Raw genomic sequence first — 60,948 nt, 5'->3', positions numbered from 1 at the left:
CAGGGGTTATAAGTGCGTGCCAAGGGACCGGCCTCAGCTTGGCGAAGGGGTCTGAGCTAAGGGGTGTCCGGGAGCAACGAAAACAACACTAAGTCCAATCGAGGGTCTGAGCTTTCCAGCTTTTTCCTCTCTCTCCTCTACATCTTCCTCTCAGATCTGCTTTCCTGGGAGATCTGCAGTTCTGCTTGAGAAAGTTCTCCAAGCAGTTAGTTCCCTCTTGCTATTCTAAATTCCCTGGACAGCTCTTCTCCTGCAGATCATAAGCCCAGTCTTTTATTTTACATATTAATCCAGTCATTTACATCAGGTTTCCTTTTGATTATCCTATGAGTCAGCATCCTGTGACCACAGCCCCTTAGTTCTTAAAAAACAGCAAGCACACATTTTCTAAAATGTTAACATTGCAAAAGAATTTAGAGATCTGCCTGCGTCTGTTAAGTAGACACTAAGCTAGCTGGTTGAGATTACCATTTCTAGCACACCTGGGCTTTGACTTGCTGCGTCCTAGGCTGACCTTGAACTCAGGAATCTGCCTGCCTTTGTATCTGACAAGCTGGCTCATAGTGTAGCTAGCTACCTCTGTTCCTTGAGATTTGTGAAGCCTCTCATATAATTCATATTGCATCCTTATTTTTTGCATCACTGAGAAATTATATATTTTCAATCTCATGTTTTTAGAGTCCTTTTCCACAGCATTAAAGGCTGTCCTGAAGGTCCCAGCATTTAGTTTTGCTGAGACATTAGCCACAACTTCGTCTCCTGGACTCATGCTATCTCTGATTATCATGGGGTCATTAATGCTAATAGGAAGGACATTCCTTAAAGGAAGAATGTAAAAAATGTACATTATTATGCAAACAAGCCTTATGCCTATGGCAGCCATCCAAACTCTTGGAGGCTTTGTGCTGGCCCTGTCCCAGGGGCAGGAACCGTGTCATTCTGTCCCCACCAAGGTCTCGTCAGACTCGACATGTATGTGTATTCGATATAGGGGAATGGTGTGAGATATTGGCACATGCAACTGTGGAGTAGCCCAGAGACAGAGACCATCTCCACTCACTGCATTTTCCCTTGCGCCAAAGACCTTTCGGCTGAGGGGTGAGTCCTGCCCATACTCCATTAACTAGACATTTCAGCTCGTTCTCTAGTTTCTTCCGTTCAGGTAGCGAAGTGAAGTCAAGCCTAGCAGTACAAGCAAGGTTTTGAGTAAATCACTAATATATCAATCTCTAGTAACCAGCCAGTCTTCTTAACTTTATTCTACTTCAAAAGCAATAAAAATGTTATAAAAGTTGGACATGTACCACAAAAACATGCACTTTTCATTTAATGAACAGAACCAAAGGATACAGATAAACTCCTTTTGCAGAAGGTAGGAGACTGTTTAGTGGGAGAGAAAGATTATTGTTTCTAAGAACATAAAAGCCATACGTTTTAGGAGGAGCCACGCATTACTCCTTATTTTGCAAACTTAACACAATTCATTTTATCATGACGTTGCTTTATTCCATAAAATACAAACAGAACAAGTAAATCCCCTTAGCCCCCAGGCCAGATGTTTTACCACGGACCCACACCTTAGCTCCCAAAACTCTGAAGCAAATAAAAGTTTAATTTCTGAGTCTTAGGTGTTTAAACAACAGGGAAAGATATTAAACCAAGGTTCTATGAATTAATTTTGACACCATCTTGAGAAATACCAAGAGGAGTAAAGTACCCTCCACGTGTGTCCCTGAAGGCGGTTCAGAGATCCAGAGATGCAGAGATGCTCGAGCTGACATAATGGATGGGTTAATCCATTCCTGGATCAGAATCTGAGCAGACTCTTGGGAGGTGGCAGAATGTGGAAACATGCCACGTAAGATATATTCCTGGGGACTCTGTCTTGTCCTCTCCCTTTCCTGTCACTGCCTTGCTCTGCTTTCCTTTCTGAGGCTCTGATGTGAGCAGCTGTACCACACCCTATCCAGCGCGATGGGCAGAAATGTCTTAGAACCACAGAGTAAAGTGAATCGTTCTGTACACTGTTGGCTCAAGCATCTTGGTCACACTGACAAAAGTGAAAACCATTGCCCCTTTTTCCTGCAAAAACAGAGTTCCTTCAGCTCTGCACCACTTGCTGGCTCGGCACTCATTGGTGTCCCTTCTCTAAAAAAGCTAGATCAATAATGATTGGAAGTTAAAAGTCTGTTCATGACCTCTGAACCCCAGTATGTCATTGCACCTCAGTCCTGGTCTTCTGGTTTGCAACAGCTGTGTATCATGGATTTCACGAAGATTTGATCTACTCCCTTCCTTGGAAACAGAAGTTGCCCTTTAATGATGTTTGGGTACCTCATAGGGCCAGTCTCATACGGCTGATCCTTGGAAAAGAGCCAGAGAACATCCTTTGTGGAGAAGTCCAAATGAATTTGAAGAAATGACAGTTAAAGAGTTTTAATTAGTGCTTATAAGTATATTTGTAATGATAAGCATTAAACTAAAAGTCATTCACTACCGCCCTTCTCAATGTACATTTTCTTACTATTTAAGATATTCCTACCCTTTATCACACATCATATACTTTTCCCTACCTAGTCACCCACAAGGCATTAGTTCTCAGTTTATCATTAGACGTGAAGGATCCACTGGATTTGTATTATTATTTGTGTGTATGTGATGTGGGACCATACGTGCTGGGACATACGTGTCAGAGAACAACTTTGTGGAGTTGCTTCTCTCCTTCTACCTTTGTGTGAGTTATGGGAACCATACTCAGGCTGTCAAGCTTGACATGGAAAATGCTAAGATGACTTACCAAGCCTTTTAAAAGGTAGGTGTGTGTGTGTATGTGCGCACCTGGAGTTATAGGCAGGCATTAATGAGTCCCACGATCTGGGTCCTGGAAACTGAATCCAGGTTCTCTGTGAGAGCAGATGCACTTTTAATGGCTGAGCCACCTCTTCAGCCCTATTTGAGGTTCTCATTTATAAACAAAACAAAAGCAACCCATCCTTTGAATGTCCTTGGTGTTTATTATCTTAATCTGCTTCCTAAAGCCCAGCCGGAGCTCCCTGATGCACTGCTGTTTCCTTGTGCTTGTAGCAAGTCCTGAAGTTTAGTTGTGCTGACCATGACTTGGGGCTGGACTCCAGGAAACTAAAGTCAATGAGCCTGAGCCACTGGGACAGCCAGCGACCTCTTGTCTGGCGCTGTGTCTGAGAGTGGCTCCACCTGGAAGCTAGGCAGTCGCCATCAGCAGGATGCTGCTTCTGTTCTCGAGCAGATGGCCAGGTCCTGCCAGCTGTTTTCCATGGATCAGCAAACAGCATACAGCTCCCAACCACGATCTACTTTTGATTTGTTTTTAGAGGAAATACTTCAATGAGCTTTCCTCTGAAGTCTGCCACAGATCAGACACCTGGAACAGTCAACCGTGCCCCTGAGCACGAAAGTCTATTTGAAGATAAATGACCGAGACCGGACGGTATCTTCTCCTTGATCCAGCTGTTTTCTTATTTTTGACTGTAATAAAAAATAGTTATGTCTATTATTGAATCATTTTATGATATTGACTCGGAAATGGTAAGGAAAGACATACTGAGCAGTAAAAGACATTTATGCAGTTTTACATTGCCACAGCTCTACCAAGTTTTATTGTTTGTTTTTTAATTTTCCTTCAAGACATTGTATAGTGCCTATTACAACAGGTACAACTTGGGGATCTATCCAATACTTCTGAGAAAGCATGACACACTACCACCCAGTCAAAAGGAGGACCCTGGCTTCAGCTGGGGACTTAGAAAGATGTTGATAATATACTGCTAGGTTGAAGGGGCAGGTGAAAACCACCAGAGAAGAGCTGTATTTTGTTCTTAAAGATCCATTTGCCCAGGGAGAAGTCTGAAAGTATACATTGAACTGCTTTTCATTTAAATTTTGCATAATAATCACGTGTCATTTGGATAATGACAAAATGTATGGAATTAGAAATGGAGCCTGTTGCGGGATATCTGATCACACTGTGAACCCTGAGATTGTGTTATTTAGTGGTATCTAATTGAGTGGCAGACAAAGTAGTGAATCAGAGAAAGATTTGATAGAATAGAATCTGCCCAACTCTCATGAGAGAGGAAAGGGAAGCTACTTAAGAGAGCAGTACAGAGAGAGGGAAGAAGAGGGGAGGGGAGGGAGAGACGGTGGAGAGAGAGGGGAGAGGGAGAAGAAGAGAAAGGAGGTAGCTTTACTAGGAGAGTTTTACAGAGACAGGCTGTAGAGGAAGAACAAGATAGACACAGGTGAAGACGGAACAGGAAAAGAAGAGGTTCCTACCTCTGAGCGTCTTTTTTTTTCCAGAGAGAAATCTTCTAATCTTCTTCACAGGTGAAGAAGATTAGAACAGATTGCTAGAGTTCCTTTGAGCCCAAGCAAGAAAATTCAGAAGAAGCTGAGAGAAGCCAGATTGAGTCAGTCATCGTGGAAAGAAGTTTGAGTCAGAACAGCTGAGTTGAATCAGCCAGCCAGAGATCAGAAAGAACTAGGAAGGGATGAGTTTATTCAGCAGTGTCAGAGGGCTGGAAACATTTTAGACCCAGATAAGACTCCCAGAAGTCTAGGTTAGCAAGACAGAAGCAGTAAGCCTGCAAGATGACAATTACATTAGATGAATAAAAGTTACTTTTATAGGAGTCATTTCAGCCCAGACATTTTGCCATGACAAGGCATTTCCCCACTGATATTCAGCATGAGAGCAGTCTCAAAATGATCATTGTATTAACTTGGATTTCAAACAAAAAAGACAAAACAAAACAAACAAAAGAACCAGCCTCTTTTTTTTTTTTTTTTTTTTTTTTTCCAGAGAGAAGTGTTCCTACCTCTGAGCTACAAGCTTGGTCTTAAGGATATCCATTCTCAGACATGCCTATAGATTCTATGAACATACACACACACAACCACACACAGACATTAGGAAAAAGATGTCTTGCCTTGAACACACCACGGGTTTCAAGACAGTATGTTTTGGTGACCTACGGATAAAGGCTTGGTCCCTAGGGTGGTGGCATTGATGAGACTTACTTGGAAGTCCTGAGGTCACTGTGCACTGCCCTTGGCAGTGAGAACTGTTCTGAAGAGAGTTCTAGATGTTTGAACTTGACCGCACCCCCAGTATATCTCTGGCTTCCTGTTTGGAAGTGTGATGGTTTCCATCCTCCACAAGTCCCTGTCTTTATGTCCCACCAAAAGGTCTACTTCAGAGGCTCATGGGAGTGCGATGCCCTTGGATCTCAAGAACTGGGAGCGTCCTTTACTTCATAAGCAGCTGCCTCATTACTTCATGAGAGGAACAACCACCAGACTAATATAGAAAGCTTACAGGAAACACTAGAATGCTTTCACTCAGCTATCCACTCTCTATAATGTGCCCGGGGAAAAAGTAAGAGCAGAAAGAAAATACACCTTTGGTAATTTGGAAATTTAGTAATATCCATACAAAGTGTTTACACCAGAAACCGAATTACTCCCTAGTCTCCCTCCGAGACAATTTAAAAGGCTCTCCAAGTTAAAGCATACATATGTCATCGTCCCTCTCTGAGACCTTCCAATCCAAATATTCTCTTCCAAAGGAAATGATAATAACCAGTACACCTTACCAGAAGACTGACTGTGGCTGAGGATAGGCTGAGAATAAATCTTACAACCCCCTCCCTCCCTTTGATATCCATTAAGAACGTAGATTACTCCACAAAACGGCCAAGAGCCTTCCCTTTGGTTCTCAAGCCCGCTCTGACAACTGGTGTGTGCTTGGAGTCCACATGTTAGTTACCAAGAAGACTGGACATCTGGGGACTTTTATAACTCACCAACTTCCATCTCAGTATTTTGATCCATTCATCGGCTTCAACTCCCGTCTTTGCACAGAGATAAAATGTCCTGAATGGAAACACTAGGCTGATGAAACAAAAGAAACAATGTGAGGTGGTTGGTATAACTCGCTGTATATACCCTGACTGCACAGTATGAGTGCCTCCCAGGGAGAAGGCCTGCTGAGGACTCCCCTAATTAGCATGGTAGCGTTGAAGAATTGGTGTGTGCAGAGCCATTCTGTCAGCAACTGCAGAAGTGCCTAGGAGGTTTTAAGTTTGTGTCGTTGTAGATGAGATTTATATTCTCCCAGGAGACTTCAAAGAAGAAGTGTATGTCCCGGTCACACCCACAGTCTTTTGTGGCGCTTGTCTTCTGTGGAACTTAAGTTTACTCAGCTGAGCTCCGCAATGGGTCCAGAGCCTCTGTGTGTGTCAAACGACAAGCCAGGCAGAGAAGAGGGCATGCTGACGAGCTCATTTTTTCTGGCTGGTTTAAGGAGGGTACCACTTCCTCCTGAAGATGTAGTCAGTTTAAAAACAGAATAGAAAAAGGGGTTAGACCCATTCCTTACCACGGGTTAGTCTCTGCCATTAAAAAAGATTTTTTTTTCATCACAAAAGCTTGGGAAGGTAGATGATAATTTTTCATTTTGCTGCCTGTGACTAGTCAAAATCATTTGAGTTATAAGGTTAGCCTGGTCATTCTTTCTATCCTTACAATCAAAACACAAACACTATTTTTTTTTCTCCTGTCTGTCTCCCCCTCAACGCCCATGTATCCTAGGCTGGCTTTGAACTTGCTACATAGCAGAGGGTGACCTCGAACTCTGATCCTCCTTCCTGGAGCTGAAATTCAGAAGTGTTTCTATCACCTTAATGCCAGAGCAGCACATCTTGTAGCTCTCTTGCCTATGGGTGGGTGGGTGGCTGAGGAGATGGGGGTGGGGAGAGAGGATCTTGATATCCTACACGCTGTGCAGGGTGCCGAGTGTAAACTGGTTCCTGGATGTCACTGATACCCCCAGCTTGCAGGCGTGAGTTGCTCTATAAATTTATACAAATCTTCCTTTTCCTCTTGCAAACAGAAGCCCTGACACTAAATGTAATTAGTTTAAGCCAGTTATGATTAGGGATGGCTGTTTACGTGGCGGCTAGTGGGTCCAGCAGAAGCCTCACAGGGCAACGTTTCCAGGGCAACACTGACTTTCCTGGTACAAAGGATGGGGCAGAGCTGATACATCTTTCTTCCTGTCTGTGAAAACACTCGGGGCGAAAGTAGCCACTTGGATCTGAAGGAGCCAGCTGGGAAGAGTCAAGAGAAGGGTAGAGACCACGCCCTCCCTGGGACCTTGTCACAGTCCACCCGCTTCTCAAGTTGTTACTTAAAGAAAATCAAACCTGGGTTAGATCATAGACAGGCATTAACAAGCTGTCTGTTGTTCGTTGCTGCAGAAAGTTGCTCACTTTCTCTGTGTAACAATGAAACTACAGTTCTATAGCTAATATCTTTTTTTTTTTTTTTGGTTTTTCGAGACAGGGTTTCTCTGTGTAGCCCTGGCTGTCCTGGCACTCACTTTGTAGACCAGGCTGGCCTCGAACTCAGAAATCCGCCTGCCTCTGCCTCCCGAGTGCTGGGATTAAAGGCGTGCGCCACCACGCCCGGCTTATAGCTAATATCTTTATTCCCAGAACCTCCACAATCAAGATACTGTATCCTTGCAGCTTTCTTCTAGCCGGCTTAGGGGCTTAGGAAAAGAAGTGATGGCTGAAAGCAGTCGTAAAATCTGGCAAGGGCTGAGTGAGCTGACGTAGAGGGAGAATAGCTTACATCTTTCAGCCTGCATACGGTTGACAAACTTTCAAACAAAAGGTGGTGGAAAAGAAGACACACCTGTTTTTGTCAGGACACCATCCCAGAAATACCTATACTGATATCCCGATATACTGATCATAGCACAGCAAAACATTTCCTCTGCTGCTAGGGTCACATGGGGCCCAAACAAGACAGACCCATCTATCACCAGAGTCAGTGAAATGATAGTTAAAATTGAGAGGAAAATCTCAAAGCAGTAAAGTTGCTTATGATGTGAATGAATGGACGAATGAATGAGTGTGTCCTTGTTGCGCGGTGCACAGCCTGAACCTAGATAGCCTGCCTCTTGGTTGAAGCCACATTAGAGGAGGTATTGTGGCCTGTGTTGCTGGAGGCACTCCTAGCATGCCACACTGTCGTGTGAGGTTAGGTCCCTGTCCCTCCATCCAGATGTGTACACGTGAAGATAGATAGCTTTTTAGTCCTTGGCTTAAAAGACTTTTAGAAACATTTCCTTTATGAATCTATCTTACCAGAAACAGTTTACTCGTTCCTGTGAGTAATCAAATTGAACAGCTGAGCACTCTGTTAGGTCTAGGATCCGAATTGGTTCTGGTGACTGAAAAACAAAACAAAATGTCACATAAATAAACACATGCGCGTGTCCATCCCTTAACAAAGCCTGACACAGGGGAGACACATGCTGGGGTTTGGGATCTAGCTTTTCATAGATTAAGCACTGGGAAGACATTGCGGGGTCATACAGATGGCTCAGTGGTTAAGGGGGTGATCTGCTCTCCCAGAGGATCAGTGTTCGATTCCCAGCACCCATACCAGGCAATTTAAAACTGCCTGTAACTTTAGCACCAACAGGTTCAATGCCTCTGGCCTGGTACCAATACTCATGGGTACATACTACCACACAGGCACATGTTCATGCAGGTTATTTAAAAATAAAATAATTTTATTTTTTGTAAAAAAAAAAAAAAGATGCCCCTTTTGTCAATTTACATCAGATCGATGTAGATTTTTAAGGAAGGAGTCATATTTTCTCCCATCTTTTAGAAACTTCTACTATTGCTGAACTCTTGTATAAAGAAAATAAATCATTTTAAGTTGGCATGATAAAATGAACCTGGGCACTAGACATACTTTTATTTATTTATTTTAACGAGAACGGCGATTTTTTTAAAAGATGTTTTTAATTTATTTTTATATGAGTATACTGTAGCTGTCTTCAGACACACCAGAAGAGGGCATGAGATCCCATTATGGATGGTTGGGAGCCACCATGTGGTTTCTGGGAATTGAACTCAGAACCTCTGGAAGAGCAGTCAGTGCTCTTAACCACTGAGCCATCTCTCCAGCCCTGGATATGCATTTAAGGCAAGGGGAAATTGCCTCCTAGGCAAGAATGGCAAGGGAAGAATCCTTTGTCCCAAGCAGAGGGAGCTAAATACTGCGGAGAGCGACAGCTGCACTGACCAATTAGCAGCCTCTGGAGAGAGCCCTCATTTTAGCAGAGTCAGAATAGATCAGGATCAAGAGCCCCGATTCTGGGCTGGCAACATGGCTCAGTAGGTAAAGACGTTTGTGGTCAAATCAAGCTTGATAATCCGAGTTTGATTCCCATGAACTGCTTATTGAAAGGAGAGATGCAACTCCATAGGTTGTCTCTGATCTCCGAACAAACTCTGTGGCCAGTGTGCCCCGCCCCCTCATAATTAAATACACATTGAAAAGATCTTGGGTCTCTAGACTCTTGTTTCAGAGGATGTCTAGAACCAACACCTAAGGAGCGGCGTGGGGGTGGGGTAAGGGTGAGAGAAGAGGGAAGAGTGGAGGCGGGGGAGGGGAGGGTACGCATGTCTTTCTCACCATCTGGTCTTTGAAATATTTCAGTTCGTTCCTTTGCAAAGTGAACCATCTTGTTTTCCAGGTCTGAGGGGAGAAAATTTAAGTTTGAATACAAGAATGTAATATCTAAACTTGATAGTTTATTTTCATTTTAAAAATATATAAAGATCCTTTCCCAATCTGTTGGTGGTCTTTTTGTCTTATTGACGGTGTCTTTTGCCTTGCAGAAGCTTTGCAACTTTATGAGGGAGTGGGGGGGGGAGTGTATTGGGGACTTTTTGGATAGCATTGGAAATGTAAATGAGGAAAATACCTAATAATAAAAAAAAAGTATATAAAGGATTAGATGAAATAAGCCTAAAATATTTTGGGGTATTTTTTTTGAGGAAAGTTTCAAAATACTTATAAAAAAATAAGATGACTCTATGTTCCAAGATCACAACAGAAATACCACTAGTTTATTTAAATGAATAGAACCAGGTGTTTTAAATATTCAAGGTGATTTATAACAAGCCACTTACGTTTCTGTTTTATTAATGCTATAATAAAAATTGGTATCAACTTTGAGACCCTTCTGTGAGCTATGTCACCACCCCAGAAATTTATGTATATTTTGTGTATACTCTTGAAACTTCATTTATATATAATGCATATTTACCCATTGCATATAAAGTAATGTCATCTATTATTATTTATTATTATTACTTTAAAGCTGATACAGTTGAAGTTTAGGATCCTTTAATCACGTGACACTCTGAATCTTCTCTGGACTCAACAGCAGAAACTGTTGCTGCTATTTCCTTCCTATGTCTGAATAATGCCCTGATCTGTCTCAGCTGGCAGTGCATCCAGTTAAAAGAGACAATAGAAGATTGCAGAATAAACATTCAACGGGCATAGTTGTTCATGCCTTTAATCCTCACACTGCGGTTGCTGAGAAGTAAGACTGTATCCTTGAGGTCAGCCTGGGCTGTGAAGGAGACCCTCTCTGGATATGAAACAAATGAATCAATAAGCAGGCTACAAAAAATGAATGTCTCCCATCTTCAGTGAGCATCCAGTCTAGTAAGGACACGGATAACTGCACGAATAGATTAGACTCAAGCAGCCTGGTTTACAGGAGAGAGGGCAGGACTCTGACTCTCAAATAGACAGGAGCTAACACATTGCATGACCATGGCTATGACATGTGAAAATTAAAGAGAGCTTTAAAGGTACAATTGCCAGCAGGGAGCAGGCAGGGGCCCTGGATTTGTAGACTGTGTTTACTTTGGTATTTTATAATGTAATTTTTCTTAAGCACCAGCGATGTGTTTGGCCTACCTTTCAGTAAACAGAGGGCTGGAGAGGTGGCTCAGTGGTTAAGAGCCCTGGCTGCTCTTCCAGTAGGTCCTGAGTTCAAGTCCCAGCAACCACGTGGTGGCTCACAACCATCTGTAATGGGGTCCGATGCCCTCTTCTGGTGTGTCTAAAGATAGCTACAGTGTACTCATATACATAAGATGAGTAAATAAATCTTTAAAGAAGAAAGAAATGTTTCTGAGCAAATTGGCCCCTTTGTTCTTGACCCTTCCACGGAACACGCTGCACACTGCTTCCTTTTTAGTATGAACTGCAGGTCACTCACACAGGGCTTCGTCAGAGAACAGCCAAGTCATTCCTCAGGTAATAGAAGTGGCTCAAGATAAGTTCATAATTTTCCTTTAAAAAAAACAATCTGACAAGATTACAAACCCCACTCCCTTACCTTCACCAGGCCTCCCTGCTTGGTGAGATAGCCTTCTTTGGTGCCCAGCTGCAAAAGAAAAGGCCTGGAATGAAGCCCAGAATTGTCACATGTTTGGCCTTGTGCTTCTATCCCTTCTTATCTTGCAGTGCTGGGGTGTGGGGGGACCTCACTCCAGGCAAGCACTTTACATTAAGCTGCAGGCTTGCCCTGTCCTGTTCTATGAAGAACATGTCTGCCACTGATCTTTAACAGACCCTCTCCAGGTCTTGCAACTCTCCCCGGTGCCACAGGAGACACTTTGCAGACCGGATCATCCGACATATTTCATATCCGCAGGCACTGATGGAAAGGCTCTTGATTACCTCAAGCTGGCAACTTGAAAACAATTAACAACAGGTGATGTTTGTTAGTGTGCAATGAAAGCCAGTAGCTCGGACTGTTGTCGGAATCCTAGAGTAGAAGCAAGCACTCATATGGAACGGGCCGTTGACACTCGGAAGTTGGCCTTCAGCCTCCATACCCTTGTGCTCACTAGACATGAACTTAGATATTGGATAAAAACATTGAGTCTGGGACTGGAGAGATGGCTCAGTGGTTAAAGAGCGCTGACTGCTCTTCCAGAGGTCCTGAGTTCAATTTCCCACCAACCACATGGTGGCTCACAACCATCTGTAGTGTGATTGGATGCCTTCTTCTGGTGTGTCTAAAGACAGCAACTATATAGTCACATACATTAAATAAATAACATTTTTTTTAAAGAAAAAAAACCAGAGTCTGTAATGAATATGTATAGATTCTTATTCTTACCATCCCATAAACAAAACATCCTACTGGTCATTTCCGGGCATTTGTATTGCCTTGGGTGTGATACGTAATCTAATGTAAGTGCATGGGGGGGGGTGTGGATAGTTTATGTGCACACTGCAGCATTTTAGATAAGGGTCTTGGACATCTAAGGTCATTGGTATCCATGCAGGGTCTTGGAAATACTGACTGATACTGAGGGATTGCTACATTTGGGACAGTCTATTCAGAAAAGTAAAAGGATTTCTTTATTTTAGGGCTCTGGCTTTTAAAGTTTAAAAAGGGAACTAAGAGGCAGAAATGGCCATATTTGTTTTATTCCATAGTTTTCCTTCTACAGGGTCCTCTCCACTGCAAACTCGACTCGTGTCCCATAGGAAAGAGACTCAGAAGTGCAAATGCTTCATCTACTCAAAATGGGATCTGAAATACAGATGAACCATTGTTTTTAATTGGATTCATTGCTTTGATTGTTTCATTAGTTCAGAGGTAGCAGCAAGGAATTGTGGGAATGGCTCGGACTCTACGTAGGCCAGGGGCCCTAAGATAAAAAATTTCATAATCCCATAATCAGCACAAACTGAACTCCTGGGACATTATGTTATTCTACTGTGACCTCCTGATATACCTTTCCTTAAAGAGAAGAAAACAAGTAAGACCTGGGAGATGACCACGTTGACGTCAGGGCTCTTTTTAACAGTTTCTCGACTGTTCTCTCTTGAGGTGAATTCTTCCGACCAAATAGAAAGAGGAGCCACGGGAATTCCAAGAATAGAGATGAGAAATAGCTCAGAACCCTTTGTGGAATTCGGATGTCAGAACAGTGAAGGTGAACTTCCTGCGTGTGCATTTCAACAATGCTCAGCAACACTGCTGAGTCTGACGTCACATAACCACTGTGATGTTTTGGGTTTTTTTTTTGGTTTTTTTTTTTGGTTTTTGAGACAGGGTTTCTCTGTGTAGCCCTGGCTGTCCTGGAACTCACTCTGTAGACCAGGCTGGCCTTGAACTCAGAAATCCACCTGCCTCTGCCTCCCGAGTGCTGGGATTAAAGGAGTGCAAAGAAGTTAAATTGAGGGGCCAGAGACATGGCTCCGTGGTTAAAAGCACTTGTTGCTCCTCCAGATAACCTGGGTTCGATTCCCAGCGCTTAGATGGTAATTCACAACCCCTCCAACTCCAGTTCCAGAGAATCAATGTCCTCTTTGGCTTCTCAGGGCACTGGGCATGAATATGGTACGTAGGCATACGTTAAGACAAAACACACACAACATATATTTAAAATTGGGGAAAAAAGTAAAATGAGAAATTAAATTGAGTTAAGTATTAAGAAACTTTTTAAAATTAATTTGGGGCTGGAGAGATGGCTCAGTGGTTAAGAGCACTGACTGCTCTTCCAGAGGTCCTGAGTTCAATTCCCAGCAACCACATGGTGGCTCTCAACCATCTGTAATGGGATCCAATACCCTCTTCTTGTGTGTCTGAAGACAGTGACCGTGTACTCACATACATAAAATAAGTAAATAAATCTTAAAAAAAAAAAAAAAAAAAAAAAAAGCCGGGCGTGGTGGCGCACGCCTTTAATCCCAGCACTCGGGAGGCAGAGGCAGGCGGATTTCTGAGTTCGAGGCCAGCCTGGTCTACAAAGTGAGTGCCAGGACAGCCAGGGCTACACAGAGAAACCCTGTCTCGAAAAACCAAAAAAAAAAAAAAAAAAGCCAGCTAGGCAGTGGTGGTGCACGCCTTTAATCTCAGCACTCGGGAGGCAGAGGCAGGCAGATTTCTGAGTTTGAGGCCAGCCTGGTCTACAGAGTGAGTTCCAGGACAGCCAGGGCTACACAGAAACCCTATCTTGAAAAAAAATATATCATTTTAGTTTGTTACAGGTGAGTGTCTATAGAGATAAATTAATTAAGGTTAAGTGTTTTTGTAAAGGGGCCATTAAACTCAAGCTAAGAGATAATGCTACGGACTATTCCCTTTAACTAATATACTAAAAGTCTAGTATTTTCTGTGGTTTGATAAGTGAAATCCTAAAGATGTATGATCTGAAAATATACAGAGTCTCTGGATATAAGCACTGAAATAATTGTGCAGCAGGTTTGTCCTTAAACACGCGATTGTAGCAGGAATGATGTTTGGAAGAGCTTTAGGTTAGGAACAACCTAAATGTTTAACAATAAAGGACTAGTCATGCCACCTCCCTCACCATTTTCTGTAAACATCCAAAGTTCTCAGGTGAAATGAGCGTTCGGACATTCGTGCACCTTGGTGCAGAGTGGTGGAGCCCAGAGAACAAGGAGAATCTATGTGGCTGGTGCCATTAGCTGTAGGAGCAGCAGCTTGGTGTGGGTGGTAAAGCCAGGGGTGGGGTGGGGTGGGATGAGGTGGGGCGAGGGCTTCTTCCCATATAGGTGGGAGTGGCAACTAGTGTAAAGTAGTTATCTGCTGAGAGTGGGGCGGCAGTGGCCTGGAACTGATTATTGAATGAGCAGGAAGTCCTGTAGGGGGATGGGCAACTGAGCAGCAGATGGACATTGCTTACAGTCCATTGATCACCACATTCCAGATAAAGGGACCCATATTCCTCCCTGTGGGAGAAGGTGTCGCAACCATGAAAACCTGAAATGAGCCTTATGGTACTGATAAGGATTTCAGTGGTTGCTGTGTAACTATGGAGGGAAGAATCGACAGATGAGCAGATGGACTGATAGACGCAGATATAAATTCATAGGTACACATGCGGACACGTGTGTCTTTTCCTTATCCCCGAGGATGTAGGAGAGTGACATTTCAATCAAAACAGGTATCTATGTGGTTCACGTATCAAGTTGTGAAGTGCCACTTTATAGACAAAGAAGAGGTTTCTTCTGAAAAATAGTTGACTTTAGATATGACACAAGGAAAACATGAGCCAAGTCTGGGACACCTTGCTATGTCAGAAAGTCAAGTTATCAAAGCATCAGGAGGCCATAGACACAGACAGAGACACAGAGACACCCTGAAAGGCCTCTTACTCACCAAATCACAGACAATTTTGAAAGATCAAAATAAATTGTGATAGGATCTTAATCTATCAACACAAAACACTGGATAACATGGGAAATCAAAAGCTCTCCCTAAAATCAGCCCAGCAAGAAAGTCCGACGCTCACCACTCACAATAACTGGAACAATGGTTAAGACAGCCAATTAACGCCAACTGATGGGCAAAGTTTTAGTAAGGAGCAGAATGCATATTCATTAGGAAGGGATGCATATTTGAAATTCTCTGGTAGATTAATAAAGATTCCTGAAATCTTTATTATTAACAACAACAACAACAACAAAAAGAATAAAATGATTCTAAAGGGAAGAAAGCTGACGAAGCCTCTCAGTTGCTCAAACCTTCCTTAGTGGGAAACTGCAAACCTGGAGTGTCTGAGGAGGCAGTGAGGGCCATGAGAGCCCCTGTGGTGTTCCTACCAAACCACACACTCCAACCTAATCACAACTCCGTGAGAGACAAGCCAGCATGGGGAAGACTTTATGAATGGACTGAGTTTTAATTTTCAAAAAATGAAAGAGGAGGGAACTCAAGGCAAAACAGGAGTTGGGACAGGCAGGACAATCAAGAGACGGGACACGTAAGACCAAGGACAGGATCTTTGTATGGATGAAGCAAAGCTCACCAAGCTCTGTGGTTACAATGGTGGCATAGCAACTTCCTAATTTGGGTTGTGGTGTGTGGTCATGGAAGCAAATGTCTCTGTCCGTAGGAATACACACTGCTGTGTTTAAAACGACCAGGCATCCAATAAGCAGTTAACTCATAAATGGCTATTGGAAAACAAAGCTTTTTAGATTATTCTTGCAATTATTCTGTCAATTCAAAATTATTTCAAAATCTTAAAATGTGATTAAAAAAAAAACACAGCCAACCAGAATGACTGCTTTAAGTAAACCAATATACTCAGTAGTAGAATATTAAGGAATTTACTTAATTGTGTTTTAGGAAACCATGCAAGCTACCAAAGATGTTCACAGGGTATAGTTAAATATAGATAACTCTGTAATAAAGAGCCTAAACACACACACACACACACACACACACACAGAGAGAGAGAGAGAGAGAGAGAGAGAGAGAGAGAGAGACAGAGACAGAGACAGAGACAGAGAGAGACAGAGACAGGAAGATAGAGAGAGACAGAGAGACAGAGGCAGAGAGAGAGAGAGAGAGAGAGACAGAGGCGGGGGGGGGGGGCAATACACATGGACACATAGATAAACATGCTGGAAATGTATAAGGGAGGCACCCAAGAAGAACCACCACACATCGTAGATCATATAACAGAGAAAGATGTCACAGAGCAAAGGAAACATCCTCTTTGGAAGGAAAGGGTTGTTAAAAGGAAGCTGAGGAAGCATATATTCTCACTAAGCCAGGCTGGCCCAGGAACTTGGAATACATTGTCTCCAGGAGTTTAACTGCACCGTCTATTATCATGTTGTCTGTATCTTCGTAGCATCTTGATGGTGACCAGCTTATGTCCTAAGAGATCGCCTGGCCTCTAACTTAGCCGCAAGTCCACTGAACACTTAGTAATCAGGGGGCCTCTTTCAAACTGTGAAGACTTAACTTAAGTAACTAAAACTCTCAGACTTTTTCAGCATCCAGAACAAAGACTCAGTCTGTGCAGCGAGGGAAGGAGAGCTGGCATGGGAGCCATGCTCCCTGCAGGACACTTAGCTCATCTCAGCCATCCCTCTGCTGGGAAGCAGCACAGGCTAGCCCTCTTGTGCTCTAGAGCCTCACCTTCCCTCTGGCCCACTCCTAGCGATGCTGACCTTGTTGGTCCTTGAAGCCCTTCTGTGGAATGTCTGCCTCAGGGATCTTGTGTGTTATTTTCTCACTCTACTCTGCCTTCTTACTCCTTCATGTGAACTGTTCTTTTCTTTAGGAAAAAAAATTGTTGACAATTTCATATATGCACATAACCCATTTTCTCCTTCCTCTAAATGACATTTCTGCTCCACTGTTTCTTACCCAGGGAAGTTGCCCTGTCCCTCCGTGTCCCTCCGTGTAACCTGTTTGCTGTTATAGTATGCTGACTGTATCTGTGACCTCCTCTATAATAGAAGCTCATAGGTCTTTGCCTAGTTTACTGCAACACTTAAAGCTGGTGGTCACTTTAAATGTTCATTTAACAAAATGAATTAATTAAATTTAATCTTACCTCAGGAGCCTAATGCTTTCACATTTACAATATATGAACAATAATTTCCTTAAAGTTGACAAAGGATGTGAAGTAACTTTATATAAGCACCTGCATTTGGGGGAAATAGACTACTTTCAGTTTTTTACTTCAAGCAAGTTCTTCTTCTAGAAGTATGACGTAATGTTCTTCCTCCACAGACTGGAACTCATTTCTCAAAAGAGAAAACAGAAATGTGGATACCTCAGAGCTCAAAGCTGGGAGAGAGAGGTGCCCGCATTGGGTGAGCGGGGACAAGAATGACAATCTGATGAGGGCTCTGTTCTCTCAACTAGGTCAGTTCAGGATTCCGTGAGCAAAGTATACTGAGATACAATCCTGGATCTATTAAAAAGCCTCTACTGTTTTGATTGGTATCATTACACAATAAAGTTCTTAGGCTTCTTCTTGTTATATTATGTGCTTTCCCTGTTGACCAAGCCCTAACCACTGTTTTTAAGTTCTCTCCTGGGTTACAGTGTCCACATACTTAGTCGGTTGAACTTTGTGACACACGGAGAAGCAAACAAAAAGTAGTTATGACTTCCATACTTTTGTCTAAAGAGTCTTAGTCCAGGCTGAGACCAAAGCTACAGATCAAGTATTGGCTGACTCCTCCTACTGACCAAAGATAAACACAGGCAAAAGATAGCAGATCGTAGGCTCACTGATGGCTAGTCTCTAGGAGTCTAACAGAGGCTGGGGGGAAGGTAGGCATGGCTCCCACCAACCACTAACCAAGAAGCTGCCTGCCACCGATACCTGCTGGCAAAAGAAAAATTAATTCTCTTTAACGGAGTCATACTGGGTATATCGGCCACAGTTCAGGGTAGACCTTAGACCCAGAAGCAGTTGTCCGACACAAATCAAACTCACTGGTGTTTGGTAGACTTTTTGTCTTTTAGGAGGCATTTCTTTTTTGTCTTATTGGTCTTTTGATTATGTATTTTGCTTTTGATTTTTTGTGTTTTATGGTACATTTCTTGGTTTTTGTTTTTTAAGAAAGAAGGGGCATGAATTGGATGGGTAGGAAGATGGGGAAGGTCTGGGAGATGCTGGGGAGGGAAAAGTATGACCAGAATATATTGTATCTTTTTTTTTATCTTAAAAAACAGAAGAGAAGGAGACTGTGAAGATAAACAGTTGATACACGAGGTGGTTTTGTGACAGCTAAGAACAGGGAAAGAGGAAGCTATGAAAGGAACTGACGGGCAAGAAAAGAAGAACCGAGCAGAGGTAGGTCTTGATCTGATCTCGGGGTCTCATCTGTCTCCGGAAATGTATCAATCAGTTTACTTTCCTAGATTTCTCTAGTTCTAAAATCCAATGCTTCCTTTTGTTAACTCTTTAACTAGCCCTCCAACCTCCAAGTCTTTTAAAACCAATTTTCAGGATTTTTATTTCTGATGAGTTGTAGTAAAATGGTAAACTATTCAAGCTACAAAGCCACAAGAACTTACAAGCAATGATCCCTGTGTATATGTCCTATGTGTGTGCCCACATGTGTGCACGTACATGGTACAGTATGTCTATGGAATATACATATATACAACATAAACTTGAGTTTCTTTACCTTCCACCTTGTTTAAAACACACACCAGGTTGAGCTGGACTTAAAGCTTTTGGAGACTCTCCTGTCTGTCTGTCATCTTCTCGCAGGGAATAAACACATGTATGCCACTGAGTGCCGGCTTTTAAGTAGGTTATAGGATCTCAACTCTGGTCTTCAGATTGCATGGGTAGTGCTTTAACCACTGAGTCCTAACCCCACGCACTTCCCCTTTTATTGGCACAGCATCTTGCTACATAGTCCTGGTTAGCCTCAACTTTAGCCTCCCAGGTGTTGGAATTTCCAGACTGCACCATCACACCCAGCATGGCACATTTAAGAAAGTCTTCTTTTGGCATCAGAATAGAAAAAAAATCACTTTGGGGATAGGAAGGTCCCATCTGTTTTAATATGCTTGGTAGTTAATAACTGTAAGTGGCTGTTTTTTAAGTGTAAATGGCTTCTTGGTGTTCTATTTGGATGTTGCTCTTTTTATCATCTGCCCAAACTAAGATTTCCCCTACTAGAACTATTCAGCATGCCAGGAGGAGAGAGCAAGTGGAGGAACCCTGAGGATGGGAAAAGGAGGGGATGTCAGAGGAACCTGCAGACTGTGGCTCACAGAATACATAGGGATGACCTCTGAGATGAACGATGACTCATCCCTGCATCCCATAATGCTCAGACTAAAAGGGAGTGGGGTCACATTGGCAAGAAGTAAGAATACTTTCTCCCCGTGGGTGCCATTCACTGGAGAACGAAAGATAGAAAACGGTACCCCGAGTTTTCCGGGGGGAGCTGGAGAGGCTTTTCTTTCGTGGGTAGTTGAAATGCAAAGGAAATTGTTTCTCTACGTTTTAAGCAGCTTGTCAAGGAATGACTGCTTAGGCAGCTAGGAAACCTCATCTCTCACCTACTCTACTGTGAACCTGTTTGGCTGTTTAAATAGAGAAATATCAGTGACATTTTCTAAGTTTTTGAAATCCTATCACTAAGGTCTCTCTCTCTCTCTCTCTCTCTCTCTCTCTCTCTCTTTGCTAGTCTCTCTGTCTGTCTCTGTCTCTGTCTCTGTCTCTGTCTCTTGTTCTACTGGTGATAAGACATGATCTCACAATACCAGGCAAGCACTGTAATTCTGACCTACACTCATCCAAAGCGTTTGTGGGTTTTTGTTTGTTTGTTTGTTTGTTTGTTTGTTTTTAATTTTCCTTGGACCAGCTGAATTTAATTATAGCCTCCCAATATTAAACCAAATTCCAAGTTTTGTATCCCCTTGAGAATGTACTGCTTTGTTGTTTGTTAGTTTGCTTGCTTGCTTTTCAAGATAGGATGCTACAAGACAGCTCCGGCTGACACAGAACTCTCTTTTTAGCCCAAGGTTGAGCTCATAGTGACTCTCAAGTCTCAGACTTCCAAGTGCTGGGATTATGAGTGTGTGACACTAAGTTGGCTCCAGACTAGAACTTTTGTGTGAGCCAATGGACTTTAGTTCTTGCTGCATTCAATGGCAATCAGTGAAGAGCACGGTGGGCACTTACAGAAGGCGCAGTGGGCACGAGGTCGTTCTCTGTCCTTCCTGTCTGCATCGCTGTGTGAACCCGGACTGATTCGTAAATGCAAGGTTCTTCCACTTCCCTCGGATAGGGATGCTTCAAAACCATCAGAGTCCCTGCATGAAAACAGAAATATACATACAAACGTACATATATAGTCCAATATGATGCTTGAGGGAAGATACAAATGTTAGCCAAGGTGACTAGCGGGCTTATAAAGTCTATTTATTAAGTGTGTGTGTGTGTGTGTGTGTGTGTGTGTATGTATGTGAGATATGTAGAGTTCAGAGGACAACTTTTGTGGTCAGTTCTTTCTACGGTGAGACTCCAGGGATCAAACCCTGGCTTGTGAAGCAAGCACTCTTCCTGTTTGAGCCTTCTTATCACCACCTCCATTATTAGTTATACTTGTGCTTACTCATCTCCACAGCATTCCGAGAAGACCAACTTTATACAAGCCATAGGACTTGGATGCAGAGATGTACAGCATGAGTTAGCTGAGAGATCAATATAGTCGCTTAAATGAGCAAGGTGATGAGACCCAGAGAATAATGTGGACAACGCGGGATGCTCAGAACAGCTCACACAAGAAGCTTGACAGTTGAGCTGGACCTTAGGCCATAACTAGAAACTTTGCAAGCAGACTCTCATAAAGCTGTGAGAACAAAGCTGAGAACACGGGCACAGGGAGGGTCTCTGCTGACGTCCTTACTGCTTAGCAGTTTTGGAACAAACATAACAGATCAGTGGACTCAAAACCACGGCCTCCCAGCCCTCTCCCCACACTCTCCTCACACCTCAATGAAGCCTCCAACTGACTTGGGTGATCAGGGCAGGAGCAGATGGGAGCTCATTTGCAATTGCTTCCATGTCCATACAGAAGAGGGAGCCAAGCAGAAAGGGGGTTCAGCCCAGGCAAGTAGGCCCTGGGAACATCATTCAGAGGCTCAGAGAACCTCTGACTCTGCATTCTGACATTTCCCATTCTGTGAACTTCCCCCAACCAATCAGTCAACCAGAAACTAGAAACTTTGACTAGAAGAAAGCTGAGGTCTTTGTTTTTCCTCTACTGCAATGGCTTCTTGCTAGTTTTCTTGGGGGAAGGGGGAACTGCTAAAGACCATTCAGGGTCTTGGATGTGTGAGTCGAAAGCTCTACCACTAAGCTCCACCTCCAGCCTGCTTCCTGCTTTTTATCTTAAGAGGCCTTTTCTACAGCAGCTCTATTCAGGACTTTACTAGACATGAAGAAAATAATTCATCAAGTAACTTAACTAGTATTCATTCAGTTCTGTGTCAGGCACTGTTGCTGGCCATGGGGCTGCCACAGCAGACACACGTTCATGCTCTGATTAGGCAAATACTCAAGATTCAGGGGTCAGAAGTACTAGGCCAACACATTGCATGTGTAAGATGTGTTGGGGCTGGTGGGATGGCTCAGTGGATGTTAATGATAACTACCCTCCAAGACATTACACAGTGTTTCTATACACATGAATGACTGTCAAATCAGATACCATGGACCAGATAACAGGCTGGCTGTAAGGATGAGAGTTTGTTTAGAAAAGATGAAAGAGGGCTGGCTCACATGAAGAGATGGCTCAGAGGATAAGAGCACTGACTGATCTTCCAAAGGTCCTGAGTCCAAATCCCAGCAACCACATAGTGGCTCACAACCACCCATAATGAAATCTGATGCCCTCTTCTGGTGCATTGAATTGGAAGTCAGCTACAGTGTACTTATATATAATAATCCATCTTTGGGCCAACAACATGAAGGCTCACAACCATCTGTACAGCTACAGCGTACTAACATACATAAAATAAATCTTTAAAAAACGATGAAAGAAGGTGTCTCTGATTTTGCCTCAGAGGAGGATCCAGGCCCTCTCTGTATCCCTCCCATTCACGTCGGTGGCACCGGGCTCCCAGTGACAAATGGCTTGACAGTTATCAGAGGTCACAGTCTGCTCTTGCACGTTGCATGTGCTCTCTTTTATCACCCTGACCCTTCCTGAGAATTCATCAGTCCCGTGTGGAGCAGGAGTCAGAATAAAAGCAGAGGCATCAAAATCAAAAGCAGCCATGGAGCAGGCTCAGGGGCCACATGCAGAGCAGGCTCGAGGGCCACGTGCAGACTGCTTTCCTCTGCAGAGGCTGGGTGAGCTCAGGGCTGGTGTCTTCTCTACATTTGCCCTACCCCCAAGAAATATCCCACTGATATGCCAGGCAGTTGCTCTGGCATTGTGGAAAGACATCTGGACCCACCAGCTAAGACCAGCCTGGATCGCCTCTCTCCCGCCCCTCTGCTCAAGCTGACCTAGACTAGCCCTTCTGCCTGTTTGTTCTTCCCCTAACTAGTGCAAACAGCTAAACTTCCTCCACAAGGCTGAGCTGTGCACCAGACAGAGGGTGTTTGCAGAAAGATTGCAAAACAGTAGATAGTATTCTTCGATAAAGAACACATTGCAAAGTCCTTACATGAAAATCCAATGACTGAATTTTGGGGAACTTGATTTTTTTTTAAAAAAGACTTCATTTGTGTGCATGCTGCTGTGCACATGTGCACACTGAGGTCTGCTGAGGCCAGAGAGTATGTCAGATTCCCTGGAGTGGGAGGTGCAGGTAGCACAGCTGTTTGGAGGAGGTGCTTAGAAGGAAACTCTGGCCTGCTGCAAGGAGAGCATGCATTTCTAACTGCTGGGTCATCTCTCCAGCCTCAAGCCCCACACTTTAAACCTTTACATTACATATTCTCTCTCTCTCTCTCTGTCTTCTTCCCTCCTCCTCCTCTTCCTCCTCCCTCCCCCTGCCCCGTGTGTGTGAGTGTGTGTGTGTGTGTGTGTGTGTGTGTCCGTCCTCATCCATCAATTGGATTCACCTCACTTATTTCCTCCTCTGGAAAGCAATGCTATTTTCTGGCTTCACAAGCATTGCTGTAGGTCCACGTTTGAGAGGCGTAGAGACAGGCTCTTGCAGATGACATGTCCATCATCGACACCCTCCCTGTTGCCATGACTACTGGGCTGCTTCCCTTCGTTCTCTAGTTCAGCTTGCCGCACATCCTGAATGAACATACTAAAGCGCCCCCTTCTCCACGCACTCCAATGTTTTCACATTTAGCCAGCTAGAGAAGCAATGGCTTATCACTTCCACCCAAAGCCCAAGACTATGCCTTCCCTTTACAGGAAAGGAAATCTGGGTTGGTGAATTTAGATTATAAAAAAACCACAGGACTTAGTTGGAAGAGTCCGATAAAAGGCAATGGGGACATGGGGGTGGGGATGGGGGGTGGAGAAGTTGGGGGTGGGGGTGGCAGGAGACAGAGAGGGAAGAAGATGAGAAACTTTGCCCTGGCTGCTTGGTTCCAAGTTTCACTTCAGTTTCTGAGCTTCGTGAAGGCTGCTTCCTGCCGCTGACATGAGCCTGGCTTCATACACGTTCAGCGTGTTGACGAACTGATTGATAAACGTAGAGTTTACGTGACAGATAACATCTATAACTCCATCCACAATACCAGTAGTGTGTTACGATGGAACTTAGACAAAAGGCAGGAATGGCTTCAGGCCTCAGGTGTATTGGTTGTTTTCATCTTTATCTTATGCACTAAAGTTAGCTTGTGGGCTCTCCCTGAGGGACAGACCATAAGGTGTTCCCGATCAAGAATGGTTTTTGAGGGGCCTGGGCCAATGACTCAGCAGTTATGAGCATTTGAGCTGAGTTTCCAGCACCTTCATGGTGGCTCATAACCATCTGTGACTCCAGTTATAGGGGATCTGGTTCCCTCTCCTGATGTCTGTAGGCACCAGATATACATAGGGTATAGGCATGCCTACAGGCAAAACACTCATTTACATAAAAATAAATACATCTATTTTTAAAAAGAATGGCATTTAATTCACTTCTCTATTTTGTCTATTTTAGCAGGGTGACAGTATCCATCCGGTGGTTTGTTCTCAATACTTATTTGTTAAGTAAGTGTGAAAATATTCATCTATGTTTTATTTATACTGCCCTGGGGTTCAGAACACGGGTTTTCAATTGTCACTGTGTGATCTTCTGGCCCCTGTCATTGAGAGGTGGCTTTCTAGGGGTTGGGGTCCTGTACCAATAGTCCAGTTCTTTTTCTTGTCTACTGTGGTGCTTGCCTGGCACACTTTAACCAACATGTACACGTATCCCAAGTCTAGCCTCCCAGAGGCAAACACACTGAGAAAGGAGAAGTAGACCAATTCGTCAGGGCAGAAGATTTCGTTCAAACGTCAAGCCACTTATTTTGGAGTGATCCCCTGACTCCACCACACATATGAGTACAATAGGGCCTCATGAACAGCCGATGAACACATCTGTCATTAAATGTTTCATGCTATACCAAAGATCTTACAGCTCCCGCCTTGAATCTGATAGAATCAATTACCACCACGGGGTTTAGTGAATGAGTCATACTGCAGAACGTCTCTGCTGAGAATCATTCTAAGTGTCTTTCATATCTGAAGTCGTTCTCCCTTCACAAGGAGGCACGAAAGTGTGAACCGTTACCGCAAGCTCGATTTTAGACGACGGTGAAAGCAAAGCTCAAAGAGGTTAAACAGTGGGCCTGAGAACACAGGGTTGGCAAACAGCAGACTCCAGAGTGGAATGGGGACCTTGTGGGTCTGCTCATCACAACGCAGTTATTCTCAGCCTCAGGTGTCTGGCACCATGGAAACCTGTGCTGGATGCAAACTGCTCTCCAGGTGGGGAGGAGGTTCGCGCATGGGTAAATCAAGGTTTGATGAAAAGGAGTCACAGGGAATCAGCCTCAGGAATGGGGATGTGCAAATTGGCTTCTTTTCTCATCAGACCTGTTTTCTCGTTTGTAAAGGGGAAATTAAATGGTCCCAAGATACCTTCCGTTTCCACCTGCCTAGAAAGCAACTCAAACACACAGGCCCCAAAGCGGGGAGAGGATGGAAAAGACGCTTCATAACCAAAGCTGGTCCTGCTTCCCGTAACTATGCCGCTCCTCTGAAGGACTTAGTTCCCAACTCCCTTTCATGGTAGCTTCCCATTCTCCATCCTCAGGTAATTTTTCTTTACCTTATTTATTTATTTACACAAGCAACTTGATGTTCTTTCTCGGGAGCTATGTAGTCAGGCCTACTATTTTAGGATGCTTTCTGGATAGTTGTTTTTTGTTTTTGTTTTTTTTTTTTTTTAAATGTTTTAAGATCTTTTTTCTAGTATAAGGCTTTGAATGGGGTCAGCGAGGTGGCATAGATGCGGGCATAGGAGCTTGCTGCCAAGCCCGATGACCCGAGTTTCAAACCTGGGCCCCACGTGGTGGAGAGGAAGAATTGACTCCAGAAAGTTCTCCCCTGACTTTCCGATGGGCATTGAGGCACACATTAATACACAAAGAAAATAAACAAGTGAAATAAAAAATATTTAAACGACCCTCAAATGCCATTTTACCTAAATACCATGAGAATACCCGTAGTCCAATGGCGGAAGTTGAAGCGGATCCATTTTCTTTCATTTTCTTTATAACGACAGGTCTACCTTACATTACCTTACATTGCGAGCATTGACAGTACCTGTTCCTTCCAAAGCTTAGCTTGGATGCATTCCAGCCTTAGCACTGAGGCTTACTAGGCGCACAGCCTCAGGGAAAGTATAAAGCCTCATTTGTTATTTCCTCATCTGAAAATGAGGTCACTGCTTGTATTCTTGTGGGCAACGGGGAAGATTAAATAATTCGTGTGAAAACCTCTGAGCGAATGCCTGGAACCTGCTTAACATTCCTCACTGTGGCTCCATCCCCCACCCCCACCCCACCCCACCCCACCCCCCACCCCTGTACCGTTTTTTTTTCATTTGCAAACACGCCTCCCCTACCAACTGAAACACATTGGGGCTGACCAGCGGGAATGGAAGAAGCTTGATTTGGCAAAATTCCAAGTTGTCCATTAAGTTACCTCCAAAAACACCCCAGGCAGTTCTTAAACTCTTAATGTCATTAGCTTAAAGCGCGACCCCCAGGAAACTAGCTGGTGCCACAAAGTGACTAATATGAGCTCTAACTTTTACCCAAGGCCCAGGCATCCCACATCAAAGCAAAAAAAAAAAAAAAACAGAAGTGGAAATTTGGCTTTTGTGAAAGAACCACATAGGGTCTCCAACACTGCACCAATTATTCTAAAGGAAAGCTGCAAACAGAGGACCTGACTTGAAGCACGATGCATGTTCTCATATGTGGATTAGGTGACTAAAGTTACCTTCAACTACTAAAACAAGCAAGCAAGCACCCCCCAAAACTACACGGCAGTTTTCACTGGAAGCTATATCAATGTGAGCGAAGGGTGCTTTGTCTTAACAACGCTGGGATGCCTACCTATAGATATCAGTGCGGTCTGTGTTTTCATGACCATGCGAGGGACACTTTGCTAATTAGAGGAAGAGTCAGTAAAAAATTAACTATACTAAAAACTAACTATATATATAAATATATATTCTCAAATATCCAGGTCTCTGGAGTGCTGTGTATAAGGAATGAACTCTTTAGATACTATCATGGCAAATGGAATGAGGATTCTGGATTTAATCATCACCAGGTAGACACAGAACACAGAAGCATAAGTCTGCATCATGCTTTGTATCAATTTTGCTGGTTAGAATTGCCAGAAGTGTTGGAGTATTGTGCAGACTACTCTAGGCTACCCCTCCCCACCCCACCCCCTGGCATGTTAAGGAATCGATTAGCATTATTCTTTCAAGTTCTGGGATCTATCAGGACACAAAACTCACAGGAATCCTCTCCTCATGGGGTTTATGGTAATATGCACAATAAGATAATGTGAAGATGCGTTCATTAAAAATTATACGACTATCAAATGTGCTGGAGAAAAAGTCAGTAGGTCCACTGCGTCGCTCTGCTGTGGGCTTAGGAAATGATACAGTTTTGAGGATTAGGGACATCTCCAGAGTGTCTCTGGATGGTTAGACAAAGAACTTAGAATGAAGATGAACTGTAATGGAGACCAGAGGAAGAGACCATTCTAGGGGCAACACCGTTGGCAGGAGCTTAGGTGCGATCTAGGAAACCTGTGTTCTTCAGACTAAAAATCACAAACTGGGCATTTAAGGAACAGAGAATAAGAATATAGGAGAAAAAAAATGACACTTAAATGCATCCCTTTAGATCAACCCTGCCAATTGTCTTTAAGACAAACGTTTTCCTGCGACCTGCAGTCAAGAATTCTGGGTGCCATGCTTCTGACACTGTTATGCATCATTGTAGAGCACAAACGTGCAGGTTGTGTCACTTTATGAATATCACCCTGTTGCTCTCAGAGGTCGTAGCATTCCCATCAGTGGATAAATCAATATATCTCCTGCTCTAGGGCACTGTACGTATTAGGCAAGCCCTATCTCTGAACTACATACCCAGCCCAGTTTTTAACATTAGGGTTTTTTTTTTGTTTTGTTTTGTTTTTGTTGTTGTTGTTTTTTTTTTTTTTTTTTTTTTTTTTTTTTTTTTTTTTTTTTTTTAATTTGAGACAGTACCTTGCTAAGTTTCCAAGTCTGATCTTGAATTTCTGATCCTCCTTTTCAGTCTCTTGACTGTGGTGGTCTGTGCCACCAAGCTGAGCAGACCATCTCTATAAATGCACACTCTTAGGCACTGCAGGCCAAAGCTGAGCCTGGGACTAAATCACAGGCACAATCTCAGTTATTGGATTTTATTTCTGATTTTGGAAGACCTAGAGAAAAATGCTCTAGCAGAGCCTTGCTCAATGTGTGAACAAGTAGTTTTCCTGTACTCTTCTTTAAACCACAAGAAATTTGGCTAGGAGGTCTCCGGATCTGTCAGAGCTAACATTAGGTACTAACACTTGTTTTGGTTTTGAGAGTGGGCCTTGCTATGTAGCCCAGGTGACTTTGAACTTAGGATTATAGGCATGTACCACCCACCATTTGTGCCCACCAGAAGCCAATGTATAAGGGAGCAAGAAGTGGGCTATTTTTAGAAGGTGGCATCTTGCTTTCCATTCGCCATTCCTCGTGGCCACAGTGGTGACTCTGTGACTATTGCAGCCCTGCTCGGCTTAACAGACATTGTGACTTCAGCACACTATCTTGTGTTCCGGAAGCCTGTTACTCCCACGGTGGGCAGACTGGAACACTCAAGTGTCATGAGTCCTGTCCTTTGAATAAGCTTGGATGGCTTTGGCTTCATCTGGTGGGAACAGATAAGCAAGTAGAATAAATGCATTCTAACTCGATGGCTTGAAGTCAGCAAGTCATGTGCACACTCATCAGCTGAATCAGGGCTCCGGAAGCAGCAAATTGTTTATCAGATGATGGATAGCGCAGAGGACAACCAGTGGGCAAGATGACGAATTTAGTTTTCTAGAATAGATGAAGTGGGAGCCTTGGTGATAGCACACAGAACATTTTAACTTTGGGGGAAACTACTCTATAAGCTCCAATACTAATGCATTACGCATAAGCCTCTTTTTTTTTGGCCAGGGTCTTGTTATGTAGGCCAGGTTATCCTCTACCTCGGATGTGTAGTCTAGGCTCACCTTGAACATGGGATCTTTTTGCCTATGTGCTAGAATTACAACTACCACTACACTTGGCTGTGAGATTTCTTTAGTCAGGATAATGTATTTACAAAGAGGCTGTACATTGCTCTAAATGCAATGTGACATTGACCCTACTGTGTGCAGGGGACCCTACTGCGGTGCAATTTCAGGTGAGCCTCTTGTCTGGTGACTGTGTGGGAAAGTCTCAATCAAAATATATCGCATTCACTTTGGTCCCAGCCTTGAAATCTGCCAGAAGGCAGGATGTGTATGCACATCCATTCGCCATCCCCTCATTTTGAGAAGGTCCAGGAATGAGTACAGAGAAGCATAAAAAAGATTTAAATAGTGTCTAGGAAAGAAGTTTAAATGAAAGAATTAACTTTACTTAAAGAGGTGGCAAACAGATAACAATAGTGGTTTTGATGGCTGCAGGATTCCTAAAAGATACTCATCCCTTCATTTATTTCATTTATTTCTTCACTGATAGCAAACATGGGAGGAACAAAAGGAGAGGCATTCAAAAAAAGAATGGGGGGCTGGAGAGATGGCTAGGTGGTTAGGAGCATTGACTGCTCTTCCAGAGGTCCTGAGTTCAATTCCCAGCAACCACATGATGGCTCACAACCATCTGTAATGGGATCCGATGCCCTCTTCTGGTGTGTCTGAAGACAGCTACAGTGTACTCATATAAATAAAATAAATAAATAGTTTTAATTGAAGAGGAGGATGAGGAGGAGGAGGAGAAGAAGAAGAAGAAGAAGAAGAAGAAGAAGAAGAAGAAGAAGAAGAAGAAGAAGAAGAAGAAGAAGAAGAAGAAGAAGAACCCTTAAGACACTCCTCTCCATTTCCAGAGATTAAGAATTGAATAAAACCAAGTGTAGGGTGGAGCACACACAGGGAGGAAAGCTGCAGAGATTAGAGAAGTCGATGTGCTCTCTCAGGTCAAGGTAGCAGTGGAAACTAATATTCCCATGTGTATTAGTTTGTGAGAACGAGTTAAACACTGAGGAAGCTCTCAGGCTTGATTGTGAGGATTTCCATCCCGGGAAATGACAGATTGGCAGCTTTAGGCTCACACTCAGCACATTCTCCCTCAAACCTCGTCTTTTCGTGAGCAGCCAGCGTGTGGTTCCTGTGAGTTGTTCATCTGTGTCAGTCACTGACTCATACTGGGGTCCGTCCCAGTGACATAAGTGGCAACAGCAGTGATCAGTGATGCCAGCTCACCCCGCCACACTGATGAGCAGAAAGATCACTCCAGAGATTACAAGAAAATGTACAGATTCACGGCAATTAGCTGTGGCACCATCTCTCGGGCTATAGATTCTTGCAGTTTTCCCATTGTTGATAAACTGAGATTTTTTTTTTTTATCATTTAAAGCAAATAAGGCTAGAATTCTAAACCATAAATTCAGAGGTGACCCTTTACTTTATAGATTATAGACAAACAAGTTAGAAAACTCAAGGGCCAGCATAGTGTGTGCTTCAGTGTGTATAGAGAATGTCCATCAAAGGTCCATGTGCTAGAGGGATGTGACCGCCTGCTTCGTCTTATGAGGAGGTAGGAACAGTGTGAAAAAGTTAGGTCATTGGTGGTGTGACATTGAAGGGGATAGTAAAACAGGGCTAAGCCCCAGCCCAACGCCATCTTCTTTGCTTCCTGTTCATCAGCTGAGTGGTTCTCACTGCTGTGTACTCTCATCATGGTGACAAGGGGGTAAGGGGTCATGGCCTAAAACCGCAGATGCCATCAGACAAAATAAACTTCCCTACCTGTATTCTCACTTAGCTCAAGTATCCATAGTGGTTATATCAGTGGGATGCGGGCTGACAAAATGTGGGGTTTGATATATCTCTCTCTGTCTCTGTCTCTGTCTCTCTCTTCCACTTTGACTTACTACTGAAATGAGAAATTTCAAGTCCATACCAAGCTATAGGCCTAAAACTTTGGGTTTTTGTTTTGTTTTGTTTGTTTGTTTGTTTTGTTTGGGGTTTTTGTTTTTGTTTTTGTTTTTGTTTTCTGAGACAGGGTTTCTCTGTGTAGCCCTGGCTGTCCTGGAACTCACTTTGTAGACCAGGCTGGCCTCGAACTCAGAAATCCACCTGCCTCTGCCTCCCAAGTGCTGGGATTAAAGGTGTGTGCCACCACTGCCTGGGTGAAGCTTTATAATAAACTAAGGGGACTATTATTATTATTATTATTATTGGCTATTATTGCTCATAAAAATGTCTCCTAGCCAACATTTTCAATATTGAGCGCTTGGTTGCTGTGGGCATTTCATGTGAAGTTTATCTTTGAAAATGTTCCTGATTAAGTTCTCTGGGTCTCTCTCTCTCTCTCTCTCTCTCTCTCTCTCTCACACACACACACACACACACACACACACACACACACAGAGAGAGAGAGAGAGAGAGAGAGAGAGAGAGAGAGAGAGAGAGGGAGAGAGAGAGAGGTTTCTAAATCTATCAGTTTTGTGTCACAAGCAGAGTTTCCTGTCAGTGTCCATGCCTGAAATGACTGTGAATTGACTTGTGGTTTCTTTTCTTTATGTATTATAAAAGAGAACATTCTAAAGAAATTCTCTCTTTCCCTCTCTCCCTCCCTCTCTTATTTATTTATTTATTTATTTATTTATTTATTTATTTATTTATTTAAGGTCTCACTGAATAGACCTGACTAGCTATGGAACTAACTATATGGATCAGACTGTAGCCTCAAACTCAAAAAGCTCTGTCTGCCTGTGTGAGCTTTTCATGTCCCATATCCCATAATTCAGAGCTTTTAAGGCTGAGACAAGAAGGTCACAAGTTCCAGGTGAGCTTGTGGCTGTGGCCAGGGCTCCATGTTTGATGTATTCCTTCCCTGTCTCTCACCATGCAATGTTCTCAGCCCCAGCAGAAGTCACCAGAGTCCAAGCAGATCCTCATGCAGAAATATGTATTAATAACCATATTAATAAGCCAGGTATTTAGACAGCTTACCTGTCTCGCTTCCAATCAAAGGCTGATTTGCAAAATGCTTGACAAAATCCTTTAGAGATGAATACTCATTAAAGCCGAATTTAAACGAGTATCCAGTATATTCAACGTGAAAGTGTTTGACAGAGTCTTTGGCTCTGAAAGAAAAGAAGAAGTGTTTAATATTATTTAACAAATGACAATTCTTTTTGAAGGTAAATATAACAATGTGTTAGCATCACCATAAATAAGCCTTTGACGATGCAGAACACACAGCCATCAAAATCACCAAGCACTTTAGAGGCTGTCACGTGTGTCTTCTGGCAGGGAATACTCTCAGGTTTTCACTCTACTTGAAGACAAGAGACAGTTCCCCTGCCTTCTCTTCCACTGATGGCAAAGGTTCTTGAATATTAACCTCCATAAAGGTCATGAATTCAGAGACAGAGGTGACAGGCAGGACGTGTGTGTCCTTGGCCTTCCTCCCTAGTCTGGTAGTCAGTCAGAAGCCTGCTTCTGTCAGTGAGTCACATGACCCCAGTCTTCTCCCTCACTTGCCTGCATGATTATCTACGGAATAGAGTGTCACATTTCCAAGGCTGTCACTTTCCACTTCATCTTCAAGATGAAAAGCATTGTATAAAATCTCTCCTGCTCACTTCATTTGTTCATTTCTCTTCTCCTTAGTCTCACCTCCCACTATGTGGCCAATACCCCAACTTCAGAATGTATCAGAGTCAACAGTAAGGTCTGAAGAGCCAGGTTGCTGAGTTTCATGCCCAGATGATGATTCAGCAGGTGGAAGGTTTGAACAGACTCTCACCTCAGTGGATGTTGCTGAGCTGGGGCGCCAGCTTCAGGTCCCTTGTCCATCTGGACCTGCTGTTGTCCTAGGAAGAGTTTTTTCCACCCTTGCTCCTTACCTCCAATTGGCCCTTCCCATTGGTAAACAACCTTGAGTCTTCCTGAAACTTCTACCTCATGTTAATTCTGCCTTATGTTGAGTGCCTTTTAATTTCTTGCTCAAAAATTTGCCTTCTTTTATGTGATTGCTACACTTTGCTTTGTAGCAAGATTTGAGTTTTAGTGGCCCTATGAGACTATACTTCTTCCCAACAAGGTCATCGAATTATGATGGCTGGTCCAAAATGCACGCTTTCAAAGGTCTATTATTAAGGGAATGGACAAATAAATGAATAAAAAAATCATAACTCTAAACAACTGGCCTATGGATCCTGTCACCTTTGATGGTAGCTTCCCCCTGCCCCAAATGTTACCAAGTATTTGTAATGAAAACCAGTGATTTATATCTTAGTTTTCCATGAAGTTGAAATACATGCAATCTATTCATAAATAGCTTATGATCAGATGAGTCACATGTAGATAAAACTTTAGAAGCAGGGCGTGGTGGTGCACGCCTTTAATCCCAGCACTGGGGAGGCAGAGGCAGGCGGATTTCTTCCGAGTTCGAAGCCAGCCTGGTCTACAGAGTGAGTTCCAGGACAGCCAGGGCTACACAGAGAAACCCTGTCTCAAAAAATTCAAAAAACAAAACAAAACAAAAAATAAAACTTTAGTTACCATCTGTGATCTACCTGACACACAGTGTATGTACTTGTGTTCTCACATGTGCAGGTACATGTGTGTATAAGCACATGTGCACATGTATGCACATGGTTGTGGAAGCCAGGGCTTAATCTCATGTATCATTTGTCATGAATCTTCTGCATGGATTTTTTTTTTTAGGCAAGGACTCTCACTGAACCTGGGGTTCATCAATTCAGCAAGTCTGTGTGGCCAGTGAGCCCCAGGGATACCTCTGTGTTCTCCTTTCTAGCATCAGGATTATGAGCACATACCAACATTCCTAGTTTTCTGCATGGGTTCTGGGAGTTCAACTCAGTTATTTTTATCTTGCATAGACTTAGCTATTACTGCCTAGGCTATTTTGCTAGTCCCTAGCCCTGTTATTTAGAAAATTTATAAATAAGACTTGTCAGGGTGACTCCAAATATTACTAGATATAATATTTCTCCCTTTGGCTACCTAATTTGTTTCCTATTCTGTACCTATCTCTCCTTCTAAAAAAACGCATGTAGACTCCCTGCCAGAGAATGGAAGTTATGCCAGACAGAACTCATAGATGCTCCGACCCCAACTCCAATGTATAGCACTGTTCCAATTACCCAGGTAAGAACTAGTCAAGATGGAGTTGTGAAGAGATTTAGTGCATTGTTAAGTCTCCAGATTGGTTCACCTTAAAAACAGGAAGAGTCTCTTGTGGGCCTGACCTCTTCACTCGAGCTCTGTGGAACAGAACTCTCTGACACAGGAGAGGGTAGAGAAGTGCTCTGGCTGGCAGGAAGGCAGCAGACAGTCGTGCCATGTGTATTACTCATGCAGGCCACACAAGCACGGACCACAGTGGCATCTGTCAGTCGACACTGCTCCCTCCCTGATTGACAGCTAGAGGAACAGGGACCCTAGTGCTACCACAGCAGGGAAATGAAAGACAAGCAAACCAGGTAAGGAAAGGAGGAAGTGATGGCAGGGGTTCTGCGTTCCGGACAAGAGCCCCAGCTGCTGCTGAAAACATCTTTAAGTCAGGCTGGCAGAATTTGAATAGAGGCCCGGACTTTAATGCATGCAGGAACAGTGACACGGTCAATTTGTGTTGTTTTAAGCTGTGACAAATTTTTGGTGACTTGTTATTAGCATAGAAAGTGAATACCGAAGGGTCCATGTCTAAGAAGAGGATAAAAAAAATGTTAAACTCTTTGCTTTTGAGCTCACTGAAGCCTGTCAACAGTTGTTTAGAGAAGTACCTTTTTGTGTTTGTTTGTGTGTGTGCATGCATGAACATTTACATGTGTGCAGGCATGCTTATATGTGCAAGTGCATGTATATATCTTTGTGTGCATGTGGAGACCAGAGGCCAGTCTTGGTTATTGTTCCTCAGACAGTATCCATCTCTGGTTTACAATTCACCAAATAGACTAGGCTGGTTATCCAGTAAGCGGTGTCTATTTCCATAGCAACAGAATAGAAAAGATACACTACCATACCTGACTTCTCCCTTCCTTCCTTCCTTCCTTCCTTCCTTCCTTCCTTCCTTCCTTCCTTCCTTCCTTCCTTCTTTCCTTCCCTCCTTCCTTCCTTCCACTGCCCCTCCTTCTCCCTCTCTCCTCTCCCCTCCTCCCTGATTGAAAAACAGCTAAGAGAGTAAAAGTATTTCCCGGACTGGGAAGCTAGTGTAGTTGGTAAAATACATGTTTTGAAAGCATGAAAACCTGAGTTTGGACCCCAAAACCAAAGAAGAAAGAAGAGGGGGGAGAGAGGGGGGAAAGGGAGGGAGGGAAAGATGGAGAGGGAGGGGGAGAGGAAGAATTAATTAATAACAAAACCCAAAACCAAATAAACCAAAATGGCTGAACTAGATGAAAAGGAGCTAGGAACAGCATCTGGGATGCAGCGACTACCATCCCAAGTGTGCAAGGCAGTCAGGAACTGAAAGGAGAGAGGGGAGAGTAAGACTTCCTGGGTTTGTGGAAGTGCTGCCACAGTCATCCGATAGCCCCCTGAGGGTCATTATTAGCATAGAGCCTTTGATTCATGTCCAGCCAAGGCCACATGAATTCAGGAACATTAGATGCTTGCTACTAGAAGCCAGCGTGTCAAGGGTTCAAGACTACAAAAGGGGCCAATGGGGGATTGGAGGAGAAACCCTAAATGCACTGGCTGTCCTCATAGGTGCAACTCAGAGGGACTAGATTAGCTCGCCACCTGGGGGAAAGGGATGGAGTCCATAGAAAGAATTTAAAGTTGCACATTATCCATTTAAGTCTGTGACTATGAACACTGCATGGTCACAAACCATTCTGCCTTTCCCAGGCAAGAAAGAAATCACAAAAAGGGGCCCAGCCCAGGAATTCAGATGACAGCGCTGTCTCACTGTTGATTGAGCCGAGACAGACAGCCTGCTCCTTTGGGTTTCACAGTTTTCGTGTGTCTAATGACAAGTTGGGGTTAAATAATTCTCAGTCTCCTTTGGTTTTGACATTTTTTTTTCTGCAGTGAATAGAATGAGAAATATTTTTTTAGTGCATGCGTGTGTGCATGTGTGCGTGTGTGTGTGTCTCTGTGTGGTGTATGTGTATATAAGTATGTGTGTGTATGTGTATGTGTGTGGTGCATGTATACATAAGTATGTCTGTGTGTGTGTGTATGAGAGAGAGAGAGAAAGAGAGAGAGAGAGAGAGAGAGAGAGAGAGAGAGAGAGAGAGAGAGAGAATGTGTATATATGTGTTTCTGTGAGTGCATGTGCCCAGGTAGCCAGAGATGTCAGATCTCCCTGGAGCTTGAGTTACACTGTGAACTCCCAAACAAGGGGGCTAGGAAACAAACTTGGGTCCTCTGCAAGAGCCCAGTGCTCTCAACCATGAAGCCACCTCTCCAGCCCTGGACAGACTTCTTTACAATCTTACCATTCAGCATTTGAAATCTTTTAATCTGGTGACTGACCAGAATCAGGGGGTATGTGTTACCTGGCAGTGTGAGTGCTGTGTAAAGAGAACCAAGTGACAGATGGGACTGAAATCTACCAAGTCCCTGGGCACCTACCTCACGGAGAGAGAGTAGAGCCCAGTCTGCTCATTGCTGTCCCGCAGCAGGTAGCTACCATCACGTCCATTGGAGAGCAGAAGGGCTTCGGCAGCATGGCGGGTGAGGTTGCCGTGATACCACCTAGAAAGACCAGAACAGGGCTTTCCTTCAGGATGAGCCATGGGGAACCCTTCTCTGGGGTTTCCCCTCAGAGATGAATTAGCAATATTTTCCATTTTAAGGATGCCAGAGACCAGGCTCTCAGCCCAAATGAGAACTAGGAATTTCCCAGACGAGTGGGAGAAACACCAGTGGCACCTAGCAGTACCCTATAGGCTGTGGTCAGAACTAGCTCCCACATTATCCTAACCTCCAGCTCTAAGAATGCGACCTTATTTGAAGAGAAGTGAAGACAAGGCCGGTCAGGTGGGCGCAATCCAGCGTGGCTGGAATCCTCCTGTAAAAAGGGAATGCTGGGGGACAGATTTCCATACAGGAGAACTCTGTGTGACCAGGATTGTATCCAGAGAGCCAGAGTGACCAAAACAGGTTCTTCCTCGAAGCCTTCTTGAAGGAGCCACCGTCATAGATGCTCAGTTTTGAACTTGGAGCCCTCGAAGCTACGAAATGGTCAATTACCCTTTGTCAAACTACCCAGTTTGTAAGACAGCCCAGTAAATGATAGTGTTGTTTAAGGAGCCTAAGCTAAAATAGCTATAACAGAGGCCCAGGGAGATGGCTCAGTGTTTAAAGTATTTGCCACATGCATGGGGATCAGAGTTTGCCTGTTTGCTTGGGAAGGGAGTTGGTTGGGGGGGGGGAGTAGGAGAGAGGTAGAGAGAGAGAGAGAGAGAGAGAGAGAGAGAGAATGAATCTCTAGAGCAAGCTGGCTAGCAAGACTAGCCACGCCCACAGGCTCTGGCTTTGTTTGAGAGGCACAGCCTCAGTGCATTAGGTGGAAGAACTATGAAGAATGGTTTCCAACACCAACACTGAGCCTTCACATTCACGAGGATACCCTCCCACACACATGCGTGTGAACCTGGGTCCTCTGGAAGAGCAGCCAGTGTTCTTAACCACTAAGCCATCTCTCTAGCTTCACACTGGGTCCTCTGGAAGAGCAGCCAGTGTTCTTAACCACTAAGCCATCTCTCTAGCTTCACACTGGGTCCTCTGGAAGAGCAGCCAGTGTTCTTAACCACTAAGCCATCTCTCTAGCTTCGCACAGAGCCTCACATAGATATTGTTCATCTGACTTTGGCTGTGAGGGAGCTGAAGTGGCTCAGACAGGTGAAGTACCTTGCCTAAGGTCTTGTTTCAAGTGAAAGGCATCACCTGGATTGGGAACCCTCCACCCGCATGTCCACACGCATGCAAGCATGCGCACAACAAACAATGGGGGGGAAAAGTAAAGAAAAAAAAGGTCCATAAAAGCATTGGCCAATTTCTCTTTCTTTTGTCTGCTTTCACTCTTTTCTGAAAGAAGGAAACTTTCATGAGAAAAGCCAAGCTGTCCAGGGTCATGAGAAATATGAAGCTGTCCACAAGGAACCCTGGGGTTTCGGAGTGAGCATCCGCTCTCAAGTCAAACTCTGTTTCAAGCTGATGATTATCCAAGGATCCGAGGAGTCCCAAGGAGACTCAAGCTGACCGTTTCACATTCCTGGAATTTTAATTGATCTTTGTGGTTCAGAAAAGGTGTCTCCAGGAGACAGTTTCCCACATAACCGTGTCTCCTCCTCAGAGATCATCCGTGAATCTGGCTAACGTTCGGTTCTATCCCCACGTCCTATTTCGACAGGGATAAGAGCAGTCCAGGCCATGGCCGTGTACTCTGGGCCTTTCTCCGAGAGAAAGGTCCTTCACTTGGTCTTTAAGCAGTGCAGTAACTCTGGAGTCATGTGGCCTGGGGCCCAATCCAGGTGATCCACTGCTCTTCCAGAGGGCTCAGGTGCAATTGCCAGCACCCACATGGCAGCTCACAACTGTCTCTAACTCTAGTTCCAGGGGACTTGACTCCAGTGCACATGAAATAAAATTAAATATTTTTCTTTAAAAACGTAATATCTATTCCCCCTAGTCCAGCGACGAGGACTGCTCATGCCAATACCGCTGAAGTGACAAACAGCAGTCCTCAGTAGATTAGTGATCTCCCCCAATCAGTGAGATTCACTCAGCTACACCTGGCAATGTCTCCACTGTGGTATACGATCCTTATTCTAGTTACTCTTTTGACTTAGTCCAGAAAGCTGGACACTAGAGGTAGTTGCCAACTGCAGGGGGCCGCCAGTCCCAGGGAGCTGGTGAGGCAGAGATGGCTAGTCATTCAGATGATGCGGGTGGTGTTAAGGAGGCATCGGGAGTGTCCAGGCAGTGAGAAATCTTTTGGTCAGCAGTGCAGGCATCGGTTGTGATGTGGCTGGGGCACGAAGCCTCCACCTGAGCCGCTGAGCAGTAGAGTGGGGCTGTGGAAGGAACCTGTGTTGGCCAATGTCACTTTCTCTGGCTGACATCTCACAGATAAAATTGAACAGTAGCTGACGGAGTCTGGAACATGCCCCCTTCTCTGTCTATCATCTTTTTAATCACAGGCTTTTGTGTCCTTTATCTCGCCAAGTACTCATCTCCAGAGTACCCTTTAAGATTTGAATTTTGAATTGTCCCTAAAAGCTAAGTTCTGATGTGTGGACAGAGCAGCACCTAGTTTGCCTGGTCTTGCTTCAGGGCACGCACAACGCCTCCTGCGCTCGCTCTGGTCTCTTCAGAATTGCACGAGGAAGCTCACACAGAGCCTGTTGTGGACAAAAGTTCCCACTCATCATTTTTCTCTGTACTTTTGCAAGACTGGTATGTTTAGAATGACGTGTAGTAACACACCAGTTGACTAGTGGGCACTGCGAAGAGAAAAGGTGAGCAGGGGTGGGGGTGGGGGTGGGGGATGGGGTTGGGGGAAGGGAGCAGCAGAGCAAGAAGAGGTTAGCTTTCAGTGTGATCCCTTCTTCAGTGGCTCCAACCGCTCCGACCACTTTAGCTTAGCTTAGCAACTCTGTGGTCCCTCCGGGTAGCAACATCAGGTTGTCACAAACCAAGATGACAAGGTTTTCAAAGAGAAAACCCATATTTTCATGTGTTGAGATGCTGTCTTCTGTTATACAATTTCCCCAGTTCCTTAACTTTTGCAAAAAAGAACAAACCACAAGCTTTACTAAATTCTCTTATCACGGACACGCCAGACATTCTCCTAGCCGCTGGTGACACGTGACTACGCAGTCTTGAATAAGTTTTATTTTCCAACTCCCAGACTTTTGGTCTTACTTTCTCTAAAGAAACGAGAAGAAGAAACTACTGCTGGTAACTGTTTTAGAAGGCACCGTGTTATGGTCACGTTTTATTCCTATGGCTTATAGATTTTTACCGTTGTGTCTCAAGGTCAGAGGCAGTGAGAGTAAAGATGTTAATCTAATTAGAGACTTGAGCAGAATACTTGCCTTGGGTTTATAAGAATATCAAAACTAGCAGTTGACCTTGAAGGAAACAGCGGCCTTATCTCTCCCATGATAAGGCAGCAAATTAGGAAACACCCACCCACTAGATAGTTTTCATAACTGCCTCTCGGAGATACAGGAAATAAACTCAACCACAGAGAACACAGGCAGGCTGGATCCCGAAGTCCCTTCTCAACTCTGCTCCTCCTGCCTTCATCCCAGTGCCTCCTCATGCTGGAACCTTCTAGGAGACTGTTCCAACATGCTAGAAACACCAAGGTGTTTTTTCCTTTGGGTTTTAATATTTTAATTTGCTGGTCTAAGTTTATGTCTTGTTTATGCTATGTCCATTGAAAGAAAGACTTTAAAATTATTGAGGTAACTCACAGTACGTTAAAATCACACTCAAAAAAATGTTACAAGGAAAATATCTTTCTATATGCTATTTACTTAAATCATTTTGATATTTACTTTGCACAAATATTTATATAAACCACTAAATTCACTACCAGACAAACCACTAATGAGTTGCTGTTGGAAATCAATACAAAATCTTGCCACTCAAAATTTGGGCTAGCCCGAGGTCTTGGTTGAAATGTATATTCTTGTCTCCAGCCCCCTGACTGTGGAGGCTCAAGTGATCTCTACCCTGCTAAGAATCTGAGAAACATGAACATCCTAAGAAACTTCCTTCAGTAGCCCTAATGGCTTGACTTCGATGTTTGGCATCTGGGGAAAAGGGCAAAGTGAAGTCGTTTCTGGGTTTCCATAGAGAAAAGAAAAAGGATCTGCGGGTTAGCAGTCAGAGATCCCCTGTGGCTGCCAACCTCGTGTTGGGTGCTGCTGGATCTCATGGAAGGAAGGACAGAGCCAGGGAGGCTTGATGGCGAGAGATGATCGATCGCGCTCTGGGCTCGACTATGGATGTCTGATCCGTTAGGTCGTGAGAGAGAGGGCATCTCAAGAGGAAAGAGCACAGGCTAAGACGCTGGGGTCGGTTTGTGTATGGAGAGCAGAATGCCTAGCGGAAGCACAGGGTCCATGCTGGGGAGTAAAGCAAAATAACATAGAAAAACTGGTAGTTTGCGTCCTCATTTAAGACATTTTTTTTCCATTCCTTCCTCTCTTCCTTCCTCCTCTCGTCCCTCCTTCCTTCCTGGCTGTACTGGGCATTGAACCCAGGGCCTTGCGAATGTTAGGTAAATGCTCTACTGAGCAAAGCCCTCAGCTCTAGAGTATTCATTTCTCATCGAGAAAATGCCTTGCCTACAGATTATTAATATATTTCACTGTACGCCTCCATTCCTGGCAAAGAGAAGTGACCTGGAACTTGGATTCTGTTTATATTGAGTTATAAAGGGACATATATACTCAAAAAAAAGTTTTTCTTTTTTTTTTTTTTCCTGCTTCAAAATTGTTCTCATTTTAGAATGACAGTGACACCCTCTGAAGTCTTTGGGCCCCAAGGACAGATGGATAATGTGTCTCTCCTTCTCTAAGGCCATGATACAGATGATGGATCTGTGGTTGAACCTACAGCTTGGCTTCACATTCCCTGTGAACAGGAAACATGAGATGTCTCCACCGGGCTTTCCCCATCCAAGCTGCTCTCACTTGGGTTCATCTGACTTTAGCTCCTGAGTTGCTCCACCGGACTGGTCAGATGTTGATCTCACTTGTGTACCTGTATTTAGAGTCAGTGCTGGATGCTTCAACTGTGGGAAAGGCTAAGCTCTTGAGCTCTTGGTGTCATCAGAAATTGCCGGTGTAGAATAAGACACCTCTCATTTAGTACCAGAGCTTTCAGGGCTGTACTACAGTCAGGCTGTATCTAAGACAAGACTGTGTTGTTCATAGAAGACACCCATAGGTGGAACTTCACTTCTCAAGTAGAAGGAGGCAAGCAGAAGCTTCCCACAGGGTTGAGGAAGTTCAAAAACAGCTCAGGTAGGTGCAGCGCACTGTCCGGGGGAAGCTGAGCCTCCCCACGGTCTTTCCAGCCGGGAGTTTTCGGTGATGGAATCAGTAAGGTTGGGACTTTCCACATCGCTGCTTTAAGTGTCCCGCCTATACCCCTTACTAGCAGGACTGAACCTAGTTGTCCAAAGCTTTAGGAAACAGACCTGGCAGAAGCATAGCATGCAGATATCTACCCACTAAAGCTGGGTGTTAAACCTCAGCTCACAAACAAACAAACAAAACAGTGCTGAAAGGAGAAGTGTAGAAGTATTTTTATGAGGAGTTTCTGCCCCGCTCTACCCCTGTATAGCTCCCGAATAAAAGGCACAGAACCTTTGTATTTTTATTAACAGTCTGTAAGCCTAAACTGGACAGGTTTTGAACTATTTTAACCTACATCACAGCCATAGGCCAACCTGAGTCTAGCTCTATTTGCTCTGCTCCATGTGTGTCCTCAGGGCAAGTTTCTCCTGGCCTCGTGCTCATGGTCCATCCTCATAGTCTATTCTGACTCTTGGAAGCCTTCTTCTTCCCCCATCTTTTTTTCCTTCTCCTCGTGGTCCCTACCTGAGATCCTCCCTCCCACCCCCTTCTTGATCTCCAGTCCCACCCTCTCCCTCCTGACAAGGGGATCATTCTTTATAGCACGTTGGGCAATACAATGCCTGTGTCCAGACTACAACCTGATCTTGGGGCACAGAACTCAGCATCTCAATACACAGAGCACAAGACCAACCCCAACACAGAGGTACTTAGAGACCAGGATCAACCTGTGCTTGAAGTCTGATGATAAGGCAGGAAAATGGAAACACGAAGACAGATGGAAGAAGAGAGGCAGAGACTCGGAAATATGGGAGTCAAAGAGAGACAGACAGAGATACAAAAGGACATGCTGTGCAGGCCAGTGATCATAGCACCCAGGAGAGCAAGACAGGAGCATTGGGAGACCAAGGCCAGGCTAGGTTACATAGTTGAACCAACTCTGAGCAGATAAGGGAAAGAATGAATAAAGAGAAAAGGGCGGGGGGGGGGGGGGGAGAGGGGCTTCTCTCATCAGGATCCACCTCCAAGTGAAACTAAAGAAGGGGAGAGATTGAAAAACAGTAAAAGGAAGAAAGAGGAAGAGGGGGATAGGGAAGTAGCTGGAGATCACATATCTCACCTCTCACACAGCCAGCAGAAGTATGTGTACTTTGTGTGGCTAGGAATGATAAGTAGTGACTTAGCAAGCATACACAGAGAGACACAGTCATCTACGAGACAGAGGCAAAGAACATAGCAGTCCCACAGGAAGAGACTCACAGAGCGGAGACTCACAGAGCAGACCCTGAGACAGAGCCACAGGCCCAGAGACGTTAGATACTGGGAGCAGATGAGGGACACAGTCACTAACTAGAGAGAGGAGTAGAAATTGTATCTCCTCACTACAAGTTGCTTGTGTTCATTCCGAGGGCAGCCTGCAGTGTTACAGCATCATTCTCCAAAGAGTGTGACAAAGGGCAAGAACTTAAAGTTCCTCAGACTGGCTGGTCAAGGATCCCAAAGCCAGCATTCCCTCAGGAGGCTCCCTCTCCTCAGGACATTGAGTTGACTATGCACTTGCTCTGATTGCTCATGTGTCCCTCAGAAAATGCTGGCTAGGATTAGCTGTCTTAGACCATGCTTACTAGTGGAAACCTACCGCTGTGGGCACAGGAAAGGCTCCTGTACCTCAAGAGATGTAAAACTCACAGGCGGGTAGGTCTTTATTCCATCCCTCCTCTGTAGACTGTGTGCTTCCAATTTCTAACCAGTATAGGTTTAGTTCACCAGTTAAAAAGCCTTGGATGGAAGGGGACTCAGTCTAGAGTGTGACATCACTAGGCTGAAGTCAGCAACCTTGAGTTCTGGTCTTGGCTTTGAGTCAACGAACACTTAGACACCTGTTCTTCGACAAAAGGTAGGCCCATACAGAAAAGGTAAACTGAATGGCCTACATCCCTGCATCCACACCTGCCAAGTGTCCATTATGTACCCATACTGCGAAAGGCCCAGGTGCGCGTCAAAACAATAGGAGCAGGAATATGAACCGGGCAGCTTTAGGAAGGTACAGCACTCAGGCAAACACAGACGGGATTTAGGAGATGTTTGTGAGTCTTAAGGTTTTCCCATTGCCATGTATGTATGTATATATATATATATATATATATATACATATATATATATATATTATATATAAAATCACCCCAGCTCAGTGGGAGGGGGGACCACAAAACAACAAAACAACAACAAAAATATTCAAAAGTAGTAGAGCTGTGTTTGTCGGCGTGTGAGTCACTCAGTGGAAGGGCTGGCTTCCACCCACACTCCCTACTGTGTCATTTCTCAAGCACCAATCTGTGCCTCAGGACTTCTAGGCTCCTGAACCATGGTTGCTTATCATGTCCAGCTACCTCATTATCCTATTGACACATAAAATGTGGTGGCCCTGTAATTAATCCTGTATCCCTACAAACACTCAGTGACCCCATACCATCCCGTGATCAAATCTATCTCAGACCCTCTGGAAATCCAGACGAATCCAAGTATCCAAAGACTAAGATGGAGAAACGCACCCACCCCCATCTAAGATGAGACCTATACTTTCTTGAATAGAGGCCAAGATAATGGATGTCCTACCAAAACACAAACAAACAAACAAAGCAAAATTATGACTATAACTCAATCTGTGTATTGACGTGTGTGTTCACAGAAAAATATACTTATAAAACAGGAAAGATTTGGAACAATGTCATTTTAGGTAGACATATTCTTTGGATAGAAATGACTGACCTTTACAATTTCCCCCCAACTTCTAATAATTGCCACATTTGTATACCTTAACTGTTCGGTATAAATAATTTCAAACACAAAGGAAAGTGAGAAATAGCCTAAACAATGCTTCTATTTAAAAACACCCACTGGCTTGAGTGCATGGGAAATTGGCCATTCCTTCTATAATATGAATTAAGCTCAGACTGTCAGGATTAGTGACAAATGCTTTACCCACAAGTCCTTCTCTCTGGCCCAGTAGTACCTATTCTTTAGGGAGAATATATTTTTGCCATGTGTTTTGTATAGTTTTTGATGAGCAGTTGTAAGGTAAAACAGACATATCATGATATGCCAGCCCTCTACAGTTCCATATATCTCCAAAATATAGCATAATTTCATGTAATTCTCATGTCAGTATAAATTAAATGGCAACATATTTACATTTTAAAGGTGTAAATACTTTTAGAGGACAGATAACGCGGTTAGGCACTAGGTAGCAGGGCACGGGCTGGGTATCTAGAGGTCAGGTATCTGCTACCGAGAATTCGGCGGAGGGCAAAGACCAGTGATAAGACCCAGCTGCTTGGACTCTGCTCAGCTATAAGCAAATGCACAGCCGGGGAGCAGGAGTGTGAAAAGATACGATTTGAGCCAAGATTCAAGCAAGGCTTTCAAAAGCAAACTCATGGGGCTGGTTCTGAAAGTGGAATTCTACAGCAGCCCAGAGGATGCTTCTAGTGAACGTAGGCTCTCCAGGATGGATGGAGGATAACCAGGTCTGAGGTCACATAGGCTGTTTGTCATAGCACTCCATCTTGTCAGGTTTCCCCCTCTTCTCATGACTCCCACCCCATATAGTGCTATATTTTCACATTCAGCTGATAAACATCGTCGGGGCCATCTACACTATTGCCGTGTTTTTGCTATGTGCTCAAGGTGAGGTTTGCTTCTGCGCAGTCCTTGCTTCCCTTCCATATCTTCCCAATCTTGCCCAACGTCCTCATTCCATAGATGGGTTTATGAATGAATGGGAGAACAAAGAATGCAGCGAAGCAGCCACTCCCAATGTGAGGAACTCACAGGGCAGATTTCCAATATGTAAGTGGAAGGAAGTCACACACAGGAGGGAAAGAAGAACACACCTGAAGAGGAAACGCACACGAGCCGAAGCATCCCAGTCAGTTCACTGATCACACGGCACCACGCAACCACAGAACAAAAACTGCCCACCCTCCATTTGTAGAATTCAAGATTTCAGAGTGGTCTACACTGCACGAGCCTCATTGCGCTATCTGCCGTCACATCTCTGTGGACAGTTTTGACTTGATAGTGTTCTTAGCCTGTTTTTCTTGTTGTTGCTTGTTTGTTTTTTTGTTTGGTTGGTTTGGTTTGGTTTTTCTGGCCCAGAAAATTGAATGTGCACAGAATTCATCAAGGTTCTGGCTCACTGGGATAGTAGCCTGTCCATGCGGGACACCTAGTAGTAAAAAACTGAGTTGACTTTATATATATATAAAATAAGTTGTGTTGATTTGTAGAAGTCATAGAATTTTCTTTTTCCCTCCTCAGTTTACATCTGCACCAAAAAGTGTACCAGTGAGTAAAATTAGGAAGGTGCCTTTGTGACGAAGCTTGCGGGCTCTGTAAACCTGGCACACGGCAAGAGATAGATTGGTTCCTCTCTTTCTCATCCGTAAGTGTACACGGCCTCAGTAACACCAGCAGAGTGTGAATGAAAGAAGTTCCTGCAGGCAAACCGGGAAAGACAGTGCTTGTGAGTGGGAAGCCTGCGAGGCTGAGAAGTCGCCATTATTATTGTTTAATTGGTGGGAGCGGCAAGGCAGCAATGCACAGTGGGACTGTATCGGTTGTTGGGCGATCCCTGTGTGCACTAGATCCACTGGGTGGGAGGCCTATGGTGGGCTCAGCATTCCAAGTGCTGGGATTACTCACATGTGCTGCCTGTTCTGCAAATCAAATAAGAACAGGCCAACTCTCATTGTTTATATATATATATATCATTGTTATATATATCTCATTGTTATATATAAAACCAAGGACCTCCCCCTGTGCTCCTCTGTACAGTGAGCCATCTAGTTCTAAAGGTTCCATAATAACCTATGATTTCAGCTTTGCAGACTGCTTAGTGAATCTCCCAAACTGATTTACCCTCATGAAAATGTCAGCCTCCGAATGTATCTGTGTGTACCAACGTTTGCTTTTAAAAGAATCAGATCTTTGTTTCTGCTTACAGTTTCTGTGGAAAGAAGTGGCCATTGCATTAGGGCTAGGCTGAATCCAGTTCCTCGGTCTGAGGCTAGTGCCTGTGTACTTTGCCTGAGGCTAGGAAGGTGTGCAGACTATTTAAATCAGTGAGGAGAGGGCACAGGGGCACTCCTGGCAGCTGGCAGCTCAAGTTCCAGGGACTCTTAGAAAAGAACACAACGGTAAGGCCTCTCCTTTTCTTATAAGTAGGATCAATAAAGAGGGCATTTCTGGTCTTGACTTTCCAGGCAAGGCTCCATAGGGAAGGCTTAATCTACACCTGTCTTAATCTCTGCTGCACTCTTACACCTAAACCAGCAGAGGTTGTCATGCCAACCACAGTCCTTTCGGTACCACCAGAGAGCTGGATCCGCTTCATTAGCAGTCAAAAGCTTGGAAACGCCCCTGGGGGCTTTTCCTTGAACCTGTTTCCCAACTGTAAGTGAACCACAGGAACCCCCACCCCTTTGCCCCTTCTTTGTAGTCCTGATGAACCTGAAGTGTGGCCTAGCTGCCCTTCCATCACGCGCATGTTGGGGGTTGGGTAACAATCCCTTATCAAATAGAACCTGGGAAACTGAACGTGAGGCCCATCCATAGAGCCTCCTACCCTGCGAGTTCTTGTGGTTCTCGTGGTTCTGGAGCCTTGTGCCTTGGCTGAGCGCTGGATGTGGGGAGCTACTGCAGGAAGGCTGGAGTGCTGAGCCTCTCAGTGCCTGACCCACCCTACATCTTGCTTTGGAAAGCAGAGGAGGAGTAGACCTAGCGTTCCCAGAGCTGAGCCTCCCCTGCCTGGTTCCCTGCGCCTGCCCTGTTAGTCCTTACACCTCCACAACAAATAGGGCTTTGTTTCCCTTCTCCTTTGGGGCCCCCGACGCACTGAAGAGGAAAATAAATGCTTTTGGATTGGTACTGCAAAGGGACTGAACGGCTTGATTGGATCCAAGTGTCCCTTAAGAGACTATGCAGCACACTTTCTGCCAAAGTCCTGCATTTTCTGGGATGGCCAGGGATGGGTGTACTGCAGCTCTGGGTCTGGCTCACAGCATCTACATATTCCAGAGCCTGAAGAAAAGTAGGGACCAAAGAACCAAGATTAATCCCCTATCTCTTTCTCTGTGTGTATGCCTCCACTAAATTATATCAGAGTAAAATATATAAGGCCTCTGGTTTCATCTCTGGCACCGCACAAAACAAACCAATAACAACAGAAAAGAAATATCTGATGACTGGAATAACCCATTAAAATCATTGTAAAATTCAACTCACTAAACCTAGGCTTTATCTATTCATTAACTAACTAACTAACTAACTAACTAACTAAATAGAATTTTATGGAGCTTTGAAAAAAACTGGATTATTCTGGAGGCTTGTTACTGATCACACCTCACTCAAGTGGATTAAAGGTTCAAAGAGCAAGTTTCAGTTATATTCGGAATTCAGCCAGAGGCAACAGGTCTTTGCCAACGTTCCTCTGCTATCTCCTATGGAAAGCCTATCACTGATGTGACAGGGGCAAGGGCCAGCTTCTGTTGGTGCTTAAATATTCAGTTTTACAGAAGGAATGCTGAGTCCCTAGCAGTTTGAAATTTGCTTATTCCCTGGTAGATCGAATGGTTCAAACAAGACAATACTGAGAAATAAAAGAGTTCTAGAAATCAAGGTTTTCGTAGGTCCCCAAACAGCTAGATCACGGATTGTGTTTACCTGGTCTGTACTCCTTACTGGTTTTCAAGGGAGGTGAAAATATGCTACCGCCGACTACAGTGACAGTCACGCTCTTCAAGTTGAAATGGGTGAATTTTATCTTATGTAAAATGCACCTCAATGAAGTTATTATTGGCCACAGGCCCCAACCTCTGTACAGAATGCCACAACTCATTAGTGGTTTTAAAATTTAGGGGCACGCCCTAAATTAAAATAAATAATAAAACTGTACCTAACACTTCAGAGAATATACATTTTATACCTTGATTCTTAATTCCAGTCTTGCTTTAGAGGCATGTAGAGGAAGAAAACAAGTGTTAGCTCAGAGACATCTCTCTCTCTCCTTCCTTCCTTCCTTCCTTCCTTCCTTCCTTCCTTCCTTCCTTCCTTTCTTTTTCTCTTTCTTTCTCTCTTTCTTTCTCTCTCTCTTTCTCTCTCTCTTTCTTTCTTTCTTTCTTTCTTTCTTTCTCTTTCTTTCTTTCTCTCTCTTTCTTTCTCTCTCTTTCTTTCTCTCTTTCTTTCTTTCTTTCTTTCTTTCTTTCTTTCTTTCTCTCTTTCTCTTTCTCTCTTTCTCTCTTTCTCTCTTTCTCTCTTTCTCTCTTTCTCTCTTTCTCTCTCTCTCTCTCTCTTTCTTTCTTTCTTTCTTTCTTTCTTCTTTCTTTCTTTCTTTCTCTCTCTTTCTCTTTCTCTCTCTTTCTTTCTTTCTTTCTTTCTTTCTTTCTTTCTTTCTTTCTTTCTTTCTTCAGATGCCTAGGAAGTCCTCAGTTGGTAGAGTGCTTGCCTTGAATCCTGGAAGCCCTGCATTAGTGGGGTGTGATGCTATATACCTCTTATCCCAGGCCTTGGGAGGTACAGTCAGGAATATCAAGAAATTCAAGTCATCCTTGAATTAGAGGCTAAGCTATAGTAGACCCTGTATCAAGTATAAAAACAAGAATTAAGCCTTTAATCCCAGCACTCGGGAGGCAGAGGCAGGCGGATTTCTGAGTTCGAGGCCAGCCTGGTCTACAGAGTGAGTTCCAGGACAGCCAGGGCTATACAGAGAAACCCTGTCTCAAAAAACAAAACAAAACAAAAACAAAAACAAAAAAACAAAAAAACCAAAAAACAAACAAACAAAAAAACCCCAAGAATTAAAATAAGCAAATAAAAAGTTCCTTAGTCCGTCTAGCATAGAGTTGAAACCCACACTATAGAGCAGTTCCTTCAACAACTGGAGTTTGCGTTGTTTCTGAGACCAAGTTCTGACATTCAAGAAAATGTTCAGGTCTTCTGAACTAAAGAGATCTGGATACAAATGTACCATTTATTCCGTGATAATAATAAGGGCCCCCGGACTTCATACCAGATGTCTACTCTTTGCCTGGGAAGGGAAGCCTGTAGTTTACCTGCACTGCCTGTCCCCAGACACATGGTCAGGTATGTTTGTGTCCTGAGTGTGCTGACAATTCCAAAGCTTAGATCCTGCTTTCAGGATAGGATTTGTTTAATTAAAGAGACAGAGTTGAATATTTTCTGGATCTTTCTTCTCCTTTGCGTATCTTAACTTCAGCGGCTGGAGAGTGCAAAAAAACACAGGTACAAACCTTGGGAGCTGGCCAGTAAGGTCGGCTCTGAACTGCTTGATTCTGGGCTGGATGCTCCCAGAGAGGCCCTTATTCTGTTTTTTTATTTGAAGAGAAACGTGGAGAGCTTTTGGAGCTCTGATGACCTCATAAGGAGTTTCCCTTATTGAAAATCCTAGCTGTCAATACCAAATGGCAGTGCAGGTCCTTGACTTTAAATTTAAACAGAGAATTATTGAGAGCTGCTTTTAGACTTTTTATTAATTATCATTACATGTGTGCATGGTGTGTGTGTGTGTGTGTGTGTGTACCCGTCTGACATTTCATCTGTGTGGAGGTCTGCCGAGTGGGTCCCAGCAATCAATCTCAGGCTTAGCCAGGCTTAGCTGCAAGCACCTCTACTTGCTGTGCCAGCGTAGTGCCGTGAGAAATTTTACAGTAACACAATATAAAATGATACAATCTCGAGTGTAAACAGAGGTTTCAACCCATCCTCAGAGGAGGATGGGGCCTCTGGCAGGTGGCTGTCTCAGCTTTGTTATTTCACTGATGTGACCGATAAGATGGGGTTTAAAACCCTTTCGTGTTTATTGCCATCCTATGCAAGGTGACAATATGTCTTTATGTCATTGGGTGATGAGGAATTCCAGCTACTTAGGTAGACAACAGGTCCAGCGTCCTCTCTCTTGGGAAACACAAGCGTGTAGGTGCAAGGCTTTGTCTCCAAGGAAACCTCCTTTCTTGTCTGAGTAGCCCTTTTTTCTTTACTAAATGTCCGGATGAGCTTTGTCATCAGGGTCCCTTCTGATGAACTCTGATGATGTCACCTAACCTAAACCTGCCTATCTGAAGCCAGGCTGTTGTTATCTTGTGTCTAAAGGCTATGAAAGAGCTCCCATTGCTGTGTGAGAAGGAGGCACTGTAGAAACATGATTGTCGTACAAACTTCCTCATTCTTTTTCTTTTGAAAAAAAAAAAAAATCCCTCTTACAGCCATGTAGTCTTTCTGGAACCAGTGACACAGTTCACTGCCAAGAGGTGCACTCAGAGTTCTTCCACCTCACTTTAATGATAAGCTAGCCCAGTATCAAAGAAACAGACGATTGTATGCACATTCCCCCGCTGCTAAAGGATGCCCAAAAGTTGATTTTTATCACATTCTCTCAGTGTAACTGTTCTCACTTTTAGAAAAACATCTTACACTTTTACAATGAATCAGCGCCCCCAGAAGGAAGCTCCTACACGTCAATTAAACTGGCCAGGTAGATGACCATCAGGTGGCAGTGGGAAGAGACTCCTGGAAACACTGGTCAGAGCGGCGATTTTTCAAGGAACTGGGAAGTTGTACTTAGCGAAAAAGCGCTCTTACCCCAAATCCTGGAGCAGGTCTGTGCCTCCATCTGCTCTGCTCCACAGCTCTGAGGGATCCTGGGTACTCATGTTCCCTCCTAGAAGTTCTGCTCTGCCCATTCGTTCCTTCGCTTCTGATGGCTGACTCCCCGCCAGGTGCTGTGTGAAGAGAGAGGTGGGATCGGCTGCTGCTGGACACGCTGCTCCTCCTCGGTAGCTAAGACAGGAGCCGGCTGGGGCTGAGTCTCTGGCTAGCAAGGAAGTGAAACTTGGTTGCTCCTCCCACACTGCCTCTGCCACCCTGGGCCTGAGCCATAGGCAGGGGTGTTCTGTCAATCAGGAAGTGTGCTAACACACCTCAGTCATCACAACGTATTGTCATATTAGATTTTGCCAAAGAAAACAGAAGGACCACCCGCCCAACCAGGATGGGGCGATTAGGTCAAACTCTTTCTAGGAGTCCAAACTGTAGCTTTTCCTTACCAGGGTTTGCCTGTGGTTTGAGGGTGTGTGTGTGTGTGTGTGTGTGTGTGTGTGCACGCGCGCACGCGCACGCACACACCCACCTCACACAGCGGCACAAGGAACACCAAGGAAGCTTCGACGTCAGATACATCTTCTGAAGGGGTTAAAAAAATTATAGGTAAACAACCAGTCCTGCTGGAACCTACTTTATTTCTGGTACTGGCTCAGGATTTCTTTCCAATATCCCCTTGAGGTTTTTGTGGGGGAACACTTGTTTCTCTTATGGAAGAAGGTTTGGGGGCAGAGGCTGCCGCAAACACCCTCAAAGACCTGGGTTCCATCCCAGCACCCCATAAGATCCTGTAATCCCAGCAGAAAAGTCAGAAGTTCAAGGCTATCCTCATCCACATGGTGAATTTGAGGCCAGCCTGGGCTATGTGAGTTCCTGTTTAAAAACAAACAAGGCAAAGGACTGAGTAAGAAGAAGGCAGAAGAAAGTTAAAGAACAGCATCTGTCCGGGGGTGTACCCAGTAGGCTGAGCTACGCTGGATGCAGTGGTGTCTAGACTCATAAAGAGGAAATTCCATCTGCCTGGATGTGTATCAGTGGATGGATAAAGAGCTCTCTCTCTGCACTTTCCTCCTCCAATATCCCAAGATGAACTAGGGTTCATCAGAGGGCTGTTCCATTTGGTATCCTAAAGAGATTGATAGAACAAAGACCTTGCCCTACACAGGCTGCCAATGTCTTCTTAAGAATCGTCCTCTCTTCTGCTTCCCAATGGTTCCTGGGGCTCTGGCTTTCTCTGGCGAGAAAGTCCTCAGTGCCTAGAGGCAGTCCTGGGGAGAAGCAGCTCTGAGAACACACATATAACGAACAGGCATACACCGGCTGCTACAGTTCTCTCAGACAGGAATATAAAGTGCCGGGCAGTGGTGGCGCATGCCTTTAATCCCAGCACTTGGGAGGCAGAGGCAGGTGGATTTCTGAGTTCGAGGCCAGCCTGTTTTACAGAGTGAGTTCCAGGACAGCCAGGGCTATACAGAGAAACCCTGTCTTGAAAAACCTAAATAAATAAGTAAATAAATAAATAAATAAATAAAACTTTAAAAAAAAGATAAAGTGCACGCCAGCAGAAAGGGGGCAGGGAGGGCCCCAAATCACTGGGCAAGCCATGCAACAGGTGCCTTGCTCCTTCCTGCACACCTCTCCAGTGCTGGACTGTCCTTTTCGTCCATTCCCATTTTAGCACATTCCGGGGATTCCATTTCTCTTAATCTCTTCCCTTTCATTCTTTCTTTTTTCTTTCTTCTTTCTCTCTTCTTTCTTTTCTTTTCTTTTCTTTCTTTCTTTCTTTCTTTCTTTCTTTCTTTCTTTCTTTCTTTCTTTCTTTCTTTCAAGAACAACCTAAGATGATTGACTGATTTCTTCCCTCCCTTCTTCCTTCCTTCCCTTTTCCTTCCCTTTTCCAACCCCCCCCCCCCAGCCTGCCTCTCTTAACTTGCTTCCCATCTATTGCCTTCTCCTTTGATAGCATCCTTCCTGCTGGCTACTCCCAGCTCCCCACCCTTTCCTAGCCTGCTCTCCTACCTATGTACCCAGCACTGTTCAGCATTCTCCGCCACAATGAAGAGTTGGTGTCATCAACGCTGGACGTGCATGAGAGCACCTAACAGCACACCTTATGTTAGACCATTTATATGTTGCTTTTGTCTCAGCTCTACTTTATGCGGTGCATATCAGTGCTTTGTCTGCTTTTATGCTTGTCTGTTGCCCGCAGAAATTGGAAGAGAGCCTCTCATTCCCTAGAACTGGAGGAATGAGAGGAACTGGAGTCACGGGCAGTTGTGAGCCACCCTGTGAGTGCTGAGAATCAAGCTGTGGTCTCCTGAAAGAGCAGTACCAGTGCTCTTAAATCCTAAGACATCTCTCTAATCCCTAAATGTTAATTGGTTTTTTTTATTAAGGAAACCAATTTTTGCTTTCAAATACCCTCTCAAGGTATGTGTGTGTGTGTATCATTAAACAATTTTAGATTATCTTTTTTGTTGTTGTTGATTTGTTTTCCCCCTTTAGCTATGCTGGGGACTTAACCCAGGCCATCATGAATTCTAGGCAAGCATTCTACCAATGAGTTATATCTGGAATCATTGTGTGTGTGTGTGGTATGTGTTCACATATGGACAGGTATGTGGGAGCCTAAAGCTTATGTCAGATACCTTTTTTGATTATTCACCACTTTATTAACTAAGCAAGGTCTCTCTCTGAACCAGTTCTGATTAGTCTAGCCAGCCAGCTTGCCTTGGATTCCAGCCGCCTTCATGCCTGCCTGGATTCCAGGTGAGTCCAGGGTTTAGGGGAAATTTCATACCCTTAGTTGAGCAGGTTATAATCCTATCTAGGGGTTCTCATCTAATATAGAACCTGAAGCTCTTCCTATGGACAAGAGAGCAAAATGAAGCAGAGCACAGATGATTTAAAGCACGCGTTGGCTCGGCCTTTGAGACAGCTCAGCGTTGTAGCTGAGACCTCAGAACCGACCTGAAGTAAAACTCAGCAGTTCAGTGCAGAGCTCGCCCACCGAATTAGAAGGAACCCCAGTGAACACTGCTTTAGGAAATTAGTCTGCAGCAAAAAATGATTGATTATTCCTGTAGCTCTTAATTCAGTGTGAAATGAAGACTATTCTGTTCCTAAGGGGGGGGGGGGGCGCAAGTGGAAACAGAGAGAGGGTCTGTGATGGTTAAACTTGTCAATTTGACTGGAATTTGAGACACTTAGGTTAGCAAAGCACACTTCTGTGTGGTCTGTTTTGGTGATGCCAGAGATGATATACATACATACATACATACATACATATCTCATATTAACATATATGTCTATATGATATATGTCTTAGTCAGGGTTTCTATTCCTGCACAAACACCATGAGCAAGAAGCAAGTTGAGGAGGAAAGGGTTTATTCGGCTTACACTTCCACATTGCTGTTCATCATCAAAGGAAGTCAGGACTGGAACTGAGCAGGTCAGGAAGCAGGAGCTGATGCAGAGGCCATGGAGGGATGTTACTTACCAGCTTGCTTCCCCTGCCTTGCTCAGCCTGCTTTCTTATAGAACCCAGGACTCCCAGCCCAGGGATGGCACCACCCACAATTCGCCCTCTGTCCTTGATTGCTAATTGAGAAAATGCCTTACAGCTGGATCTCATGGAGGCATTTCCTCAAGGGAGGCTCCTCTCTCTGTGATAACTCCAGCTTGTGTCAAGATGACACACAGAACCAGTCAGTACAATATATATCATATTCTTTGAATTTCACCTTTACAGTTTATCTTTTAGAACTGGTGTGATGGATCAAGTGTGTCCCATCACCCCCAGGTTCACATGCTGAATACCTAACCACCATTGTGATAATTTTTTGCTGGCAGGACATTTGGAGGGTGATTAAGACCCTGAGAATGACATGTGTATGAGTGTAACCAGTGATTATATCTTTTTAAAAAAAACCTCTAGAAAACACTCTTATCTTCTCTACCATTCAAGGTTATAATGAGGCATCGTGCTCACCCGGCCTGAGCTCACCTGGCCTGTGCTAACCCGACCGGCCACCCCACTGCTCTGACTGCTATTTTCTCTTTTCTCCTGCGAGCTACTCTGCTTGCTTTCGGTCAGTTTTTCTTCTGCTTATCCATTTGGCCTATGTTATGCTGAGCAATCCTTGGTCTCCAAATGTGCTGTGGTGTGTTTGGTATTGCTGCAAGTGGGAGCAGAGATGCCACCAATCCCTCATCATTTAGTGAATGTGCTTCAAGTTTATATGGTCAATGTTCTGTCTATATGGCTGTTTTTATTCAAACACTTTCAAAAGCCCAAAGTCCAATCAATGTGTTTTCTGAGACCGATGGGAATCTCTTAACTGTGAGCTCTTGTAAAACTAAAGGTGAAAAGGTGCCTACGTCCAGAACATCATCGCATGGAGTTAAACATTTTAATTCCAAATGTGATATAAATGAAAGCAGCATATAAACAACAAAAAAGAAAAATGAAAAATCAGACCAAGACCAAACATAGAAGAACAAAATAAAAAACCTAAACCCTGAAGCTCCACGTCTTTGGAACTTGTGACGACATCATGTGTGCTCCACTGGTTCTGTGTCCTGAGACATGCAACCCCAGTCTTGGGTCAGAATTACCCAGAGCCTGCAGCTTTCCTTGGTGAATGCGTCATGGTTCTGGCATCTCCAGATGGAATCTCCATTGACTCCTAAGCCTCACCTTTAGAGCTTCACACAGACGTCCCGCAGGGTCTCTGAATGGGAAATCCAACACTGCCGCCCATTGTCTGACCTCAGGCTTTTTGGAATCACAAGCCTACATGACTCCTTAATTCTCGAATTTTGCATGATATCAGAAGAAGCACCACCGAGAGGATAATGCATTCTGCTCCCAGAGATGTAACCCTGCCCCCCCCCGGACCACAGGTGCAGTACCATCTGTGCACTTGCCTGGTTCAGCTTGGTAAAACACCTCCCTAGGCAACCATTTTCCACGAGGGAACCGTGAAGGCTGCTGAAGCATGCCTCTTACATGGATGTGTACTGTTATAACCTGGAGCTCTCCATATGCTGAAGCACTTCTCTCTGTATGTGGACTCTTCCCCTTGAGGCATCTTTAGACCTCAATGCAAAGGCTGTGGATTTTCTCTGATGGTGCTAACCTCTTTAACAATAACAAATACTTTGTCTCTATCCATCTGCTCAATTTTCTCATCTTTCTGCTCCCTCTTGGCTAGAAATTTGACTAAGAGTAGTGAGGAGTAACACTGCCATAATGTGGATATTATGCTTTCTTAAATTTCCCACCAAATAAATTAGCTTAACTTTGAATGAGATCTCACGCAAGTTTTCTCCAGAACAGCCTAGTTCTTGATAGTCTCCTGGTTCTCCTATAAAACCTCATAGGCTTAATCGCTCCTGACTGTATTTTTGGCCTACCTTCCTGCATTCTGAGCTCTATTCAGAAAAACCCCATCATAAGCTCTGCTTACAACATTTCAGGTCCTCTTCATCCCTCATCTCCAGACATGTCTTCATTCTCTCAGGAAAGACATTTCCAAAGGTCTAAGAACGGCATGTTAAGGTTCAGTCATGACAACTGCCCTCGTTCCCAGCATCAGTCGCCTGTATTGGGTACAATGCTCATTGCTGTGACTGAATGCCAGCCAAGAAGCAACTCAAGGGAAGAAGCCTTTATTTTGGCTCAGTTTGGGAGGATGCCGTTAATCATGGTGCAGAAGCCATAGCAGCAGGTGGGCCCACAGCAGAGGCAGGACACATCTGGGATTCCTCACTGCCGCACATCACGGTGGAACAGAAATCCGAAAGATCAAGCATAGTTTTGGTGACTTCCTTTGTCCATCAGCGTATGTCTAAGTCACAACTTCAGACAGGAACTCTAAACTCTTATGCAAAATAATGAATGGCCCTAAGTAGGCCAAGCACAGGAAGTTGGAAGCAGTTTATGATCTGTGTTTCTGGCTGCCCCATTGTGTCTTGGAGACTGTGTTTCCCTGTAGTTATCCACGGCCTCTGGTTATTCTGCTGTTATGCCCACTCTGAGCCTTGGGAGGAAGAGGTGTGATACAGATGTCCCATTTAGGGGTGACCATCCTGCAATCTCTTATTCTATTCTCTGCATTTAGACTAGCTGTGTGTCTCCATGTTAACCACCACCCACTGCTAAGAGTAGCTTCTCAGGGCTGCTACACATATGAACTCACTGTGCTTGTGACAGTGTGGTGATTTGAATAGGTTTGGCCCCCATAGACTCATGTGTTTGAATGCTTGACCCATGTTAAGGGGCACCATTAGGAAGTGTGGCCTTGTTGGAGTAGGTATGGCCTTGTTGGAGAAGTGTGTCATCATGGGGGTGGGCTTTGAGGTTTCTATGCTCAAGCCCCACGCAGTGTAGAGAACTTGAGTCTCTTCCTGGCTGCCTTTGGATTAAGATGTAGAACTCTTGGCTCCTCCACCACCATGTCTGCCTGGATGCTGCCATGCTTTCTGCCATGATGATAATAGACTGAACCTCTGAAACTGACCACATTCCAGGTAAAGTTCACACATCCAAGAATATATGGACGCACAAATGGGTCTTCATGGTTGAAAGAAAAAAAGGGAATACAGGGTAGGGTGGATCTGAGGGGAATTAGGGGAGGGGCCAATATTATCAAAACACATTGTATGAAAATTTCAAAGAATTATTTTTTTTTTGAGAAAAGAATTATGACTCTGTATTGCTGCAGTATTCACAATCATGAAGTTATGAAGGCAAGCTAAGTGTCCAACAATAAAGGAATGGAGAAGAAAAATATATTTCACTGTGGGAAGCCACATGTGCCGTTGCAGAGTGGCACAGGCTTCTGCTGGCCACCACGCATACATAGGCAGGAAAGTTTTTTGCCAAGATGAGGTTTTGAGAATTAACCAAAGTTGACCAATCAGATGAGAGAAAAGTTGACCAATCAGAAGAGAGAAAAGTTAACCAATCAGAAGAGAGAGAAGTTAACCAATCAGATGAGAGAGAAAGTAACCAATCAGATGTAGGCATGCAAATGAGGTGGTAAGCATCAACCAAGCACAACCAATCCGGGTATGAGACACGCCTCTCCTAGGCCTATAAAGCAGCACCAGTGCTGGGCTCAGGGTCTATTCGCCTCTACAATCAAGCTCTCCCAATAAACGTGTGCAGAAGGATCCTGTTGCAGCGTCGTTCTTGCTGGTCGAGTTGGACGCGTGCAAGATTTCACATACACAAAGGGATTTTTTTTCAGCCATAAGAAGAATGCAATCATATCACTTACAGGAGAATGGATACAGATGGAGGCAGTTCTATGACGTGAATCAAGCCAGTCGCAGAATGAAAAATATTATAGCTTTTCCTTCACCTGTGGTTTCTAGATTCTGTATGGTCACATAAATCATGAATATGTATTTTAATTATATAAGGGCAAACATGCTCAACATGTAGTACATATTGCATCAGAAATTTGAACATATTACTAGAATAGCTATATATATTATACACACGCACACGCATGCACACACACATATAATTCTGTCTCCCACCTTTACTTCTCTCTGGCATAGCACAGGTCTTTTTTTTTTTTTTTTGTGGTTTTTTGAGACAAAGTTTCTCTGTATAGCTCTGGCTGTCCTGGAACTCACCTTGTAGACCAGGCTGATCTTGAACTCAGAAATCCACCTGCCTCTGCTTCTCGAGTGCTGGGATTAAAGGCGTGTGCCACCACACCCGGTTGCACAGGCCATTTTTTTTGAGAGATCTTGCGTTATCATCATCTCTGTTCTTCTCCATGGTAGATTAGAATTTTCATCAGCGTCATTGTAATCTAATAAGAGTACATAAGCTCATACATACCTCTCATGCTTAGAATGTCTTTCCCCTATACCACAGGGCCAACTCGCTCTCATCTGTCAAATGCCAACATAAGCTTTCCTTCTTTTTGTCAATCTCACCCTACAGATTTGAATGGTTTTGTTGCTGTTGTTGGTTTGATTGTTTGTTTTAGACCTGCTGTTTACTGAATAGCTTATGTGAATTTCTTGGTGGTGAAAGTTTCCTACTGGTGGGATGTACCTTGCATACATATCTCAGTCACAACATTTTGCTACCATGTTAAGATGAAACATGCTTTTTTCCCCCTTCATTTCTTGGTTGCACAAAGAAGGTAATTGTTTCCCATGACCTTTTAAAAAACAAACGTTCAGATTTGCTTAAGCCCTTTTCCATCAGAGCAAGACGTATGCTTTGTGTGGATGCTCATGGTTACAGCACTTAACAACCTCCTATCACAATGGATCCACGTGACTCTGGACAGCAATGTTCCCACGGCATTCCAGCAATCAGAAGAAGAGAGCCTTGCAGTCCACACTCCCTAGATTCCTAGAACCGCAGAGCGGCTTTCCAACTTGGATCACCAGGCTCTCTGCTGCCAAGCCTTCACCACACCACCAGCTTTACCACTTTAAGACACTGTGTCCTGAAATATGCTAACATCTGCATTTGAGGGTTAGCACGACAGGTGCTCTTGGTGCTGATGAAGCGAGACACCATCTGCATGGAAAGGTCGCGCTTAATCATCTCAGCTCTGATTTCTGAGCAGAGAAAGCATGGGCTGAAATGAAACCTCCAACTCTCCAGTTATTGTATTTAAGCAGCAAAAGCAGCCGCTGACTCAACACAATGAAACCAAGTCAGCTGAACGCCCTGGATGTTGTGGGCCTTATCCAGATACTTCACCTTCTTTGTTGACCCTTACCTATTAGTGATGTCAGAGATGGTGAGCAAGAACGAGGAAGGCAACTGGCCAGCTGAGGTATCTGTGAGATGTTTGACTTCCTAGAGGCACCAGCATAAACTTAGACAAGAAAAAGTGTCAACTTTAAAATTCCCACTGGTGGCAAGAATAAGGAGACGGGTTAGCCGAGGTATCTGAACACTTTGGGATTGGAGTTCCAAAATGAATGAGAGTCCATTCAACAAGAGGGAAACCGTGCCTGGTAGTGGAAACCTAGCCAAGTCCCCAGCAGTGATGAAGTCATGGGTCTTGGAAGGGAACCTACAACTGCCACTCTACTAAACCAGCAAAAGCCCTAACTATATTCTGAGTATCTCTCCTAATACCTGCAGGTACATAGAGTCCCCACACCACATCAAGGGGACTTCTCTTCGCAACAGATAGACTGTCATAGAAAACCACGACCCATCAAAAATGCAGAGCTCCGGTGCTCAATCCCAATAGATACATCTACCTACAGCACAACTCCTG

At 44.1% G+C, this 60,948-nt stretch overlaps 1 protein-coding gene across 2 annotated transcripts; it reads right to left on the bottom strand.

Moving 5' to 3' along the window:
- Positions 1-1,182: 1,182 nt before the first annotated feature.
- Positions 1,183-52,052, bottom strand: Dapp1 (dual adaptor of phosphotyrosine and 3-phosphoinositides 1). Of its 2 annotated transcripts, XM_021158756.2 has the most exons (9): positions 51,657-52,049; positions 36,532-36,654; positions 31,936-32,069; positions 20,367-20,497; positions 11,261-11,308; positions 9,535-9,597; positions 8,190-8,275; positions 5,841-5,928; positions 1,185-3,504 (listed from the first exon to the last, which is right to left on the bottom strand). In XM_021158756.2, exons 1-9 carry the CDS (start codon positions 51,755-51,757, stop codon positions 3,436-3,438), a joined length of 843 nt encoding a protein of 280 aa, XP_021014415.1. In that variant the 5' UTR covers positions 51,758-52,049; the 3' UTR covers positions 1,185-3,435. The 2 variants fall into 2 exon arrangements, with proteins under 2 accessions (XP_021014416.1, XP_021014415.1); XM_021158757.3 differs by lacking the exon at positions 36,532-36,654 and having other exon boundaries at positions 1,183-3,504; positions 51,657-52,052.
- Positions 52,053-60,948: the final 8,896 nt, after the last annotated feature.

The sequence above is a fragment of the Mus caroli genome, unplaced genomic scaffold (genome assembly GCF_978045245.1).
Source record: "Mus caroli unplaced genomic scaffold, Mus_caroli_1 scaffold_3, whole genome shotgun sequence".
Taxonomy (NCBI): Eukaryota; Metazoa; Chordata; class Mammalia; order Rodentia; family Muridae; genus Mus; species Mus caroli.
The sequence above is the reverse complement of the archived record's forward strand: the minus strand, read 5'-3'. Positions and strand labels throughout refer to the sequence as shown.

Bases quoted from the DNA above. Each gene is read 5' to 3' on its own strand.
- Dapp1 (XM_021158756.2), bottom strand. From the start codon at position 51,757: ATGGGCAGAGCAGAACTTCTAGGAGGGAACATGAGTACCCAGGATCCC. The intron at 32,070-36,531 runs GTAGGTGCCCAG...CTTTTCTTTCAG, and splicing joins CTCTACTCTCTCTCCGTGAG to AGCCAAAGACTCTGTCAAAC. The intron at 11,309-20,366 runs GTAAGTGCCCAC...TTTCTTTTGCAG, and splicing joins TCGTGCCCACTGCGCCTTCT to CTGGGCACCAAAGAAGGCTA.